Below are 71,779 nucleotides of genomic sequence, written 5' to 3' on the forward strand. Positions count from 1 at the left end.
TTGGTTGAAAAACTTGGTTGTAACCGGAAGGATAGAGGTAGGCACTCTTCTTACTGTAAAAGAATCTTTAAGCCGGTCCGGCAATACCGTAAGAAATGTGGATTCAATCAATATCCATGGCAGCTCAGCTTCCAGGCTCTTACTGAGCAGCCAGCCTTGTGCATGGCTCTTACTGAAGAGTCCTCCCCTGGTCGTGTGTAGAGTTTCTGGGCCTCTCCAAACCCGAGACAGCACCAAAACACCTTAGAATCCTCCTTCCAGTTACTGCGCCTCAAACTGGCCAGTTCCAAGGCTTGGAAACGGATGGATCCGCACCCCAGGCCATGAGGGCCTCTGGGGGCTGGTCAGGAGGACCAGGACCATGGAGTCAGCAACAACTTCTGGACCGGAACCCAGAACCACGCGACTTCAGCTCCTTTAGTACCCTCTCCCAGAATACACAGCGAGACAAACCCAATGCGTCCAACCAGACTGCATTCTAAGGCCCTCTCACAAGTGCGAACCCCACCTATGACCAGGAAGAACCTCAATAAAGCCCAGCCAAACTGATGCCAAAGCACAGTTTAGCACAATTAACCCCAAAACGTAACTATAGTTTTGGGCAAAAACTAAATTTACTAACATAGCGCGTATTAGGAGTACCGGCGCTGCATTTTATTTATTTTTTGTTTACCCATTATAAGATACCTTCATTCATTGTAGTTACTGTGTCACTCAAGGTAATTTAATAAAATAATTAAGAGACATTAAAATGTCAAAATTGACATAAGAAAATAAACCTGTACCCTAAAAAAATCATATTAATCATATTAAAATGTATGTATAATTATTCAAACCTTTAATGTAAAAATTAGCTGTTTTAAAACGGTATATACAATTTTAATAAACCTCTCGTGTGTTTATATATATATATATATATATATATATATATATATATATATATATATATATATATATATATATATATATATATATATATATATATATATATATATATATATATATATAATTTTTTATTTATATTATGTGTGTGTATATTAATTTTTTTTATTTTTATAGTTGCCATTTCTCCAGTTGTTTTTCTGATGTGCATTATTATCAGTTCTTTTTCTGTGACTTTGGATGGAGATAATAACTCGCCCTTTACATTGTGGTGGTGTTGTACTCTCCTGACAGCAGAGGGCGCACTCGGTCGACGCCCTCATGTCGCTTGGCACTCTGGGAAGTGTAGTCTCTCGGCGTCACCTCTCTGGTAGTTCGCGCACTCAGTCACCCACAATCCCCTCCGCCCTGTTCCTGTGTGGGGCAGGCTGGGAGTTGTAGTCAGGAGGGGGTCCCGCGCTGATTGGCGGAGCGGAGGAGAGGACTCGGGTTCCCAGGAAGCTGCGCGGCCCGGGAGTGTGTGTGTGTGTGTGAGTGTGTGGCGGCACCATTCAGCGTCTGCTTTCCTCGCTCCTCAGTATGAGCGGCGCCAACCGGGCCCGGCCCGAGGCCTTCGGTGACCCGGCCCAGGGTGGAGCTGCCAAGGGGCCCCCCGGAGGAGCAGCGGGAGGAGCCGCCTCTGTGCCTGCCGGCTTCAGCGCCATCAAGCTGGGCAGTGAGTACCTGAGGGAGGGAGGGGGCTGTGCCAATATGGCGGCGGGGGGGTGGAGAGGGGGGGGGGGGGGGTCGGCGACCTTATTTATATAATGTGGGCCCAGGAGAGGTCCCTGTGCTGGGACTGCTGTCCCTGGAATGGAATGTCCTTGTTAGAGAAATGTTCCAGGTTAGAGGACTTCTCCTCACTCCTCTGTGCTGGGAGGACTAGACTCGTATCTACCACCAGGGGGGGCCGCTGAGTGATCCTGGAAATGGCCCCAGAGCTGGGGGTTACCAGGAAGGTGCCCCTAGAGCTCGGGATTTGCCCCTGGGGAGGTGGTCCCCCGAAGCTGGGGGCTTCGGTGTCACCAAGTAGGGGCCTCCCAGCAGCTGGGGGGATTGGGGGTTGCAAGGAAGGTGGGGTCACCAAGGTGGTGGCCCCCCCCATAGCTGGGGGGTTATTAGGGTCACCAAGAAGGTGGGGCGCCCCCCCCGGAGCTGGTGTCACCAAGAAGGTGGGGTGCCCCCCCCGGAGCAGGTGTCACCAAGAAGGTGGGGCACTGGGCCCCAGGAAAATGTCACTATTGTTCATCTGGCCAAGAGCTGGGGGACCGGCCCCTAAGAATACGCCCGTGTCACAATGTAAAACTTGCCACAAATGTGGGTTTCGGGGACACTTTTTGGCAGCTCTAAAACTTTACTAACCTTCAATAAAAAGGCTTAAAATCAGTGGGGTGGGTGGTGAAGGTTCACACATTTTTGCTCTAACCTCATAACTGGTTATGATTCAGTGCTGAGGTTGGCATGAAAACCCAACTTTTTTTTTTTTTTATTATGTTTCATTGAAGATAAATTTGATCTCAGTTTGTCACCATCCAGACATTTCTTCTGATCTTGGCGCAGGGGGGGGGGGGGGAGGGGTTCAGTGTACCTACCTGGAGCAGTGCTGCCTCTCGCACAAGGTGCTCCAAGCCATTGTCACCTGATCAGACATCATCTCATTGTAGAATGCCTCCATTGTTCTTCTCCCTGGAGTCATCCGCTCACAAGTTCTCCTAAATCCCAACTCTAGCTTTTTCTTCCTGATTTTAGGACGGAGCCGGGAAGTGTTACATCCTCGTCCAGGTTGTAGCCATCTATGTCCCCGGTGGGGAGATTAGCCCTCTCTTCTCTTCACAGGGCAGGAAGTGATGGGAAATGTCTCCAGTGGGGATGCACGCCTCTTAAGTGTTAAAGCGGGGTTCCACCCTAAAGTGGAACTTCCGCTGATCGGAACCCTCCCCCCCCCCTCCGGTGTCACAATTGGCATCTTTTCAGGGGGGAGGGGGGTGGAGATACCTGTAAAAGACAGTTATTTACACCCACTTCCGGGCATAGCCTCCCACGGGAGTCCATGCCTCTTCCTGTCCCTGAGCGCTGTCTGCTGGGACACACACGCGTCCCAGAGACAGTGCGGACAATTCCTATTGCGCTGCGCGACTCGCGCATGCGCAGTAGGGAACCGGGAAGTGAAGCCGCTTCGCTTCACTTCCTGATTCCCTCACCTAGAATGGTGACGGCAGCAGCCGAGAGCCGATCGATCGGCCTCGGCTGCCGGCATCGCTGGACCCCGGGACAGGTGAGTGTCTATTTATTAAGTCAGCAGCTGCAGTATTTTTAGCTGCTGGCTTTTAATAATTTTTTCCACAGTGCAGTCCCGCTTTAAGTGACAATATTGCTGTTTGGTGACAGCCATATCACGTTTCGTATATATGGGCATCTCCGTGACCCGAAGTGAGATTCTCTTCTGTTGGGTGTAAACTGTGGCCACATTTCATGTTTTTTTGGGGCCGCGAGAGACTCTTCTGTCCGACCTCATTTCATGTTTGGGTGTCTTTGGGACGGGATTTTTCAGTTGCTCCCATTTTCATATGTGGTGACAGGAAGTGAGAGAAACTTTTTTACCCAATGGGGTTACAGGCCAAAATTTAACATTTCAAGAGCCTGTATGCTTGGGTGTTCTCAAATGTTGCCTCTTGCATTCCCCGTTTCATGTATGGGCACCTTGGTAAGTAGGAGAAGCTTTTCTGCCTGGTAGCAATATTTATATAACCTTTTTTCTGTATGGACATTGCCGTGACAGGAAGTGGGTTCTCCTCTGTCTGACAACCTTACTCCTATTTTATGTATGGGCGTCACAGTGACAGGAAGTGAGATACTCTTTCCAATGTGGTCAGACACAGAAATATAAACCTAAATTTTAAGGGCTTGTGTACTTGGGTGGTGCCCATCGCTGCCCTTAGAATTCATACACTGTGCCCGCAACAAGCTGCCTTTGACCTGTTCTGCCCGCAGTGCGTATTCTTATGGTTAGTAGGACTTGTCAGTCCAAAGAAATGACACAAAGCAGGTAACGCTCTACACCTGGCACCATTGCAAGAAGTTGGAAACTGCTGACCTGTATTTTGTGTGGCGATCACAGGAAAACACAGATCTGCGTTGGTTCTAACTTAAAAAAGGAATAACCAGTTGGCTGTTATTGGGTCGGTTTGTCGCGCATTCACGTCTTCCTTGGTGAATAAAACAAAGGAATAGATTAGATAAAGATTACTCCCTAATGCCATGTTCACACTAGATGTGGTGTTGCACCCTTTGCTGTATTTTTAATTGTGGGGAAAATGATGTTTTTTAGTAGGTGCAGTTCATGTCCCGGTGCCACAAAAATTTAGCATTCTTCATTTTGGGTGTATTGACCTTCATGGTGCCTTTTTAAGTCCATTGAATGAAATATGTGGTGGACCTTCACCCTGGGAAGGGGACTTTAGTTCTGTTTTGGCCACCCGCAGTCATCAACCCAACAACTCGCCAATCCCCATGTAGGGGGACAATGCACGTAACGTCGGTTGTGTCCTACCACCAACTTCAGGTTGACATTGCGCTTCCTTTGAACATCCTGGTATTAAAGCGCACGCTCTGAGTGCTGAGAGAGCGAATGTCCGGCAACCACAGGCTGAAAATGAAAACCACACTGCACACGCAGCAAGTTCTGGAGTCTGCAGCATTATAATCATTGAAAATGTAATGGCACTTTAAGCCAGATGTACATTTGCACGTTCTGCTAATGTGCAGTAGTGCTCAAAGCTGACTTTTTTATTTTTTATAATTTTTTTTTTTATTTTTATTTTTTTTAGGTCGCACCCAGACCAACGAAGCAGCACAATGAAATGCACAGTTGGGCACCATTTGTGTTGTGTGCTGCATTGATGAAAAATGCTGCAAGTCTGTTGATGCTTCTGTTGATGCATCTGGTGGCTTTGCGCCCAGGAGACGCGTACAGCATCCAGCCCTGCAGCCTGTCAAAGTCTTGCAGGCTGGAGCGCTAAGTGGTGTGCTGAGTGGTTCCTTGTTTAGGGCCCTTTGGGGTCAATTCACTATAAAGGATTAACTCGTGCAATATGAAGGGTTGTGTGGCCCAAACTAAATTTACAGGTGCTGCTTGGCGTGTAGACAAGGACAGCGCTAGTGCCAGTTCATGGGATCCCTGTGACTAAGCTCTGTGGGCAGTGATACACGGAGGCGTGCCCTGGTTGGAGCCCAGGCCGAGGCTGGCAAACACCACCTTATAGGGTTTTGCATGATGTTGGACTTTTCCATTCGAGGAATGTCATGTGATGAGAGTTAATTTATCCAAGTAAAATATTGAATGTGAGGTAAATAGTGCACATTTTTAAAAAGAGGTAAATACTGCAAAAAAGATGAACTTTTTACTAATCCCACAACAGTAAAATCGTTCTGTATAGGCAGTAAAGCATGCACACTGTGGCTGCATTGTGTAAAAAGGCTGTTTGATCCTGTATTCTCAGATCCTCCCCTTCCACTGACTCCAGAACATGTCTGAAGAACAAGCCTTTGGAGACCGGCTGCACCTGCTCAGTTTGGTGTGTCCTACTAGGTTTTTTTTTTTTTCCTAAGGAGTGTATGTGATCAGCACTGTCCAGACAGAGGGTCAGGGGTCCTGCGTCCTGATAGGACAGCTCGGTGCAGTATGAAAACTCCTGCTACAAGCTTAATCAGGGACTGATAGAAGTCACAAGACTGCTATATACTGCTGATGAGAGGGTATTTAGCAGTTTATTTAATAAAATAATTGTATTTCCATGTTGTGTGTACAGTGGGAGACCAGATACAGTGAATGCAGGCTCCTGGGTTTAGTAACACTTTAAAGTCTATTTACTAAACGCACATTTTATTTAACTGGTTAGGCAGCCAGTGTTGTGACAAAAGGCCCAACCTGGCAGAATGTGCAACTTGCATCACTTCCTGTGACGTGTAATCAGATGGCGCGCCAAACCGCGTGCATGCAGTGCACCGAGAAATTTGACAAAATGCTTGAAGCAGAAATCAGCTAACACTGACATAATTGATGTTCTTAAGGCCATCTTGCTACACTTTACACGCAATGTCAACTCGCCTACTGTAGGCAGGTGGGGCAGCGGACATGTTGCTACACCAAATGCAGTTTTGCTAATTAAAAACAGTGTTTGGTGTAGCAACATGTCTGCTTTACTGTAGGTGTGATGTGGTGGTGCAAGATTGGCAAGCGCAGTAGTCGATCATTTTGTCAGGGAAATTCCTCCGTCCACTGACGTCAGCCACTAAAGGGATGTATGAAGCATCGCGCCTACGCAGCGCACGCAGTTTTGAGCTCCAGCTGATTCCACGGGATGTGATGCGGGTTGTACTGTCTGCCAGGTTGGCCCTTTTGTCAGAACACTGGTATTTTAGTAATGCACAAAATAACAATGAGGGAAACACTGTACTGAACAGAGTTAAAAGTATACAATGTATCCATGTGGAAATGTTCTACCCTGAGCTCTGGAATAAAAATACATTGTAACATTTTACTAGAGGGAGATCATTTTGAATGAAAACGCACAATGTTTTTGCTTTCCCAGTGTTTATGTGCCTACATTTAAGTGGTTGTAAACCCTTACCAAACCACTTTTACCTACAGGTAAGCCTAGATAAAGGCTTACCTGTAGGTCCAAGAAATATCTCCTAAACCTATATGGTTTAGGAGATATTTGCCCGGAAACAGGCACCGCTTTCTGCGGCGCGCAGGCGCATTGAGCGCAGCATTCTCAACGACGGAGCTGCCGCGCGCGTCGGCTCCCGTGCGCATGCGCTGGAGTGGCGTCATCGTGGCTTCGCCGAATGACAGCGGCGGAGCTGCGATACCCCACCAAGAAGATGGATGCGGCGGACTACAGGGGACAGCGGCGACCTCGCTGGCTCCTGTCAGGTAAGTGACACATAATGGATTTCTATGCGATGCATAGTAGTCCATTATGCTTTGCCTTTGCAGGGAATGAAAGAGGAAGTAACACCCATCAGGGTTTACTTCCTCTTTAGACCTCTTTCACACTGGAGGTGTTTTTCAGGTGCTTTAGCGCTAAAATAGTGCCTGTAAAGAGCTTGAAAAAAGCCTCATCTGCAAATCCCAGTGTGAAAGTCCAAGTGCTTTCACACTGGGGCGCTGTGCTGGCAGGATGTCAAAAGTCCTGCAAGCAGTTTCTTTGAGGTGCTTTAGGCTACTTTCACACTGGGGCATCAGCAGTCAATTTTTGGCGGCACTTAATCATCATTTTTGTGGTGGCTTTCAGCCGATAGCGAGGCGCTTTTAAACCCCGCTAGTGGCCGAAAAAAGGGTTAAAATCGGCGCATTGTTGGTGGTTCAGTGGTGCTGCCCATTGATATCAATGGGCAGGGGTGCTTTAGGAGCACTCCTACAGCACTGCAAAGATGCGGCTTGCAGGACTTTTTTTTTTTTTTTTTTTTTTTTTTTTTAACCATCCTGCCAGCGCACTGGCAGAAAGCCTGAGTGCTTTCACACTGGAATGAGAGGAGAGGCTCTTTACAGGCACGCTATGTAGGCGTATTTTTAGCGCTAAAGCGCCTGTGTGAAAGCAGCCTAAATCTAAAGTGTCCTGCCCATTGAAATCAATGGAAAGCACCTAAGCAACGGTGCTTTGCAGATGCTTTTTAACCCTTTACTCAGTCGCTAGCGGAGGTAAAAAGTGCCGCAAAAAACGACGTAAGGGCTTTTAGCCTGGGTTCACACTAATGCAATGCCAGACATTGTATGTGATTTGCACCGCATTGCTGTGCACATCACATGCAAAATCTATGGTGAAAATTCAGCCTTACAGTTTGTACTCTTTTGGTGTGCAGTGGAATCGGATCGCATTTAGTGTTCGGACCCATGTGATCAGATTCCAGAGTTCACACTGCATTCCGCTAACCGATTTGGGGTTGTCATTAACTTTATATTGACACCTGCAGCGCTTTTCAGAGAGCAGTGTGAACTGCCTGCGAGTCAGATACGATGTGGGAACCCACACAGGAATCGGTGGTGAAAGTGCAAAACAAATTATACAGCTAACGCTACTGCCATTTTGTTATAACCTCAGTGTGCATGAGGCCTAACAGAACGATCTTCCTCTAAAGAAGAAAAATTGCAAAAAAACATAAATGAGTGCTAAATATAGCAAATCATAAGCATTGAGGCTCCTTTCGCACAGACTTTTCAATCGGGTCTGTCTAAGTTTTTTTAGGTGGAACCTGATCGGAAGTTCCGTGCACCTCCTATGGAGCGACCGGATGTCTGTGACGTGCCTGCTGACATCCGCCGATATCCAGTCCTGTCCCCAAAAGCCAGACGGATGTAGACCCGATCGATGGGTGAAGATGGTAAGGCTGTCCATTTTCATCTGATCTCCCTATCGAGAACACGACTGACAGGTTTGTCTTTGCACAGTGAGCAGAGACAGATCTTCAATCTGCCTTCTCAGTGGACATCAACGAATCGATCCGCCGCTGAGCAAAGTGGAGTCCCCTGAATGCAAATCCCTCACGAAAAGACCCTTAAAGGATAAGTAAACGTTTAGGGTGTGTTTTTTTTTTTTTTTAATATACCATGTCATACTTGCCTTTTTGCAGTTTGTTTTGCACAGTTGCCCTGATCCTCCTTTTCTGGGGTCCCTCAGCAGCTCTCCTGGCTGCTCCTCTTATTGAGTGCCCGGTCAGAAGTGCTCTCCTTCAGGACAGTCGTTCGGATGCGTCCATTGATGGACAGCAGGAGTCGGCCCTGCCCTCCATGTCATTGGATTTGATTGACAGCAGTGAAAGCCAATGGCTGTGCTGCTATCTATCTAATCAGGACCCGAGACACCGGCTGGAGCTAGTTTGCTCTTACCTGGCGCAGGAGCAATGGGGTTCAGGTAAGTAAATGGGGGGGGGGGGGGGGGGCTCTGGTGCACTACAAGGGGTTCTTCACCTCAATGCATTCTATGCATAGTATGCATTAAGGTGAAAAACGCAAGGGTTTACAACCCCTTTAACAAACTCCTTTAAAGATTTATTGGTGTCTGTTATCTGCAATTCCTGCAGTGCAGATCTGCCGCACTGGTCATGAGACAGGTAAGTCATCGTTGGCCCAGTCATTACCCCTTTGATGTGGTGAAGTTGTCCTGTCCCCTTGGCAGAAAAACACCCCCAAATCATAATGTTTCCACCTCCATGTTTGACGATGGGGATGGTGTTCTTAGGTTCATAAGCAGCGTTCCTCCTCCAAACACAAGTAGTTGCGTTGATGCCAAAGAGCTCGATTTTGGTCTCATCTGATGTTCATTAGCAGGCTTCAGATGGGAGCTGTACATGTGCTTTCTTGAGCAGAGGGACCTTGCGGGCGCTGTAGCATTTCAGTCCTTCATGGTGTAGTGTTTTTGTTCCTATGGTCCCAACTGCCTTGAGATCATTGATAAGATTCTCCCGTGTAGTTCTGGGCTGATTCCTCACTGTTATTGAAACGCCACGAGGTGAGATCTTGCATGGAGCCCCAGACTGAGGGAGATGGACAGTTATTTTGTTTCTTCCATTTGTGAATAATCGCACAGACTGTTGTCAACATCGCTCCAAGCTGCTTGCTGATGGTCTTGTAGCCCATTCCAGCCTTGTGTGGGTCTACAATCTTGTCCCTGACATCCTTGGACAGCTCTTTGGTCTTGGCATTTGTCGTCTAACAAGCCTTTAACTAGTATACTTTTTAGGCAGCCCCCTAATGTAATGTTAGTTTCATGGAGGTAGTAAAAGTTATAAAGGATCACCACAGCTCCTATAAAATTTAGTGTTGCCTGCCTGGTCACTTAACCACTACCTTGGATTTGGTTGTGGGGCCTCTACCAATGCAAAGGACTAGTGTTGGACTGTTGCAACTAGTGAGCTTTACCTGAAGTTCAGACCTCTTGGCCATTATGCAACTGGGTGGTGAGCTTTCCACTGTAATCTCCTTTCTTTAGTTGCCATTCTACACTTATATAATAGAAACATGTGCATTCTATTTAAAGTGGAGCTCCACCCTAAAGTGGAACTTCCGCTCATTGAAATCCCCCTCCCCCCCCGGTGCCACAATTGGCACCTTTCGGGGGGAGGGGGGGATGCAGATACCTGTATAGTACAGGTATTTGCACCCACTTCCGGCATAGATAGCTGCAGATTCTGCGGGTATTTACGCCACTTCCTGCGGGTCCCACGCTGTCTCCTGGGAAACACACGGATCCCGGAGACAGCGGGGACCATCCTTATTGCGCAGCACGACCTGCGCATGCGCAGTAGGGAACCGGCAAGTGAAGCCGCAAGGCTCCACTTCCTGATTCCCATACCGAAGATGGCGGCGGCAGCACCCGAGAGCCGATCAAGAGATCGGCTTTGGGTGCCGACATCGCGGGCGCGCTGGGCGGGTAAGTGTCCTTATTTTAAAAGTCAGCAGCTGCAGTATTTGTAGCTGCTGACTTTTTTAAAAACAAAACGGCGGAACTCCCGCTTTAAATGTTGGTACGGTTTGATGATGGTTTGGAGGAGGTTGGCCTCGCTCTGGATTGAGTTAATGTGGTGTTATGCTGGGCATCTTCTATGGTGGGCAATAACCCTAAAATGTCTCTTGCTGGGAAAGGAGTTGTATTCTCTAGGCGTGTATTAGGGATCACTGCTGTCTAATTTTAGGCTTTAGTAATCTCCTGTGAGCTAGTTTGTTGTGTAACTCTGTAATTATCTTGCCTATTCACTGGCAGGTATACCTCATAGTGGTGTGGTGCTGGAGGCTAAACATGAACAGCAGTGAAGTTTTTGCTTGAAGTTGCCATGACACAAGTGGGGGTAAGGCCGTAGTTCAGCAATATTCTGCTCATATCCTCCCCAAAAACGTGGCACCAGTGCCTGGGGTTCCTTTATTCTTGGATTTTGAACAGCCAGGATCTAGTCTTCATGTAAGGCTTGACTGCAGGGCAAAATGAATCTATTTTTTGAATGAATATATATATATTTTTTATTGTGGAACTACAGGCAAAAATGTTTTGCGTGCAAGAGAACTACAATTTGTCAGGTTTGTCTGCAAGCCTGTTTGGAAATCGGTCTTCCAAATTTGTCAAAATTGGTTGTCACCAGCACACTGTACATTTCCCATCATGACATATTTCACTGTAGGGACACAATGAGCAATAAAAATCAGACGGAGGGTATTTATTTTACACCTGGTTCTATCAAAAACGAAACCTTTTGTAGCTGAAGTTTAAAGTAGTACAAAAAAAACTAGTTGGAACTACTGGGACAGTTGTGAGGATATTGCCTGTGCTGACATGCACAGGCAGCTTTCGGAAGACACCACAAAGACATGCCTCTGCTCCTCTTCTAAGGGAAATGATTGACAGAAGAATTTCCTTACCAAAGGAGCGGGGGGGGGGGGGGGGGGGCTGGTGTGCTCTTCTTGTTACTTCCTTTGGTGGAGGAGCAGAGGTAGGTCTTCTATGTGGGGTTCTCTCAATACTCAGTTGGAGCAGAGGTGGGTCTTCTGTGAGGTGACTTCCTTTTTAAGAGTGAAAGATGTGCCTCCTATGTGCTTTCCTCTCAGACCTTCCTTTGGAGGAGGAGCCAAAGGCATGTGGTTTTTGTGCTGTGCTCTTGGGACTTCGCTTGGGGGAGCGGAGGTGGGGGTCTTGTGTGAGGGGGCTCCCTTGGGGGAGCAGAGGTGGGGGTCTTGTGTGAGGGGGCTCCCTTGGGGGAGCAGAGGTGGGGGTCTTGTGTGAGGGGGCTCCCTTGGGGGGGATTAGAGGTGGGGGTCTTGTGTGAGGGGGCTCCCTTGGGGGGGGGGGGGGGAGCAGAGGTGGGGTGTTCTGTGAGGGGGAGGGGTCTTTTGTGTTCTGTTCTCTCAAGGCTCCATTGGAGGAAAAGCAGAGGCATGTCTTTGTGCTGTCCTCTATACTTCCCCCATGCCTGCATATCCTCATAGGCAGTGTCTTCATGTCAGCTTCTGGTGAGGCTGGGAGTGCAAAACTGTGGCTCCTGCTAGCCTAGAAGCCCATACCGTTTTAGCATAGAATGCATTAAAGTGGTTGAAAACCCTTACAAACCACTTTTCCCTACAGGTAAGCTTTATAATTAGGCTTACCTGTAGGTACTGGAAATATCTCTTAACCACTTTAAAGAGGAAGTAAACCCTGATGAGTTTACTTACTCTTTCATTCCCTGCAAAGGTAAAGCATAATGGACTACTATGCATCGCTTAGTAGCCCATTATGTGTCACTTACCTGACACAGGAGCCAGCGAAGTCGCCGCTGTCCCCTGTAGTCCGCCGCATCCATCTTGCTGGTGGCGTCTCGCAGCTCCGCCGCTGTCATTCGGCTGAGTCGCCATGACGTCACTCCCGCGCATGCGCACAGGAGCCGACACGCGTGGCAGATCCATTGTTGGAAATGCCGCGTTCAGTGCGCCTGCGCGTCGCTGTCTACAGCGCATGCGCCGTAGACAGCGGTGCCTGTCTTCAGGCAAATATCTCCTAAACCGTGTAGGTTTAGGAGATATTTCTTGGACCTACAGGTAAGCCTTAATCTAGGCTTACCTGTAGGTCAAAGTGGTTTGTAAGGGTTTACAACCACTTTAATACTGGCCACGTTTGTCCAATCACATCACCCATATCCCAAACTCTGTTCAGCTAGATTCTGTGATCATGATGAGCAAACGTTCTGAGGTACATTCCTGAACGTTCACTCAGAACGAGGAAAGGACCGCCCTGCCGTTTATGTGCAGTGGGAAGTGGTTAAACCTGCGCGGTTTAGGATATTTTTCCCATATATGCTTGCGTGTATACTGGCCTATTATACCGTTACTTTTATCTCATAGTTACTGTGAAATTGTGTGAATGCATCAATGCAGTGCATGTTATCTCAGCTTGGATTCATTGAATGACTTTACCAAAAATGTAAATATTGCAGAATATACAGCCTCATTCTACATAACTAAGCTCCATTTCATGTTGAATAAACTCGAAAATTTATCTTAAAGCGGAGGTCCACACAAAAATGAAACTTCCACTTTTCGGAACCCTCCCTCACCAAGGAAACTTTATCTTTTTAGATGTGTTTTTTTTTTTTTTTTTTTTCTACAAAAGCATTTTATTAAAATAAACTTGAAAAAAATAATTTCATATTTGGCAGGTGTACATACGGTCAACAATTTAATGGCGGCTTCTTTTGGCTCCTGGGTTTTCATCAGAATGATTTCAGCATTTGTGCAATGCAAGCAAAACTCTGAGCGTTTCTGTAGCGCACAAAAATGTACATTCCTTTAATCAGGTGCACTGTGGTGTTGTACCTTCAGCACATGTTGCTAACATGCATGAGAGAGCATGTGCTAAAATGGCAAGTAAGACAACTTCTCCTGCGCTCTGCTGTCTCGCTCTTCAAAGTGTGATACCGACAGTTTAAGATGGTAGTGTCAAAAAAAGGTCTTGCAGCCCTCCTTAGAATATTGGGTATTCAAATACTGGAGAAAAACAAAATAACCTCAGTAAGCCAAATCTAAAATAAAAAATAAAAATCATAGAAGTGCAAAATACAAACCACACAAAAATGCATGGTGCCCTTTTGGAGAAAAGCAAAATAAAAAAGGAAGGCGCACTGACCTAGTGCATTACCATAAATCGAGCTTTATTGAAAACGGAACAAATGGCAAAATGGCTACTCACAAACTAGTATTGATAAGTGCGTCTTCCTTCTTTTTTTTCTCCAAAAGGGCAAGTACCATGCATTTTTGTGTGGTTTGTATTTTGCACTTCTATGATTTATTTTTTATTTAATTTTTTTTCTCCCATGTGTAGACAACCCAGGAATGGGCTGCACCAAAATGCATGTGCGCATCACATCTGCAGAAGTGTGTACTAGGATTGCATGATATATCAGCGGAAGAAAATGGGGTTATCAGCATTTTGTCGACAGGGAAAAATAAACGTGCTGATAATGAGCAACAAAAAGCCACTTGTCGACTACACAATACGCTGCAGTTTACATTTGGCTTACTGAGGTTATGGCTCAAGCTGTCAGCCATAACACCCCCCCCCCCTTTTTTTTTTTTTTTTTCTTTTACTTCCAGCCAGCTACTGGCTTTCTCGTGAAAGCGGCTTTTGGATCGCTTTCCGAAGCAGTGGGAGGGGTCGCCCACCCCCTTCCTGCCAATGGCCGGTATTTCTTCTGTGATGAACGTTAATTGGTTCACTCAAAGATCTATTATTTATTATTATTATGATAATACTGTGATTCAAAGAAATTGTCACTGCCACTTCTGAGTGCAATGCCTGCTCACCTCACCCTCATGGGTCAAATCGCACTTTATCGATGCTGATAAGGGATTAACCACATTGGAATGGAACATCAGTTGTACGTAATGTATCCTGCGTATTCTCTTTTTTTTTTTTTTTTTTTTTTTTTTTGTTTCAAAAAGTTACATTCCCGGCATGCCAGAAATGCTAACTGTCACATTGGTTGTGCTCTCAACCAAACTGTCACACCATCCAATGGCTGGTGTCATAATTGATCACGTGCAGGATCATGGCCGTTAAAGATTAAACGGAGGCGATGGCAGCTTCCTTAGCTGACAAATGATAGGAGGGTTTACTTCCACTTTAATAAACTTGAATTAATCCATTCACATTTTACACCCCTTGGCTGTTAATGTCACTCATAGACGGCTCTACTCCTCACCATGCTTACGAGGATACGAGCCACCGGAAGTGGCGTAACTGTCGCCTCCCGACGTGGCTTTCTCAAGGGAATTATTCATGTGACCAGTGACTCAATGATTAAGCGGTCAACTCAATTTATCAGGGGCAGAGGGGAGATGGTAGTGGAGGGATCGGATCAGTGACACTGGCACTCACCTGCTGTCAGTCGAGTCCCCCTCCCCCATGCTGCTCAGTGTTGTCCCTTTCCCCCCCTACGGTGCCTCCAGTGAAGCCTCTCCTGATGTCGGGTCTCCTCGAGGGCCCCCCCCCCCCGCACTGGCTGTGGGCTCGTTGGCTTACTTTTTTTTCAGTGGAGGGAAGGGGGCTTTATCCACCATGCAGGCTCTGCCTGTGTTTCTCCCGGAGAGACAGAGCATCGCATGGAGCGACTGATGACATCAGCAGAGATTGTTTTGGCCGACTCGCAGCATCGTGAACATCTTAATCGTGATGCATTGATGCAGCGATTTATTTTCAACACCCCTACTAATGTGTCAGATGATCACTGATGGTAACTGGACCACAATGAGCAGAGCGGGCGGATGATACATCCATGTCCATTCTGCATATACGGACATAGCCTGATCTACTCTATGTGCCCGCTGATCCGATTGCCTAGACAGAAGGGGACAGATCCACCCCTTCTGTAATATAATTTCTTTTTTAAGTGGTTCGGATTGGAGCTAGGTGGGGGTAAATGGGCAGAAGTTCATTTACATCTGCTGCTCTATATGAATGGAGGGTCCGATTGGGTGGACCTGATGGCGTGAAAGGGGCCTAAGGCTGCTTTCGCGCTGATGTACTGCAGTTTACCTGCACCTCAACTGACCTCTATCCTCACTCTTTCCTCAGGATTCCTGCAGATATCGCTGGCTGCTGCCCCCCCAGGCGGGTATTGCTGGCTGCTTCCTGACCCACCATCCTCGAGCATCAGTGTGACAGGAGCCGGTGCTAGAGGAAGCATGCGGTTGCAGTAGAGCAAAGCCAATGCTTCCTGTATCACTCCTGTCATAGGCGGAGTAGATTTGGTTTCACTTCATTTGTGACAGCAGCCGGCACTATACAGGAAGCTTTGGCTCTGCTCCTAGTGCTGACGCTGTTCCTCACACTGATGCTTGGGGATGGTGGGTCCTGGGCGATCTGGGCTTTCCCACCCACCATCCCAGAGCAGGAGGTGGCGGGCCACATCGGAGGCCTCTGCGGGTCACATGTGGCCCTTGGTGCCCAGCGGTTGAGCCCCACTGTCCTAGAGTATTCTGTAATATTGTGTATTAAGTATACTTGTCAACTAGAAATGTGTTGTGTTCTTTTATCATAAAGGACACAGGAATCAGTTCATAGACCAGGGTCCAACAAATCCCAGGTTGTCATGGTGACTAGAAATTGCTTCCTGGCGCCTGGGCTTTTTTCAGCTATCCACATCCACCTCCCACTTGTCGACCGCAGTATAGCTGAAAGACTGCTACAGTGCAGTCCTCTAGTTCTGGGAGCGAGTCTATGGATGTCCCCGCAGAACCCAACCCAGGGCGTGCATCGGGCATGCTCTGTGATCGCTGTGTCTATCAGATATCCTGTGCAACATTTTATTTTCTTTTTTGCAAAATGTTGTAACTGAAATGAAGGTGTAGGCATGTCTGCGTGTCCGCCCCCCCCCCCCCCCCCCCCCATTTTATTGTTAAGCAAAAAAATAAACTCATTGGAGATTAAATGGCACCAAAATAAATTTGTATTGAAAAAAGATCTAAAATTTATTTTGGGTACAGTGTTGCATGACTGTGCAACTGTCATTCAAAGTGACAGGGCTTAAAGCTCAAAACGGCTGGGTAGGAAGGGGGTAAAAGTGCCCTGTAGACAAGTGGTTATTAAAAAAAAAAAAAAAAATCCTGGCTCCTAACTTTTTTTTTTTTTTTTTTTTTTTTTTTTTTTAATCCTTTTTTTTTTTTTTGTTTATTTTTTCCCGACTCCTAGTTATAAATGTGTCAAGCATGGTCAGACTATGGGTTGTGTAGCTACCTTCAGGTGATTGGACACTGGCAAGATGCCATGCTGGGTCTACCAACTAATATCCTATCTCCACCCACTTTGAGGCCACAACACTTTTTTTTTTTTTTTTTTTTTTTTTTTGGCATGACTCCATTAGGGGTGTTGCAGCAGGAGGGAAATGCTTTGCAATGTGCACTTCTAGTCAGGTGTATATTTATTTTTATTTTTTGCTTATTTCAGTGATGTGTCCTGGACACTGAACAGTGAATATCTTGAATTTTGCATCCTGCTGAGATGTAACTTTCTCTCTTCACAGGAGACAATGGAAAAGTAACCACAGTAGTGGCCACGCCAGGTCAGGGACCAGAACGTCCGCAGGAGGTGTCCTATACGGATATCAAAGTAATCGGCAATGGTTCGTTTGGCGTGGTTTATCAAGCAAGACTTGTGGATTGTGGCGAGATGGTGGCGATTAAGAAAGTTCTGCAAGACAAGAGGTTTAAGGTAGGTATCCAATTGGTAAAATTAAAAATGGTTAATGTGTATTGAGACGGGTTTTTTTTTTTTTTTTTTTCTGTGGATGCTTGGGTTTTTATGACGTGCATTCAATTTTTATTTTTGTACAGAATCGTGAACTGCAGATCATGCGTCGATTGGATCACTGTAACATTGTGCGTCTGAGATATTTCTTCTACTCCAGCGGAGAGAAGGTCAGCCTGTCTTCCACCCACCTTAATTCCTCTCCATATTTGCACTTTACCGGATTTACTCAAATGCTTTCTGTTGTACCAAAATGATCTTACTTTTTTCTTCTTTTTTTTTTTTTTTTTTTTAATTTTTTTTTTTTTTTTTCTTAAGTGTTCAAATTCTTTTTCTTTTTTGTCATGCTCTGTCAAGTCTTTCAAGCTTCTGAACCATTGTAAAAAGACAATGTTCAGATTACAGTAACCCTCAGAAGCGGCTCTGATCATGATTTACCAAACGCTGATGGTTGCTTTGGGTTACCGATCCTTACTTTATCTTCAATAAATGGATTTGTTTTTTAAAGTGGTTCTAAAAGGCAGAAGGTGTTTTTAACCCAATCGCTTCAGTCCCGGAAGGCTTTACCCCCTTATGACCCTTTTTATTTTATTTTTTTATTTTTTTTGATGCGGCGCTGCGTTGTTTTTAACTGACTATTGTGCAGTCGTGTGACGCTGTATCCAAACTTATGTAAATCCCCCCCCCCCCCCCTACAAATGTTTTTCTTTTGGTGCCATTTGATCACCTCTGCAGTTCTCTATAAAAAGACCAATTCCCAAAAACTTTTACTTTGTGCTATAAAACATGGCCAAATAAAAAATCTATTATTTTTGGTAAAATCCCAATACGTGTATATTGGTTTGTGCAACAGTTATAGCGTCTACAGCCTAAGGCATGGGTGCTCAACGTGGCCCTCCAGCTGTCACTGAACTAAGTCCCGTCATGCTTGTAACTGTCAACCGTACAAGTCATGGGACTTGTAGTTCAGCAACAGCTGGAAGGCCACAGGTTGAGCACCCATGGACTAAAGGATATTTTTATGGATTATTTTTTTTTTTTTTTTACTAGTAATGGTGGCGATCAGCGACTTACGATTACAGCATACAAATCGGACACTGACAAGAAGTGACACTTTTTTTTTTTTGGGGACCAGCGATACTAATACAGTGTTCAAAAATATGCACGGTCATTATATTAATGATACTGGTAGGCAAGGGGTTAACGGGCAATCAAAAGGTTAAATGTGTCCCTGGGGAGGTGCTTGTAATGTAAAACACAAGATCTGTCTTCTGTCGCAGGACGGTGGTCTGCCTATGTAATGGATTGGCAGGTCCGCCAGACCCACTGATGTGTCCAATCACAGCGGGAGCGTGTTGCTGGTGGCGCATGTTCGTGCCCCAGACCGTGAATAATTGATTTCGCGCTAAAGGGCTGCCCTGCTGCAGTACATTTGGGATGGCCCTTATGCGGTTTATGCATTAAGATAAAAAGTGTGCAGCAGCCCTCCTCAGACCCTGTAATGTTTACCTGAGCCCCATCTCGATCCAGCAATGTGTACCTGTGTCTCGGCTGCCCGGGACTCTCCCTCCTGATTGTCTGAGACACAGTGGCACCATTGGCTCCTGCTGCTGTCAATTAGTCAGGTAATGAGGGGGCGGCGCCAAACCACTGCTCCTTGTTTGAATGGAATGGAGCTCAGCTCGATGTCAAGCTGCTTGCTTTGGGGGCACCTGACGGGAGGGAGGGGCCAGAAGCATTGGCGAAGGACCTGAGAGGAGGGTCTGGGATGCCCTGTACAAATCCACTTCACAGAGCAGGTAAGTATAACATGTTAGTCCTTTCTTTATTTTTAAAGGAGAAAAACAATCACTTTAATGAAATAGCCTGTAGTATTACTGAATGTATGAGATTTCATGTGGGTATTTTTTATTTTTATTATAGAAGGATGAAGTTTATCTGAACTTGGTCCTGGACTTTGTCCCAGAAACAGTCTATCGCGTCGCTCGGCACTTTGCGAAAGCCAAATCCACACTGCCGTCCCTATATGTGAAGGTGAGCTAGGACAGGAACATGTTTGTGATGGGAGGAAGTTTGGTGGTGATTGTGGTCCTTCAGAAAGTGATTGTCTTGTCACCTCCCAGGTCTATATGTACCAGCTATTCCGTAGTCTGGCCTATATCCATTCTCAAGGTGTCTGCCATAGAGATATCAAACCACAGAACTTACTGGTTGATCCGGATACAGCAGTGCTGAAACTCTGTGACTTTGGCAGGTAAGCCTAAAATATGCCTTCTGTATGCAAGCCACCTACAGTAAGGGTTGGCTTTGTGTTTTCAAGTACCATTGTGCTTGTGGAGGAACTGTAAAATGCCATTTGAACGCTGCCATGGCAAACAAGTTCACAAATGAAACATGGCACAGCTGACCTTTTATTTCCTGTCTGTCAAACCCTTGGAAATATCTGGCTGTTTGACGCTGCTGCCTGACAGCTGGGATGCCCTATCATATTGATGGTACTGCAAGCCACATATTTGTTTGTATCTGCATGGCAGTCCTGTTGGCAATATTTCTGCTCTTACCATTTGGTGCTGAAAGCATAGAGCATGCTGCAGGTATTCAGTGAGGGGGGGAAAAGTATTTGATCCCCTGCTGACTTTGTACATTTGCCCACTGACAAAGAAATGATCAGTCTATCTTTTTAATGGTGGGTTTATTTTAACAGTGAGACAGAATAACAATGTCCAGAAAAACTCATTTCAAAAAAGTTTATAAATTGATTTGCCTTTTAATGAGTAAGATTTCTGGCTCCCAGGTGTCTAAACGGGTAACAAGCTGAGATTAGGAGCACTCTTAAAGGAAGTGCTCCTAATCTCAGCTTGTTACCTGTATAGATGACACATGTCCACAGAAGCAATCAGTCTGATTTTCAATCTCTCCACCATGGACCAAAGAGCTGTCCAAGAATGTCAGGGACAAGATTGTAGATCTTCACAAGGCTGAAATGGGCTACAAGACCATTGCCAAGCAGCTTGGTGAGAGGGTGACAACAGTTGGTGTGATTATTCGCAAATGGCAGAAACAAAATAACTGTCAATCTCCCTTGGTCTGGGGCTCCATGCAACATCTCATCTTGTGGAGTTTCAATGATCATGAGAACAGAGAGTAATCGGCTAAGTACTACACGAGAGACGCTTGTCAATGATCTCAAGGCAGCTGGGACCATAGTCGCCAAGAAAACAATTACTGACCATTCGGGCACTGCCTGGGGCCACTATGGGGCCCCATCGGTGGCCAGCCTCAGTAAAACCAGGGACAGTGTGTAAAAAGCCCTTTACACCTGTCCCTGAAATGTCTGATCCTGACATGCTTTTGATGTTAAAATCCCGTGGTTATAGCTGCTCCGCCGCTGCACTGCCTCCTCAGCCAATGAGAACAGTGTAACCACCACCCCTTCCCCAGCGCTGCTTATTTGACATTGGCGCAGGTGATGCCGACAGCTGGAGGACAGGGGGAGGAGTGGTGTACACAGCCTGCAGTGTGGCACCGCTGCAGTCTGCTGGAAGGTAAGCTGGCTGAACTGAAGAATGTATTTCAGTGCTTACCCTGGGGGGGGGGGGGGGGGCTGTGTTGCCTCTAGCAGGGCTCCTTCTCTCTGAAGCAGTTAGATCTATTTTCTGTATGCACTTCTCCTGGAGGAAGGATGTTCTGAGCTTCTTTCCCAATCTCTGATGCACCTCCCTACTGATTACCAGCCCACCACTACCCAGGCAGAGTCCTCACCTCTCTCCTGTATAACCGCTGCCTGTGTCTGTGAGCTGTTGAGGCACTACAAGTCACAGCATGCCAGGAGATGGAGGAAGCAGCAGTGTGTTCCATCAGGCTGATTTATGGGTGAAAAGTGCTGGTGTGTGTGTATATACTATGTGCCTACTTCCACTCAACAGAAGTTGATCTAACAATCCCATTACTGTGAAGAATCCACTTGTTGCCATTTGGAGGCAGCTGAATAGTGTACTGCTGTGCTCTGCCTCGGATCAGGCAGCAGGGCAGGTCTGGGTGCACACCTGATATCATGGCTTTTTTTCACATGCCCCACTGCTCAATCTGAGGCCAACCAACAGCAGTTCACTCTTCCGCTGGCTCTACGACTCACTTGTGCAGTTCAGAGCCTGCAACAAGTGGATTTTCTTTCCAATTAAAAGCTTTTTTCTGTCAGCTGCCTGCCACACCAAGCACTAAGGTGCAAAGTATGTGTGAGGAGATGCACGGCGGGGGGGGGGGGGGGGGGGCTTGATTTATAAGGAGAATGTTGGGACTTTGGTGTAAAGGTGGACAATGATGTGAGCGTAGCGCTTATCCTGACTGCTGTACTGTTTTGTTGCTTACTCCTGGCGTGGCGGCCATCTGTAAGCCTGGGGACTCCATAATCTTCTATTGCCCGGGGGCCCCCATGAGTTGTCAGCCTGCTCTTGTTGGTAACCCACAGCGATGGACTGAAATCCTGCAGTGCCTGCAAGGTCCCCCTGCTCAAGAAAGCACATGTACAGGCCCGTCTGAAGTTTGATAATGAACATCTGAATGATTGAGGAGAACTGGGTGAAAGTGTTGTGGTCAGATGAGACCAAAATCAAGCTCTTTGGCTTCAACTCCACTTTCTGTGTTTGCAGGGGAGGAAAGCTTCCTTTGACCCCCAAGAACACCATCCCCCACCGTCCTACATGGAGGTGGAAACATTTTGCTTTGGGGTTATTTTTCTGCTAAGGACGGGGCAACTTCACCGCATCAAAGGGACAATGGATGGGCCCATGTACCATCAAATCTTGGATGAGAGGACCTCCTTCCCTCAGCCAGGGCATTGAAAATGGGTTGTGGATGGGTATTCCAGCATGACCATAACCCAAAACACATGGCCAAGGCAATAAAGGAGTGGCTCAAAAAGCAGCACATTAAGGTCCTGCAGTGGTCTAGCCAGTCTCAAGACCTTAATCCCCATAGAAAATATGTGGAGGGAGCTGAATGCCAAACGTGAGCCTCAAAACTTGAATGACTTTGATAGGATCTGCTAAGAGGAATGGGGCAAAATCCTTTCTGAGATGTGTGCAAACCTGGTGGCCAACTACAAGAAACATCTGACCACTGATTGCCACCAAGAGTTTTTCCACAAAATACTAAATCCTGTTTTGTGAAGGGGTCATTAAAATCCAAATTTATAACTTTTCTTTAAAATGCGTTTTTCTGGGTAATTTTGTTCTCACTGTTAAAATAAACATACCATTGAAATTAGACTGATCATTTTTTGTCAGTGGGCAAATGTACAAAATCATCAGGGGATCAAATATATTTTTCCCTCGCTGTACCATTAGAACGACAATGGCAGCCTCCACATTGCTGTTTGAGTTTTTTTTCTTTAATATTTTTTAATTTATAAAGAAATGTATTTCTTGTTCTTTGAGGGACACAAGAAATCTTAAACCTTCTGGATAATCTTCAGGTTTTCTATAGCACCTTATTGTTAGTGTTGACACTCGAATAAGGGAAGGTCCAGAGATTCTAAAGGTGGTTACCTGGGGGATGGGATGATGGATAAAATGTGTAATTGTTAGGTGGGGGCAAGATGGGCTTCTCAAGAGGAGTTTTCAAGGATTGTGTTGAAGGTGGGCAGAATAAGATTGTCGGACAGATTGGGGTAGGGAGTTCCATAGCGTGGGAGAGGCTCTGGACAAGTCCTGGAGACAGGCATAGGAGGTGGTGACAGAGCCAGCGAGCAGGAGGTCTTGGGAGAAACTAAGAACAATTTGGCTGTTATTGAGACTAGGTTAGCGAGGTAGCTGGGGGGCAGAGTTTATGGGTGGCTTTGTAAGTTGTTAGTATCTGGCGGCATCATTTGTGACACTGAAGAGGGTGATGGCCTACATAATGGTATGCCAATGAGGATAGAGTTGCAGTAGCTGAGGTGAGGGATGACCAGGGAGTGAAATTGCCTGCGGGGATCTCCAGGACTGATGGTAGGTATAGTTCTGCTTTAAGCAGCATTACTGATTTGTACTGAGATATAATTATGAAACAATTTAAAGTGATTGTAAAGTCAAAGGGGGTGTGTTTAAAAAAAGTACCTGCTCTACATTGGTATGGCACAGAGGCCGCCTGTCCTCTTATCAAATCCCTGGTTCTCCCGCCCCCATCTCAGGATTTGACTTGCAGCAGCAGATTTATTGGCTCCTGCTGCCTTGCAAAGCCTTTGAGAGTGGGGAGAGCTGCTACAAACGAGCAGTCCTGGATCGAGTGAGGACTCGGGTAAGTATAAGGGAGGTGGAGTGGGCAATACCATTGCCTAAACTTTTATTTTATTTTTTTTCTTAATGCGGGGAATGAATTGAGGTATAAAATGTTAGGAATCTTCTCTTGTGATCAGTCAAAACTCCAGATGTATTGAGAAGCAGACAATTTATTTCTGATGTGGTCCACAAAAGGGAGACATCCTTACAGGACAAGCTGCAGAAAACAGACTCACAAAAAGAATGTGTCTTCCCCTCCTTTCTACAAGAATACCACCTCTATGCTTCTATTGGCTGAGGAAACGTAAATAACGTTGTCGTGGTACGCGATGGTACTTTATTTTGATATTCATGTTTCCCGTACATTCTTAGGCTATCATAGTTAAACCTAATCATTCTACAACTTACTATGGAGTTAAGACAAAACAATACAAGTTAATACAATAATGTGCTCAGAAGTAACTCTTAAAAATCAGTCTCAGAAATATTGTTTTTCTAATCACACAATAAACATTTAAAACTTTTCTAACAAACGTTTAGGCTTGAGAACCCCTTTCTTAATCTTCCTAGCTATATACAAAAATTACTGAATACAAAATGGATTTTATTTTTTTTATGCAGTTGAGATTTCCTTTGTAATTAGGAATACATTTCTTTCTGTCTTTTTTTTTTTTTTTTTTTTTAATTTTTTTTTTTCTCTCTCCAATTTCTCAGTGCAAAACAGTTGGTGAGGGGGGAGCCGAATGTGTCGTATATCTGCTCCCGCTATTATAGAGCGCCGGAACTTATATTCGGAGCCACAGACTACACTGCTAACATTGGTAAGTTGATGCAGCGTGAAGCCCAATCTAGGTGTTTAGCAGTAATGCCTGCCTGAGCTTTGAAATAACCGTGACTGTTTATAGTGACGCTATATTTTTTCCCTTGCAGACATATGGTCCGCGGGTTGTGTTCTGGCAGAGCTACTCTTGGGTCAGCCCATTTTCCCTGGGGACAGCGGTGTGGACCAGTTGGTAGAGATCATAAAGGTTGGTTACCAGAAAGTAGCTGTGGTGTTTTGATGAAGTATATTAGCTCAGGTTATTAGTCCCCCCCCCCCCCCCCCCAGGCTCACAGGAAGTGGGTTGAATGACACTGGGCATCATTCAGCCAGCAGGACTATTTTAATTTGATACAAGACACCCTGGTCATCTGTTGGAGGGGCCATAGGGAATGGTTTGGTTGGGTTAGCTTGATCCTAAAGGTGGTAAACATTCCTGTGCTTCCTGTGCTGGGCATATAACATGGATGAAAGGGTTGTGTATATTTGTTATGGTTTTGCTATAATATGCCAGTGGTCAGATATTTGTAATAATGCCTCCTCTGTTCTTTAGGACATGATTTGAACCCATTTGTGTTTGTCTAAGAATGTCTCGCCTAAACCAGGAACATGGCTTTTTAGAAAGTTTCTGGTTCACACTCAAATAAGACCTGCTAAAGGTGCTTTATGTAGTGGAGCTGCTGATTTTCTTTTATTTATTGATGCAGTTGAGATCAAGCTGTCCTTGGTGCGCTGCAGATATTTTCACGCTGTACTGTGGAGCTAGGTGGCAACTAGAAAGTTGGCCTTGTTATTTAAAGATGCTTGTATAGTGCAATAGATTATATTCAGTGCTTTACATCTATTGTACATTCACATCAGTCCCTGCCCTCAAGGAGCTTAGAATCAAAACTTCTGAATTTATTCCTATACATACAGTGGGTAAAAAAAAAAATACCCCACCTTTAAATCATTTTGCTGCTTTGCAGCCTGAAATTTTTTTTTTTTTTTGTCCAAATGTCTTTACTCAGTGCAACTTATAACATTCAAGTGAAAGGTAACGCCAACATGTCAGGGGGAAAAAAAAAGTAAAAACGTATTCAGTTGGAAAAGGATCACCTTCTCAATGGGGCAGCCAGCCATTTGACATTCAACTGGGGTCAGCCGTAGTCGTTTTAATTATCTATTATATTTATTTCTGGAGCATTTCATTCCCTGGTAGTGCAACTGAAGCAACAATCCACTATGGGTGGCAAGGCACTGTCAAAAGAGCGCCAGGATAAAGTTGTGGACAGGCACAAGTCAGGAGATTGATACAAAAAAAATCAAAGGCTTTATCAGTGCCTAGAGGCACAGTGAAGTCTCTCTCTCTCTCTCTCTCTCTCTCTCTCTCTCTCTCTCTCTCCCTCTCTCCCTCTCTCCCTCTCTCCCTCTCTCCCTCTCTCCCTCTCTCCCTCTCTCCCTCTCTCCCTCTCTCCCTCTCTCCCTCTCTCCCTCTCTCCCTCTCTCCCTCTCTCCCTCTCTCCCTCTCTCCCTCTCTCCCTCTCTCCCCTCTCCCCCTCTCCCTCTCTCCCTCTCTCCCTCTCTCCCTCTCTCCCTCCCTCCCCCCCATCCCCTCTGCTGCTGGGCCAATTAAAAAAACGCACGGGAACTCTGGGACAGGTAGGTGTATTGATAAGTAAGCAGCTACAGTAGTTGTAGCTGCTGACCATCATTTTTTTTTATGGAGGGGACGACTCACCACTAAGGTGGAAGGTATTTGGCATAATTCTCCGTGGATCAGGATGTTGCCCCAGACTGGATGAGAGAGCCAGGAGGAAACTGGCCAGAGGCCTACAGTGTCAAGTCCTGCAACTGCTTCAGAGTCAGGGTGGTCATTGTGTGCATGTGACAATAATATCACAAATTCTCCACAAATGAGGCTTGTATGGCAGGGTTGCAAGAAAAAAAGCCACATGCAGTCACGACTGAGCTTTGCCAAAATGTACCTTGAAGATTGAGGCCATATGGATTGATTTATTATGGTCAGATGAGACTAAAATTTTATTATTTGGTCTCAACCCTAAACTGTGTCTGGCAGAACTCCAATACAGCTTGCCATCCAAATAATACCATTCCTACAGTAAAGCATGGGGGTGTTTCTCTGTAGCGGGGTTGGAGCACTTGTCAGGATAGAAGGGACAATGGGTGGGGCAAAATACTGTGAAATTCTTGAGAAAAAAATCTGCTGCCTCTGCCAGAGAGTTGTCAATAAGAAAGTTTACCTTCCAACCTGACAATGACCCAAAGCACACAACAAAAATGGCCACGCAGTGGTTGAAGAAAAAGGTTAATGTCCTTGCATGGCCCCATTGAAAATCTGTGGAATGACTTGAAGGCTGCAGACCACAGTCACCATCAAATTTGCGAAGAGTGGGCAAATATTGCAACGTTAAGAGACTTATCCCAACAGACTAAAGGCTAGAATCAAAGCAAAAGGTTCACCAAATTACTGGCACAAGGGGGTGATCCTTTTTCCAACTCAGCAATTCTGTTTTTTTTTTTTTTCCTTTATCGCTTTTAATTTGGATGTTATAAGTTGCACTAGTTAATGCAGCTGGATAAAACAAAAACTGTTTGTCTTCCCTTCAGGCTGCGGAACAGCAAAATGTTTAAGGGTGGGGGGTGTTATTTTCTATACCCACTGCACTAGGGCCGATTTAATACGGTTGGCTAATTAACCTACAAAGCATGTCTTTTGAGTATTGGAGGAACTCTCAGTACCTGGCAGAAACCCCCACATTTAAAACATGTAAAATCTGGGCATGTATTCTGGTGGTTGGGATTCCAACCAGCGACCCCCCCAGTGCTGTCTTTAAAAGGAGCACTGTCAAGGCAGACAAAGTGTGGATCAGTGTTGGAGGTTTTTTCTTTCAAGAAAATAATTTTTGCCTTGTAGGTAAAGTGACAGTCTTGACTATATCCCAGCGATGCCTTATGTGGAATCGGCAATGCCACTCTGCGCACTAGGTCCTTGAAAGCACCACTTAAGCATGAAAAATATTATTCTTCCAGTAGGGCCCGCCACACAGCAAAGTCCATCTCCAGGAAGATCTACCCTTAGTAGTGACACCCCTCCCCTTTCCCAGCATTGCAAGGGTAAAATGCTTGTTATGCCTGAGGCGGTAGAGCATGAGGTATTGCCAGATTTGCCACTTCTGCACTGTCTTCTCTTCACAGCTCCAGCCTCTGGGTGTGCCTTGGTGCCATCTACAGTGCAGGGCTATTAACCCTGCTTTGTACATGTAGGGGCAGGGGCAAGCGTGGCTGTGAGCTGCTTAGATGGGTGGCTGTGGGGGAATTGAGTAAGATATGGCTTATTTCAGAACTGCAAGGGTATTTTATATTCCCGGAGATGGGATTTAAATTCTGACTAGGGGTAGAATACGCTGTACTGTGCCCTTAAGTATTCATACCCCTAGAAATCTCCCCCCCCCCCCCCTGTGGTGTTGGTGTTTTTTTTTTGTTTTTTAGGATTTTTGTGATAGACCAACACAACATGGCACATAATTGTGAAGTGGAAGGAAAATGGTTTTCAAAATGTTCTACAAATATCTGAAAAGTGTGGCATGCATTTTGTATTCGGCCCCCTTTTTATGATTGTACTCCTAACTAAAATCTAGTGGAACCAATTGCCTATAGAGTTCGCCTGTGTGTAATTTATTCTCAGTATAAATACAGCTGTTCTGTGAAGCCCTCGGGTTTTAGACAACCTTGGTGAAAAAATTGCATCACTAAGGCCAAGGAATACACCAGACAAATCAAGGATAAAGCTGTGGAGAAGTTTAAAGCAAGGTTGGGGAAATATATGGAGATAAATGGATATAGAGAGAGATATATCTCCAAGCTTTGAACATCTCACGGAGCACTGTTCGTTCTGTCACCGAACATGGAAAGAGTATGGCACAACTTGCAAACCTACCAAGACATGGCCGTCCACCTAAACTGATAGCTTCCTTTGAGTAATGCTCTCCTTGCCTAAGAGGACCATGGTAATTCTGGAGGAGCTGCAGAGATCCACAAGACAACTATTAGTCATGCACTCCACAAATCCTTGGCCTTTATGGAAGAGTGGCAAGAAAGTCCTTGTTGAAAGAGCCATAAGAAGTCCTGTTTGCAATTTGTGAGAAGCCATGTGGGAACACAGCAAACATGTAAAAGAAGGTGCCCTGGTCAGATGAGACAAAATTGAACTTTGTAGCCTAAAAGCAAAATGCTATGTGTGGCGGAAAACTAACACTGCACATCACCCTGAAGACACCATCCCCACCGTGAAACATGGTGGTGGCAGCATCATGTTGTGGAGATGCTTTTCTTCAGCAGGGACAGGGAAGCTGGTCAGATGATGGGAAGGTGGATGGAGCCAAATACAAGGCAATCTTAACAGAAAACCTGTAAAGCTCCATACACACACTATTAGATTTTCCAAAACCACGTAGTGCAAGGGCCTCACTAATTGTATGCAAATTGAAATTAAAGGTTTGACCCCCATATTCTAGTTTTGGTAAATCTGAAGACAAAAATCTGCAAAAAAAAAATCTAATGGTGTATATGGGGTCCTTAGTCTGCTAAAGACTGGATCGAAGGGTTACCTTCCAGCAGGACAACAGCCATAAACATACAGCCAGAGCTACAATGGAATGGTTTAGTTCAAAGCATATTCATGTGTTAGACTGGACCAGTCCAAGTCCAGACCTAAATCCAATTGAAAAACGGTGGCAAGACTTAAATTTCTGTTCAGATGCTGATCTGACAGGCTTCACTGTCTAGATGCTCAAAGCTGGTAGAGACATCCCCAAAAAGACTTGCAGCAAAACGTGGTTCTACAAAGTATTGACTCCAGGGGGCTGAATACAAACTTAAACCACACCTTTTATTTTTGTAAAAAAAAAAAATTGAAAACCATTTATCATTTTCCTTCCACTTCACAATTATGTGCCACTTTGTGCTGGTTGATCACATAAAAAAAAATCAATCATAATACAATTTACGTTGGTTGTAACGTGACAAAATGTGGACAACTTCAATGGGTTTGACTAAGTTTTCAAGGCACTATAAGCCTTATTTCTCACCCTGGCAGGCTTCCTCCGTGCTGTGAGGTTCCCCCTAAAGCCTCCTCTTTAGTCCCCCTGGCTGATGGTCACACAATGTAATCTAATACAACACAGGACAAAAATTCCTACGTTGTACAGGACCACAGGGGACCCCCCACAACTCCAAGCCTTGGAAAGAGTGTCATGCAAGGAATAAGTCCTATTCCTCTTCTACTAGATTTAGAGCATGTAACCTTTGCACTAAGGAGGGGAGGCCCACTGAGAATACTTTATTTTTTTTTCCCCAATTCTGAAGTTCTGCTTTAACATTTGAATTGGTGGTCATAATAAGCCACCCTTACAGATGTACTGAACCAATGGGACTTAACTAACTTTGTGCCCACACTCCGATTCTGTTTACAGGTTTTAGGAACTCCCACACGGGAACAAATCCGAGAGATGAATCCAAATTACACAGAATTCAAATTTCCACAAATAAAAGCACATCCCTGGACAAAGGTAAGTTGCAAAATTTAGGTCATCCCAGGCAAAATTTGAGCTGTAGTGTATACATAACCATTCATAAGGGGTTGCAGGGTGAATTATTAACCTCTTTACCATTGTATGTGCAGTGGGGAAATTTTGCTTTCATGAAAGTAGAATTCCAGATTTATTAAATTGTATTACCCATTTTCATTACAGAACCATGCAGCATTTGTGTGAAGTGATGGACTGTAGGAGCATTAGTGGCTTTGTCTTGTGCCAGCTGTAAGGGCAACGTCCTGTCTGCTGCCAGAATAAGTTGGGCAAAGTGCTTCTCTGCCATTTAGGAGAACCCTTGTATTTTTATCAATAAATTCAAGGCTTCCCCTGATTGGCCAAGGTGGAGAATGTTATGTCAACAACCTACCTCTCCATCTCTGCGGAATTAAGGAAGCCTTGTATTACTATTACTCTTCATTCAATGCATTCTTGTTTAAAATGTACTAAATTGTTTTAATCCTTTCATGCATTAACTTTATTTTTATTTTCCCAGGTCTTTAAGCCCCGTACCTCTCCTGAAGCCATCACGTTGTGCAGCCGGCTTTTGGAGTACACCCCAGACACCCGCGCCTCCCCGCTACAGGCCTGTGCACACTCCTTCTTTGACGAGCTTCGCGACCCCAATACACGCCTACCCAGCGGCAGGGAATTGCCTAACATGTTCAATTTCAGTTCTGTAGGTAAGATTGGCAGGAGTTGAGCAATCATTTAAGTTTGTGTTTAAGATTCTCCAGGGTCCAAGAGCCTGCTGTGCAATTCAGTCCACCATCAGTAATATGACCGCGAGTAAATCAAGCGTATGCTGCAAGTCCTTGAACAAAATCTGGGCTCATCTTTGTAAGGGGGGGATGACAATTGCGATAAACTCTCGCAAATAGAATTGCAGGACACCGTAGCTGCAAAGAAGCTTGTTCACTACTTTTGGGTGAAAGGCATCCCGCATTTTTGTTCATGGTATTTATTTTTTATTTTTTATCCCGATGGTTACCTGACAAATGATGGGAAAGTCGCGTTTGTTGTGCTATTGAAATTTAAGGGCAGCGCACGTCGTCCTGGGTTTTGCCTCTATTGGGGAACGCAGTGATTCTGCCCGCAGTTTTGGAACACGGAGATGTGAATGGAGCCTTAGAGCTACATGCACGGATTAGTTGAATGTGAAAGCAGTATGGGGGCCAAAGGCTTTTTTTTTTTTTTTTTTTTTTTTTTATTATTGTGTTCGACAACCAGTGTGACTTCAGACTGGCTCATTGCCTGCAGTGAAAACCAAAACTTAAGCTACTATAATCGGAGGGGCGATCCTGCAGGTTACTGCATCGCAAGTCTTCTGGTGGCAGTTCACATTGCCCTGTGCGGACTGCTGGGAGTGTCAAATTTGCTGCCACCCCCAAATCAGTTGGCATATTGCAGTGAGAACTGTAAATTCAGATCGCATGGGTGTCAAAATCAATGCGATCCGATTCTGCTGCGAACCAAAAGGGCCCTGTGCAAGTTTGGTCCAAATAAAAATTTCATCCATACTATCTGTATGGCTGAAATGGCAGTGTGGTGCAAATGGCAATGTGAGGTCTGACATTGCACCAGTGGGAACCGACCCTAAGTAATATCAACCGCTTCTAGACCAGCGACATACCCATGCGTCGCTGGACTTTCAGTGGTTATACCAGGATGATGCCTGTTTTTCTAGCAAAAAATACTGATACATGTAAACAAAGTGCCAGAAAAGACCCGAACTGGAAGTGGTTATATGCTTGTGTGAGGATGGTGCAAAGCTCCAAATGTGATTAAATTCTTTTTTCCTTTGCAGAACTCTCCATTCAGCCCTCATTGAACTCCATCCTCATACCCCCTCATGCACAGTTACATCATGGTAAGTGGTGCGGTAGCATTCGACTGATTTTCGCTCTAAGAAACCTACCAGAAAAAGTCATAGGTCACCTTAGTCTTTGTTTCATATTTAACACTTTTACACAGCAGGTTGTCATTGAGAACCAACAAAACCACCCAGCATTTTATGACAAATGGTAAATGGTATGGGTTTTGTCCTGTCTAGAAATTAGATTACACACAGAGCTGAATAAATATCGCACAACCCTTACTGCTAGCAGTGATCGATTGTCTGCCTTTTCCAACTGCAGAAGAAAACATGAGCAGAACTAGTGGTTAGCTTTTTATTAAACTTCACTGCTTTTGTTTAATACCAAAAAAAGGGCAAAACTTTACACTTTAGAAGATATAAGTTAAAACTGGTTTCGCCATTCGTTTCGCTCAACTTTTCCATTTCCAAGAATGGAACAGCTGTAGTCTTGGGACATGTTGGTTCTGAGAGGTTCCTAGGGGTTTCCAGTTTCAGTGAAAATATAACTTGAAAATCCCAGCCTGATCCAAAATGCATCCCAGGATTTCCCAACCTAGGATACAAAGCCACTAAAATTTTGGAATGGGGTCCTCCCTTTCATGCATTGGATTGCCTGTGGGAGTTGCTTGCTTGTGCTGCTGGGACTAAATTCTGTTTTCGGTATGTTTTTATTAAAAGGTTTTTCCAAAAAGGACACAAATTGTAGGCAAAGAATGCCCTCAAAGAGGTAAAGCCCACCACGTGGGTGGAACATATTAAAACATCAAGAACAAATATAAAAGGATTTAAATGCTATACCACCGGTCATCTTCAACGCGAAGGGTTGCCATTATAAAGTATGTTTTGAAATAAAGAATTATAAAGGCATATAACAATCCTAAATGCTAAAGCTGGCATAGGTTGGGAGTAAGCAAAGTGCTCTACAAGTGTGTTATCAAATTTAACTAAAAAAAAGTGCAAATTGAAGAAGAGGAAAAGTTAAAAAAAAAAAAGGGGGGGGGGGGAGGGTGAAAGAGGCAAGGAACAAAAAGGAGGGGGGGGACGAGAGAAACGAAAGCAAAATGCCTGTCTGAACGCCCACCTCCACTGCCCACACTCCTCAGTTGGATGCTGCGGCTAAATTCTTTAGCAATCTGCCTGCACTCCAAAGAGGCAGTGTGATCTGCAGACTGTCCTATACCATACCCCCCAGGGTTTGATATCAAAGGTGACTTGCTGTTAGTCACCCTCAAGTAGTGCAGGAAGGTGGACAAGGTTTCTCAGTGGCACTTCACTCTCCTGCACTGCCTGGAAATGACTTGACCACTTAGACCACACAGGGCAGTGAGTCTACACATGTGGTGCAGGTTTACTCACTATTTGGGTCTCCTGGTTCACAGATGCCATGGGATAAACTGTTTATGGAAAATCAAACTAGGTTAGAAAAAGAGAATTACTGTGAAGGTACGTTGGAGACCACAAATACAGGAGGTAAAGAATGGTTGTTGGGTAAATGAAACTACAGCAAGAAGCGGGCTTTGACATCCCGTGGGGGGGGGGTGGCTTGTCTTGTACACAGCGATACCAACCTGACAGGTTTTGTAACGTACCCCACTCTGTCCCAAAAAAGTCTGCTCTACTTGTGTATGTACTTGCATTAAATTAACTTTTTTTTTTTTTTTTGCCCTGACCAAATCAAATTCCCCATCCAAAGATGCAAACTTCCTTTTTTTTTGGTTTGGGGCTTCAGGTGTGCAGTAACATTCTGACAGTGCCAGTGCGTTATAGCCTGAGACTTCTATAGAGCCACCTTTTTTTTATAGATGTCTATTCACAGGCAGTCGGGACAGTGAGACTTGTGGAACTGACCAGAGGTTGCGCCTGCCAGAATGAGGAAAGTATGCATCCGTGGAGGGGAGAGGGTGGGTTTGGTCAGGTCAAAAATAATTGCACTTAAACAGATTTGGAGTGCAAAAAAATTTAACTGCTGGTATGCTATTCCCACATTGATAGCTGCATTACATTGTAGCTGCCTTACCAGTAAGCTGTCTCTTGGGTATAAATTTTATTCCACTGGAGTTTTGCAGAAAAGGCCTCAAGGCCCCCCCCCGTGCTTGAGATCCTGATGTTTGGGTACAGGTGCACCAGTCTAACCTTACTGCCAGCAGCCCAGAAAGCTGAGGCTGAAAGCTGCTGTGGCATTCATCCCTGGGCGAAATGTTGGTTCCACTCCGTCCAACCACTCCAGCTTTCAGCCTCCCAAGCTGCTGGCAACAGTACTGTGCCTTTCGCCCACTTTACAATGCTGTAGTCTCCTGTACCCAGCGCTAAATTCCCAGTGAGAATGAGGCCTAAGATGAATTGAAAGATGTCCTATTGTGAAGGCAGCTGCTTCATAACTAACCCACAGTGAAGTGAATTGTATTTGTAATATAATTGTGCGGTGATCTCTCTGTCAACAGGGAGGGATCCGACGCATGTACAGAAGGCAGCTGTTTCATAGCCAGGGTCGACTCAGGTAATTTGATTTTCTGGACTGTTGTAATGATGTAAAGAGGCTGGGAAAGAGAGCTCCTGGATGACTAACAATGTTTTACAAAGTTACTTATTGTGCAGTTGGAAAGTTCACTGAATCTGGAAAGCTCTTCAATGGCGTTAGCCTTATAGACCAAAGGAGAGCAATCCAAAGGTTAGGAAATGCTTTACAGGCAGGGAGCAGGTGGAAAGTGAACCAAGTTTTAACATGCAATGCATATTTTACAACCATTAAAGTGTGTGCCTGGACAAGATGATAAACATATACTGTACATGTACATTTTTGCCCTTGGTTTATGCCTGTAAAAACGCAAGTACAGAAAATACCTGTAGATTCTGACCAAAATCTGTGTGATCCTGATTATCAGTCAACCAAATGCCTCACACTCTGAAATCCCAAGTAATGTTAGCCCTGCCTTCTATGCTGGACTACAGATCACCTCCTCTGCTCAATCTCCCTAATGTGGGGGTGGGTCCAGCAGGGAGAGCTCTGGTGGAGCTGGTTACACTGCTTGGGATTTCGGCAGAACCAAGGCAGAGTTGTAGGCTTGATACAGGAAGTTGAGAGCACGTGGATTTTTTGGGCAGATTAAGGGCTCATTTACACCAGCGGTTGGACTCAGTAAAACCGTGCAGTGGAGCTGTGCTTTTCCCATCTCTCAACTGCTTCCTTAGCTGGAAAGGCAGTGGTTGGCTGTGTACACAGGCCACAAAGCATTGTGGCTGGACACATGTACACCCATGACCAGAATGCTTCCTACTGTTCAAGTGAATGGGGCCATGCTGCAACTGCATGTAATGCACACAATTGCAGAACGACAGTCTGCTGGTGAGGAGGTGATAAATGCCTCATGATAGCCTGTGAAATCTGAAGAACCATCTGAACATGGGAGCAACACTAGTGTGAAAATGGGTACATTTCAGTATTTGCAGCTTTACTAAAGAGACTAAACACAGATAAATTGGCACCTACTGTACTTTATTTTTCCCCAGACATGTACATTAATAGCAGTGCAGATTCCTGGAGGTTCCTGCTATACCATAAGAAACTGACCATTCTGGTGGGAGGCTGGCCTGGCCTTTGTTTTCCTTTCTGCTTATCAAGACTGTCCAGCATAGAGATGAGCCAATAGGAAAATATGGGGGGGGGGGGAGGGGGAAGAGAATCTGCCTTTCACACCACCAGAAATGTCAGTTTTGCAGAAGAGCAATCAGATTTTGAAATGCCTAAAGTATTTTTAATTTTGTTAATTTTTTTTAACCTTTTTTTAATAGGGGAGGCAAGACCTGGATCAGACAGACTCAAAACCAGTGACGTAGCAGAGCTGAACTCCTCATGAGGATTACTCTTCCATCTTCACCCCACCCCACCCCATCTCATCAGTGCTCTTCTCACTTCCTCATCCCAGCTGACGCTTGACACTACCCGTGCGCAAGAGGCATTATGGGGATGTCCTGTTTTATCTTCACCTCATCACTGACTTTTTGATGATCAGCCACGGTTTGATCGTCCAATACTGGGTTTTCAAACCCCAATCAAATTTATCATTCGGAAGTCAGGGGTTCCTTTTTTTAACTGCACAGAAGCCGATGCCCGAAAAGCTGTAAAGCGCTGCTTTGGACACCTTCAAAACATGGGTGACCTTTTGGGCATCTCGTCAATGTCAGTCCTTTGGCTTGTCATGTGGTGGCTCCTGGCCAACTTTGATCATGTTGTCAAGTGTTCATTTGTTTCGAAGTGGGCAAAGGAACAATGCATATATATTTTGCTTTTTTTTTTTTTTTTTTTTTTTTTAATTCCCCCTTATTACAGTTGTCCTTTGCCCCTTGGTGTATGTATATCAGTCTCCCCAGTTAATATAAACAGTACTTCTCGAATGTAGAGCTGTAGGCATCATGTTTTCCAGTGGCTGTCTGAAGGTCCCTTGAAGGCTGCCAAACACGGCAAATACAGAATCTGGCAGCTGTTCAGTCAGTGTAGGCTAACCAGAGCAAATGGTAAATTGGATGATATACACTAGAATGTTTAGCTCCCCCATTGTACTAATGCACCTACCTCTGTGGCAGTGGTTCTGGTTTTCTGCTGCAGTGTCTGTTCCTTAACAGCTTTTTAGAACTTCTTTTTTTTTTTTTTTTTTTTTATGATTTAATTCTTCCCCTTTCCTAGGACTCTGGGCCTCATACATAAACATGTCTGATAGACCAATAGCTGTTACCTGTGCAGTTCAGAATAATCTGGATACAAATGAAAACTTCCTTTTTGACCCTGGACTTTAGGAAAGAGTCTAAAGAAAATCTGCTTTGGGTACAATGTTCCCACCGAGCAATCACTTAGCCTAGGTTAACACATGTGGTGCAGGAAATGCAGCAATCCCTGTGCGTTTCCCGCATTGCAATCGCAGAGTTTGTGATCCACTGCTGGTGTCAATGCAGAGTTAAAAACACCCCAAATGCAGGGCACTGGATTGCCTGGTTCAAAAGGACCACACAATCTGGTTGTGGCACGGCTCCAAAAAAGTTGGCTGCACCACTTTTGTGCCCTTTATGCCCATTCAAAATGAATAAGCTCAAATCATACCGCACTGAGTTGCATAGGAATGCGGTGCAGTTCCTGTGTGATTCACATGTGGGTTTATAGTGTGAACCACGGCTTAGTCTTGTGTTCCTTCTCTCATAGGGCAGATGGCGACTGGCTAGTGTAGAGCAGCACAGACTCTCAGACATTTACTATATATGGGGCCCATATTTGATGATTATGCTTTTAGCATTTTTGTAGTCTTGGCAAAGTGTGCCATGTACAGCAGGACATGGTCATGTGATAACGCCTAATCTGTGTGGGGTTCTTGTGTATTTCCTGGCAATTCAGTTTTAATCAAACATTTGATCCTGTTAGTCCCAACTCTGCTCTACATACTTGTACAGAGGTTCTAAAAAAGTTCCTCTTTTTGTCTCTACCAGTTTTTCAGTTCTTGCCAGGGTGATATTGTCAGGCCCTTTCTGTTTTGCTATATTGAAGTCTTACCCCACTGATAGGTGAGGCAGGCAGTCGCCAAACTAGGAGTTGCATAACATTTTCCCCTTCAGCCTAGGTTCAGACTATTGTGATCTGACATTGCATGTGGTTCGCACCCACACGGCAGGTGCTGATCACATGCGATGTCTGAGCAATGTGAGTTCAGTTGTATGGCTGAATTGGCATTGGATTCGCACAAAGTGCAGAGACTAATTTTTCCCCACACTAGAATCAGATCGCATGGATTTTCTCACTTATGCGATCCGATTCCTGTGCGAGTTCAGTTCTCAATGCAATCTGTGACCCGATCTGGGGGTGTCATTAACAATGTATTGACGCCTGCAGCGGTTCGCAGAAGGCAGTGTGAACTGCCTATGAGAGGGCCGATGAGGGGACTCTCGCCTTGGTATTGTGCTGTTTCCCACATCGTACTGGTCTGAGCCTAAGTCTGTCTAAAATTTGGGCACCATCCTTCTGTAGTGGATTATTTGATCTTTTTTCTTTGGTCATGCAGGGAAGCCACTTAACTTCTACCCTAGCAGCATATATTTTCCTTTCTAAACGTTTTTTTTTTTTTTTTTCCTCCTCCCTTCTCCATGTAAGCACCCAACAGACTTGTCAGAACTTACAGAGCTCTGGACTCCCCTTCCATATGCAGGTACTGTGCAGTCATAAGGCACCATTCTAAAACCAGGGTATGGGCAAACATATGACTTAATGCCTTTATCTCATCTAAATATTTCACTTGGCTCCAAATGGCTTAATGGAATGAGTGAGTTGGAGAGTTATGCTCTGCTAGGGCAGGGAGCAGTACACACACAAGCCTCACTCCACTGTGTTTGGTGGGCATGTGTCTCTGACCGTAATCCAGTGCCAATATCAAGCAATCAAAGCTTGTTGCGGTTTGGTAAGTCGAGTGCGGCTTCTGTTTTTGTATGCCTGGAAGGAAGCAGGTGGGTCTCGGAGAGCTTGTGTGCTCATGGTTTGTGCAAAAGTTTGCCTGGAGAGTTGTCACTTGTACACATTTGTTGTCGATGACCTTTTTTTTATTTTATTTTTTTGCCCTGCATGGCCAAAGCTGCTTGAGGAACTCTTGTTGAAAACCATTTTTTAACATTTTCGTGTAGCTGTGGGTCTCAATTTGCCTTTCATTTGTAGACCACAATCCATAGCCCTCTACCTCTACAGGGTCCAGCACAAGGCCAAGCACACCCTATTTGAGCATAGCTTCTAATAGTTGCTCAAATTTTCATGGACTTGTTTCATAATGTTAGACATTTCATTGCTTATCCAAGCAACCTAACCCCTTCTAATGAACTAAACAAGCTGCTTGGATAATTGGCAAATTCTCCAACTTAAGAGTCCATCTGACTGATTGTGACCAACTACTACTAGCTTTACCATGACCTGGATAAATGAGAGCCTTAGGCCCCTCTCTGACGTTCCGATCGGGTCCACCTGTCTATCTAGCAGACCCGATCAGAACCTCCGTTCTTCTCTATGGAGCGGCAGGTGTAAATGGATATGTCTGTTTACACCCACCTACATTCAATCCGATCCGCCAAAAAGACAGATGGTGTTCCTCTTCCATTCAGCGGATCGGATGGCAGTTGGTTGTAAGCGGACAGGCGGTCTGTTTACATCCGGCTGCCGATAGAGAAGAGCAGTCTGTCGGTGTCCGCTCTGTATGAGCGGAGCAGACAGACATGTAGTCTGCCTGGTCAGTTGGGATCAGCAGAGAGCTCCCCTTGCTGTGCAAGTGGATCGCAGCCGCAGTCTGCCCCGTAAAATCTGGCTTTGTGGAGTTCTTACATAATTACATATTTCACAACCTAGTCTGATGATTGCATCAGCTTCTAGCACTATGGCTGCAGTCTTCATCTAATAATCAGTGTTTTTCTTTACTGAAGTTTTCATTCACCAGTGGCTGTAAAAATGGTTGAGGTTTGTTTAGTATGTGCTGCCAGCTTGCAATGGAATTTTGAACTCCGGCTTGAGCGGATATACAAATTACTGTTCTTGCACACATTCAGAGACGTCATGGTTTTGACATGGCAGGAAGGCATTTTTAAGCATCTGCCTCAACTTTGCGGTAGAAAGGACAGATCATGTCTTAAGCTTTCTGCATAAAGGCAGCCATTGGGGCGACTTCATTATGTTTAATGTTTTATATTCGTAAAAGAAACCTGTAGTGGCGGTCTACCATTGTTGGATTCTACAAAGACTAGTTACCTGACATCAGTACTAGACAACAAACGAGTCCTGTTTTAATCTGCATTCTTGCTTTAGGTCGGTAATTGTGTAAAGGAGCCACGCAAAGTAATCGGTGCAGGTCATTCACATGTTCTCAGCAGCTTTTCCGTTTAATTTTTTGTTTTTTTAGCCGCTTATTGCAAAATGTGGTTAATACTGAGCTTAAAGTAGGAGTCCAGCCTGAGCTTGTTTGGCTGGGCTTTTCCTATGGGTCACAGGAGTTCAATTTTTATATATTTTTTTTATTTTTATTTTTTGCACGCCTGTGACCCGTTTTCAGCAGAGCGCAGGCTCAAGTCTGCTCTCTGCTGACATCATAGGAATCCATCCAGGCACTGCATCATCCTGACAAAGTCTGGACCTGGCAGGTGCCTGGACTGATGCCGTCACACCCTCCCAGTGAGAAGCGGAGATGGCCGATCCCTGTCCATCCACAGCTCGGCGCTCCAGTGAGCGTAGAGGAGCAGAGTGGAGAGCTGCTGATTGACACTCAGAAACTCTCTAAGGGAGGTAAGAGTATCAAGCCATCAGCGGTGTTTGATCGCTTGGTTCTCAGTGCAGAGGCGACAGACCCATGGGCACCAGACCTATGGTGCCTAAGTGTAAAACTGCAAAAAAAAAAAAACTAAGTTGCAGAATCCTTGCCCTCCATGTGCTTGAATTGGTGCATAAGAGAAGCAGGCAATGCCACCTTCTAGCAACCCATCATCAGATTCCAGGTTTAGTTTAGAAAGTAAGTAGCAGCCTGGTAGTTTTTATTTTTATTATTATACAGGTGTAAAGCCATTTTAAATTTTTAGGGTTTTTATTATGTTTTAGGTTACTTCTGCTTGGGATAGAGGTGAAGCTGTGAGAAGCCCTTTTAATGTCTTAAGCTCTAGAGTCTCTGCAGCGCTTGTTTTACTATATAGGCTACATATGCGCTGAGGACTGGGTTTTTTAAGCTGTTTGTAGGAGGAAATTGTCCAGAAAACTACACCTTCTATTTACTAAGCTTTGGGACTGCATCTTGTGTCTCAGTTTTAAGCTTACCTGATGCTGTGTTCTGCACAGCAAGTATACTCGTCTAGCTGGCAGACTGTCCTGCTGGGCTCCTCCTCTCTGCAGGTGCCTCTGCCTCCTTCCTTTATTGAATGGAACTAGTATAGTGCCTCCCTGCATATGCATGTCATGCATCCCAGAAGGCATCGGGGGCACCCATGTCATTCGCCTAGGCCAGTGATGGTGAACCTTGTCCCAGGTATTTTAGAGCGGCATTTCCCATGATGCTCATGCACTCTGTAGTTGAGCATCATGGGAAATGTAATGTCCTTGTTTATCAACACGTTTCAACGATCACCCACTTAGTGATTTTTAATTCCCATGTTCTCAGCCTTATTGGGGAGTGGGGAGGGGGGTTGGGCTCTCTTTGAAATGGGGGATCCACAGACTAAAATGCTTTCATAAATGGAGACCTTTGGTCCTTGATCATTGTCAAGTTGAAAAACCGACAATGGATTCAAGTCCTTCTCGCTCAGGGTTTCTCAACCAGGGTTTAATGGAATCCTTGGGGTCCTCCAAAGGTTTCTAGGGCTTCTTTGAGCAATTTTTCCTCTTAAATATGTTCCCACTGATGCCATTGATCTTTTTTAGCTTTCTGTAAGGGGGTAATTCTTCCCAATGACCAAGTGTAAGGAGCATTCTTCCCACTGACCAAATCACTAATGTATTCAGACTTGTAGATCTAGTAATTGCACAAGGGATTCCTCGAGATCAGAAAGTTATTTCAAGGGTTCCTCTGTGTTGAAAAGGTTGAGAGGCTGTTCTAGCTAATCGATCCAGACTGTTAAATGTACTTGGAAGTGTTTCAGATTTACACACGAACAAATGAATTTAGTGTTATACATTCATTCTATTCATGTGGAGTCCCTTTTTTTTCTTCTCCCACACTGCACTGGGTGAATGAAAGGGATAATATAGGCGCTAAGCTTTTTATTAAATTTATGAAAGCCCCTCCCAGTAGCGGTCAGTACTCTTCTTGGTACCCCATACGCTGCACTCGGTGTTATTGCTGTGTTTGATTAGCGGTTTTGCCATTCTCCAGCTGGTGCAGGCAAATTCAAGAAAGCAGCTTGCTAGTGATGCTTGGCAACCCATTGGATTCCAGTTTGAGAGTCACATGTGTGAAAGAGCTGTGATTGTATTTTGTGGTTTGTTAAACTCTATAGATTGTTGGTCTTTGCACTGCCATACTGTATAAGCCTCAGAGTAGCTGTCCTAATCTATACACTGTATAGATAAGGGACCTTTTTGTGTTACATTTTATAGTGGAGCCATCCATGTGCTGGACTGAACTGATCTGTGTTGTGAACTAATGCTTGTGTTAGGCACTGTGATACCTCAGTGGTGTCATAAAGCCTCGAGGCTGAGCTGCGGGTAGGTTCTAGAGTTTCTTCACATGCATGCAAGTTTTTTTGCTTCTCAGCCAAGTTGTCTCTTGAAAATTGGTTCAACGTAGCAACTGTTTCATGGTGCTGTAGACGGCTCTTGCAAGATGGGTGCCTGTTTGGTACAGGCCTATCTCAGAGGAGAGCTGTCAAACACTTTTTCCAGAGACCTTTTTGGTTGCAAGCATGGGATTTGCATTAAGGTGGAGAAAACCCGTTGATCAATATCGCCTTTTTAAAATCAATTAGTTTGACACTTCCATGTTTTGTGTTAAAGCTTTTTATTGGTGACCTGTAGCTGTTCCATAAAACCTGGATAATACAGGTCTGTTTTCCTCAGCTTATCTGCTTGTCCTGGCAGCCAAAAACAATTGATCCATTTTACCTGCCACCAACATCCCCATTTTCTTCTAAATCTAGTTTATTTGTGGGTCACATTTGGAATAGTTTCCCTGCCTTTTTTTTTTTTTTTTTTTTCTTTGTAAATATATATATTTTCCTCATACTACAAATTCTTTTATCTGAGAATATGTAGCAATTGATTTTTGTAAATATGTTCATTTTGTTTTATTTTTCTTAATGAAAATGTTGAGTCAAATTTGATTTCTACCCTTTTGATCTCCCACCTTACCCCCCCCCTTTTAACCATTTTATTTTTTTCCCTCAGCCCCTTCCCTTTTTATTCCTGTTTTAGAATTGAGACGTGAATACTGTATTGTTGTAGAAGCAAAACAAAAAGCCAGAATATAGTTTGGTAGAAGCCCCGGCCTCTGTCCTCTTGTGGGCTGCTGTGGCTTCTGGAAGTGTACAGCAATCTTCAATAAATTATTGGCATGAAGACATTCTGGTTCTTGGTTTTTGTTATTCCTGCATGTGTGTCCGCCAGGGCTCATTCTCATTATGCATGTATGGTATTGTGGACTTGGCGATCCTCTGAAAAGAGTTCTGTCATGCAATCAGATCTCGGACTGGTTCTTGAACTCCTGTATGGTCAAAAGGATTTGTATGCTCCTCAACATTTTTGAGTTCATGTGTGTTTCCAGTGAATGGTATGGGTAATGTTTTGCATACAGACACCTTAGACTAGTGATGGCGAACCTCGGTACCCCAGATGTTTTCGAACTACATTTCCCATGATACTCATGCACTCTGCAGTGTAGTTGAGCATCATGGGAAACGTAGTGCCAAAACATCTGGGGTGCCAAGGTTTGCCATCGCTGCCTTAGGCACCTTTTACACTGGGGTGGTGCGGGCATCGGCAGTAAAGTGCCACCATTTTAGCGGTGGTCTGCAGCCGCTAGCGGGGTGGTTTTAACCCCTGCTAGCGCCCGATAAAGGGTTAGCGGGGCTTTGCTAGCGGTATAGCCGCGCTGCACCATTGATTTCAACATGTAGAAGCGATGAATACACCGCTCCTTTCACTGCTCCAAAGATGCGGCTAGCAGGACTGTAGCGCCTGAAAACCGCCCCAGTGTGAAAGGGGCTTTGGACAATTGTGAACTTCCAACCTTGTGGCAACCGTTTGGGGGATGGCTTTTTTTTTTTTTGTTTTTTTTCTCTTTTCAATACTTTTTTGCAAGAAGAACATAAGGTAAATACAGAAACCATTAGGGGTGCAACGGATCGGATCGTTCCTCAGATCTAAGTCACGGATCGGATCATTTTTCGGATCAGCAAATAATTTAATTTGCAAAAACCTGTGACAATTCCACCACCATATAGTCCCCACTGTAATAGCCACAATCTCCCCCCACTGTAATATTGGCTGAGTATGGCTGGGTAGCCTCTCTCGAGAGAGAGGGAGAGGGAGAGACCGGTTTGTTTACAAGTGATCGCTGCATTGGAGCGATCACGTAAACTGCCTGGGTGTAGAAAGATGGCCGCCGCTTCGGAGCTAGGCCAAAGCCACGGCCTTTCCTAAGGCTGATCTGAGCGTTGTGACCCATTTGGCTCATGGATCGGTGATGATCCGTTGCACCCCTAGAAACCATGCAATAATGTAAGATTCTAAAAACTTAACGAACAAGGTAAGGTCCAGTTCACATAAATCAGTACCCTTGTAATCTCAGCAAATATGTTGAAGAATGAACGGGCAGATCTGAGGAGTCTCTGTATCCCGTGTGTCAAATTTTAAAGAAAAAATTTAGAAAATTTCTCATTGAGCCCCCTTTCTGTGGCTACCAAATCTTCCATCGCATGAATGTCAGTGACCATTTTCAGTCAGTCGGCTATTGAAGGAGGCTGTGTCTGTTTCCAGTACAGCGGAATGCATCCCTTCCCGGCTGTGATCAACAGGGGCAGAATGGACTTCCTATATTCTTTACTTGGTATATCGTGGTGGTGCAAGAGGAAAAGAGCGGGATCTTTTGGTAAAGGTTCTGTCAGTGAATTTTTGGACGATAAGATATACGTCATTCTGGGATGACCTATTTCTGTTCCAAAATGACTGTTCCCTGGTGCACAAAGCTAGCTCCATAAAGGCCCTTTTCACATGGACCGCATCAGTTTTTTTCAGCAGGGGAATCTGTCTGCTGATCCCCTGCTGGGTGAAACAGAGCGGGGTGGATGACGGGTCACCCTTGTACCATATTTTCTCCACTTCACTGTGCTCCATGGTATATCTAATGTCTTGGAAATTTTTGTACCTTTCTCCTGATTGATACCTTTTTAACAATGAGATCTCTCTGATGCTATGGAAGCTCTCTTCGGACCATGGCTTTTACTGTAGGCTGCAACTAATGCCCAGTACACACGATCAGAAAATCGTACGAAAAATACTGCTTTTGAAGTGATCGTACGATAATCGTATCGTTAGTACTAGGGGTGCACCAAATGGGTTTTTTGGTGCCGATACCGAAAATGAAAAATACACTAGGCCGAAAACCGATACCAAAACATATTTAAAAAAAAAAAAAAAAATTTATACAGGAGATGGTCAGACTGGGCACATGGTACAGGAGATGGTCAGAGAATGGGGACGTGGTGCAGGAGATCAATGCAGCCTCACCAGTGCTCTTCAGATGCAGCCAGCCAGTGAAGGGAATAGAGGAGAGCCACCTCCGTCGCCTTTTTGATCACAGCGCCGGGAACATCACAGCTTTGTTCAATAGCTGTGTGTTCCCGGCCGTACGCTGTCAGGTACAGCCCCTCCCCCTTGTCAGGGCACTTTGATAGACCGATCATCCGTCCAATCCTGCAGGTGATCTGTCTATCAAAGTGCCTGGGGGAGGGGCTGTATGTGACGGTGCGTGGCCGGGGAACACACAGCTATTGAAATGAAAGCTGTGATGTTCCCGTGCTGTGATCAAACAGGTGGTGGAGGGGCAGAGCCCCATCCCCTACCCAGGCCACACCCCATTTTCGGCTCCATTATCGCCCGTTTTTCTTTCGGCAAATTGCCGAAAAGGGCATTTTCGGCAGATATGTTTTGGCGGCCGAAATTTTGATGCATCCCTAGTTTGTACAGAGTTTGAGAGCTGATCAGGACAGTTCATCAGCTTATTTGATCAGACATGCATGAAAATTTTCATACGATTTTCGTTTTTATCATTACAGCTGTCCGAAAAGTCAATACAAATGCATTACAACACATGGCATCACTTTATTTTTTTTTATTTTTTGTCGTATGAGAATTTTCGGGACGTTGGTCAACTCAGCAGATTTACATGCAAAAAGATGCTCATTCGTCCAATAATCTAATTGTGTGTACCAGGCTTAAAGTCAGGAAAGACCTACTAGAACAGCTGAACTTTATTTGCGGTTAATCAGAGGCACTTTAAATAATGGCAGGTGTGCAATTCTAAAAGATTTAAGTTTTGTTTTTCACTTGAGTTGTACAGTTTATAGGTCACATTAAAGGTGGAAAAAGTTCTGAAATGCTTTATATTTGTCTTTTTTTTTATTTTTTTTATTTTTAACATCACAGAAACCTGACATTTTAACAGGGGAGTGTAAACTTTTTATAGCCACGCTATATAACGTGCTATTGCACATGCACCGCCATGCTTAACATTGGTTTTCTTGTTCATTGAGGGGCACAAGATTTCATATGCTTTTGGGTTATACTGCTGTCTACAGGAGAATTGGATACTGGCAAAAAAATAAATAAATCAGACCCGCCAAGGATAATCCGGCCTCTACCCAGCATGTAGGGCTGCAACTAACTATTTTCATAATCTATTCGTTGGCCGATTGTTTCGATTATTCAGTTAAACTTTAAAAATAATTTTGCTGTGATTTGCATTTTTACATATTTATTTGGGCAGATTAAAAAACAAATTACCGCAAAAATGCATTATTACATGCTTTTCTGCAGCTTCTCCATTGAAGTATATTGAACCAAAATAGCGCTGTTTTGCATTAAAAAAAAAAAAAAAAGTCCTTGTCTTTTCCAAATACACATCAGCTGAAAAAAAATCATGGATGTGAACATGTCCATGGGAAATCTTGTAAATGAACTGCAGTGTTTCTGCAAAAAGCACCAAAAAACAGGTGTGACCCGGGCCTGAGATGTTTAGTAACATAATGGGGTTAAAAAAAAACTAAAATGAGTACAAAGAAAGCAAATCGCTACTGTAAGTTTCATTTTTACTATGGCACAGTGAAAGTAATATCTGCAGTAGCCATTTGCTTTTGTACTATAAAGGGCTAATTTTTTTAACCCAATTATGTTAGTGGGCGATTAATTTCATAATCTATTACTATTTTCATGATAGATTAACCACTTCCCGACCAGCGCACGACGATGTACGTCGACAGAATGGCACGGGCAGGCATATTGGCGTACATGTACGTCCAATATTCGTTGCCGCCGTGCCATCGGGAGCGCGCCGCCGGCGGCACGCTCCCGCGCTGGTCGGGACCCCCGTGAGTCCGGTCACGGGACCCGCGGACTCTATCGCCGCGGGCATCCCCATGATCGTCTCACGGAACAGCCGAATGGAGGAAATGCTGTATAAACAAAATTTTTCCATTCTGCCTAGCAACTAGTGACGCTGATCTCTGCTCCATGTGATTGGAGCAGAGATCAGTGTACACTAAATGAAAGCCCAACCCCCCCACAGTTAGTAACACACCCCTAGGAACACTTAACCCCTACACTGCCACCCACTGGCTAACCCTTTCACTGCCAGTGTCATTTACACAGGAATCACTGCATTTATATAGCAGTGATTACTGTATAAATGACAATGGTCCCAAAAATGTGTCAAAAATGTCCGATGGGTCCCCCACAATGTCGCAGTCACAATAAAAATCGCAGATCGCCGCCATTACTAGTAAAAAAAAAAAAAAAAAAATTATAAAAAATTATTAATAAAAATGCTATAAAACTATCCCTATTTTGTAAACGCTATAACTTTAGCGCAAACCAATCAATCGCTTATTGCGATTTTTTTTTTTTTTTTTACCAAAAATATGTAGAAGAATACGTATCGGCCTAAACTGAGGGAAAAAAATGTTTTTTTTATATATTTTTGGGGGATATTTATTACAAAAAGTAAAAAATAATGCGTTTTTTTTTCAAAATTATCGCTCTATTTTTGTTTATAGCGCAAAAAATAAAAACCGCAGGGGTGATCAAATACCACCAAAAGAAAGCTCTATTTGTGGGAAAAAAGGACGTTAATTTTGTTTGGGAGCCACGTTGCACGACCGCGCAATTGTCAGTTAAAGCGACGCAGTGCCGAATCGCAAAAAGTGGTCTGGTCTTTGACCAGCAAATTGGTCCGGTCTGAAAGTGGTTAATCAATTCGTTTCGCCCCTACCAGCATGCCTCAATAAGTGTCTTGGATGAATGTTTTTCAGCTCTGCTGAGAATTCTGAGCACTTTTTTCTTTATTTTTTTTCTTTCCGTCTAATAACATCAAGCAAGGTTTTTAACTGCACCGCGGCTTGAGCTGGTCTCGACATAACAGTTAACTTGGCCTTTCCTCAGATTGTCCTCCAGAGTGCTGTATCTGGACCCCACTGCATGGGTGAGCTGGCTCAGAATGTGGCCTTTGGGTAGTGGAGTCTGCATTGTGCCCCATTCCAGACCTGTGTATTGATGAAAGTTAAACATGAAGCGCTTCCAGCGCTCCTTTACTGTTCAATAGACAAGAAATGGGAGTCCATTGAGGGCCTTTTCCCACCTCTCTGCAGCAGGCAGTATTAAGACGCCTTTCACACTGAAGGCGCTTTACCGACGTATAGCGCCTGTAAACTGCCTCCCCTGTCTTCCTAGTGTGAGCCTGAGTGCGTTCGCACTGGGACGGTGCGCTTGCAGGAAAGAGTCCTGCAAGCAGTGTCCTTGGGGTGGTGTATACACCACGCCTAAACTGCCTCTGCCATTGAAATCAATGGGTGGCGCTGTTAACCCCTTTTCTTTTGGGGTTGAAAGTGCACAGTGCCGCTAAAACTAGCAGCGCCTTACCGTTAATGCAGCCCTTCACTGTGAAAGGTTTCTTGGAGCATGAGCTGCAACTGCTTATCCTGAACTGGATAACAATTTGTTTGCCAGTGTCCAATCCTCCTGTAGGTGGCAATATAACCAAAAAGTGTATAGTGAATTCATGTGTCCCTTAAAGCAGTTGTAAACCCACACGTGTTTGTTTTTTTTTTTTGTTTTTTTATAAATAAAACACCTGCAAGATAAAGGCATACTGATCTAGTATGCATTGCATACTTGCTCATTATCAAATTCTCATCTTAGATCCAAGTTCCTGTACACCAATCCGGCCAGATTTGTGGGGGAGCTGCGGGTAACTACGCTAGCTGAAGCAACAGCATGAACGTGCCATTAATTCATTGCAGATGACGTCGGCACATGCAGATATAGGGGATAGCTCCTCTCCTAAACCAGTGTTCTGCCATATAGTGTCCTGCCATCATATAGTGTCCGCGCCGTACTGCGCATGCGCAGTACGGAGCAGACGAAGCTTTGGAAAATCTCCAAAGCTGAACGGCGCCTGCGCCGTGAGTGGAGGTGGTAGCCCCACCATCCAAGCGGACATAGGGTTGTGAATATTAAAGGGCCCCTCGCGGGCGAGCTTCGCTCACCATGCTTTGGGCTCGGCTCTTTTATATTCCAACTCTATGCCCACTTGGATAGTGGGGATAGAACCTGGACTCACGGCTCAGGCGCCGTTCATCCTCTGCAATTTTCGGAATCTGTGTTGCTGTGTACTGCACATGTGCAGTACACAGCGGACACTATCTGATGGAGGACCTTGTATGATAAGACACCGGCTTTAGGAGATATATATGGGGTAGCTACAGGTAAGCCTCATTATAAACTTACCTGTAGTAAAAAGTGGTCTGTAAGGGTTTACAACCATTTAAATTGACTCCTATTGTTTATGTACTAATCATAAAAAAAAGAAATACTAAATTGTTTTTATTGTAATGCATCAGTGTAAATGGGCCCTAATTAGCTTTAAGCACCTTAACGCTCTATCCCTGCAGTTGCCTTATATCACTCACTCACTCACTCACTCACTCACTCACTCACTTCTGTTTCTGCATGTAAGTTTGTCTAATGCTTTTTGCTCACCGGTCTGAACTAAGCATGTTCAATGATATTGGACATCTGTCTATTGTAAACATTGATTTGCTCAAGCGTCTCAAACCCTTACCTGTCAATCTGCCCACCTCAAGGCGTCTGGCTTTGACACAGATTTAGAAGAAATCGGCCCCTTTTGTTGTCTCAGTTACTGCTGAGTGACTCCAGGTGCCAAAATAGCTGCATTTACTTTGCATAGTCAACAGGTACATTATGCAATTAATCATGTTTTATTCCTGCCACGTGCCAAGGCTCTGCATTTCTTTCCCCCACATTCCATTAAATGAGACTGTGCTGGAACACTGCCAGACACAAATCGTCGTCGTTGATCCAGTTCATTAATTGCTGAGAGTTTATGCTCTGTGACCTTGAATTCATTTCTGTTTAGAAAGTCATTAGCGTGTTTCTACAAGACCATCTTATTACACAATGCAGTTTTAATCCTAAGCAAGGTAACTGGGTTGCTAACTGCAACATGACCTTTGTTTCATTAAAAAAAAGAAACTTAAGCAACTAAATGTGTCTGGTCTTCTGACCACCAGGATGAAGTGTCACTTTGTGTACTATTTTAAAGTTAAAGGGAAACTGCCATGTGCGTCGCACTGCCTGCTCACGGCAACCAAAAACAGCTGCCTGCATGCTATAATGGAGCATTTAGTGTGCTGGCATTGAGAACAGGCCCTTTCCCCTCACCCTACGTGTGGCGGGGGGGGGAGAGGCTTTGGGGTTGAATTTTTGCAATGTCTTTCTAAACTTTAAGGCTGACGGCAATTATGGCAAAGTCTTCTCCGCAGGTACACGGTGCCCACAGATCTGCTTAATTTTAAAGCTGGCCATACTGGTTATAATTTACCGTGTCTTCCAGCAGTTCTCCAATAAATCTAGCATGAAAGTAGGGCAAGAGCTGACTGGGTACAGATTGAATGGATTGTGTAGGTAGGCCCTAAACCAGGCATCTTTCTAAGCCAGTGATGGTGAACCTTGGCACCCCAGATGTTTTGGAACTACATTTCCCATGATGCTCATGCACTCTACAGTGTTGTTGAGCATCATGGGAAATGTAGTTCCAAAACAACTGGAGTGCCAAGGTTCACCATCACTGTTCTAAGCAAACAGCCATTTACTGTCTAGCAGACAATGGGGGGGGGGGGGGGGGCTGGACTTTGGTCATGTATCGTGAGATTTTGAGTGCAAACCTCATCACTGCTCTAGAGGAGATCTGCATGGAGGACATGGAGGCCAACATACCAGCAACAGTGTGCACCTTGTAAAGACTTACAGAAAATGTTTGACTTCTGTCATTGCCAACAAAGGATATATAACAAAGTATTGAGATGAACTTTTGATAGACAAAATACTTATTTTCCACCATAATTTGCAAATAAATTCTTTCAAAAAAAAATCAGACAATGTGATTGTCTGGATTTGTTTCCACATTTTGCCTCTCTCGTAGTTGAGGTATACCTATGATGACAATTATAGGCCGCATCTTTTTAAGTGGGAGAACTTGCACAATTGGTGGCTGACTAAATACTTTTTTGCCCCACTGTATTATTCAATTTGGACTACAGTATCAGACTTTTGGACCCCTTTCGCACAGGCAGTTTTCAGGCATTTTGGCACTAGAGATGACTCCTGAAATCTGCCTCCCATGCAGTTCAGTGTGACTTTTCATACTGAAGCGGTGCGCTTGCGGGATGTTAGGGAAAGCCTTGCCTATTGAAATGAATGGCCAGCAATTCGGGAGCGCCGCAATAGGGCACTTTTAACACCTTCGGCTGCTAGCGGGAGTTTAAAGCGCTGATTAACCACTTGCTTACTGGGCACTTAAACCCCCCTCAGTCCCAGACCAATTTTCAGCTTTCAGCGCTGATGCACTTTGAATGACAATTGCGCGGGCATACAACACTGTAACCAAATGAAACTTTTATCATTTTTTTTCCCACAAATAGAGCTTTCTTTTGGTGGTATTTAGTTACAGCTCTGAGTTTTATTTTTTGCTAAACAAACAAAAAAAATGCAAAAAAAAAAGAAATCATGTTTAATAGTTTGTTATAAAATTTTGCAAACGGGTCATTTTTCTCCTTCATTGAAGTGCGCTGATTAGGCGGCACTGATAGGCTGCACTGATGGGCATAGTTAGGGCTGCACCGGTGGGCACTGATAGGTACCACTGATAGATTGGACTGATGGGCACTGATGGGCGGCACTGGTAGATGAGACTGATGGGCATGGATATGTGGCACTGAGGTGCAGCACCTTTGAGGCAGATTGTGGGCACTGCTGGGTGGCACTTTTAATACATGTGGCACTGCAGGGGGCAGGTGGGCACTAGCAGGGCTGGCCGTGATCGGGACTGATGTCCCGATCACGGCCGCCGGTGATCGGCTGTTTTTTTTTCTCCTCGCGCTGACAGCGCGAGGAGGAATAATAGCCGATTACCGGCTCCGTTATATCACATGATCAGCTGTCATTGGCTGACAGCTGATCACGTGATAAGGGGTCGGGATCGACCCCTTGCACGGATCGGTGATCAGGCGAGTCTCATGGACTCGCCGATCACAGAGCGCGCCCCTCAGGGGGCGTGCAGGCCGCTCGTGCACGGGACTACGTCAATAGACGTAGTCCCGGAAAAGGAGATCCGCTCTGTAGCCGTCATTTGGCTATAGCGCGGATCTCAAGTGGTTAAAGTGGAAGTAAACCCATGAATTTAAACAGTTAAAAAAAAAAAAAAAAGGCATGCTGGGAATGCTAACTGCACATTGGCTGTGCTCTCAGCCAATCAAACCATCCAATGGCTGGTGTCATAACGAATCACATGTGCAGCACCGTAGCAGTTGAAGATTAAACAGAGGCAAAGATGGCAGCTTCCTTGGCTGAAAATGATAGGGGAGTTTACTTCCACTTTAAACCATGGTAAAGTGCCACTAACGCTCAGGCGGCCCCAGCGCAAAAGGGGTCTAAGTGATCCAATTTTTTTTTTTCTTCTTAGAAGTGTCCACTCTCTTTGTACCCTTGTTTTCTTTGTTTTAAAAGAAACCAATTAATGCTTGTTGCCTGGTCTGACTTGATAAAAGTATGCAAAGTTTACAAATTCTGAACTACACTTGGAAAGTGTTTTGTTACATTTCTGACTTGGTTGAATAAGAAATTAAATGTATGAACTGCACAACAAGAAAAAGGACTTTGTAAGTCTTGCCTGGCTGTAGCCAAGAGAACGTAATTATTACAGGTACTTCTATAGCGCTTTAAGAACATTTGTACTTTCAAGGCAGCCTCTTCCCTCAAGGAGCTTACAATCTAAGGTCCCTAACTCGCATCCATATACTGTACACAGTAGCGCTAAAAACCTGCCAGAATGTCATTGGCACGTGGGAGGAAACCCACACAAGCACAGGAGGAACATGCCAACTCCAGCCAGTGCCATGGTTAGGATTCAAACCAATAATCCCAGTGCTGCCAGCCAGAAGTGCTAACCACTTGACCACTGTGCTGCTAAATGAACAGGAGCAATGCATAGAATCACTTATAAAGGACCCTGAAATCCTATCATTTCAAGCATTCACGCAGATAGAACACCCAAGGATTTATCTAAAATCAACTCTAATTTTCAGATCAAACAGGCAATGAGAGGAGAGCTCTGACAAAAAAAAAAAAAAAAAACACTACATCCCAGAAACTGTAAACAAAGCAAGGAAGGACACTGGGGGTTTCGAAACAAAACTTCGGGACTTTTAAGGCGCTAAACTATACAGTTGATTAAGGTCACATAAGCATTAAGCTCAAACTAAAAAATTTTTTTATTTACAAACAATAATATTATCAACATAAGGGATATAGTTCATAATTTTCACTAGAATGGTGAAACCATAAAAAAAAGCTGATTATTCCATAATATACCACTCTACATGTTTCGCTTGTTCAGCTTCTTCAGGAGTATTAACGGTATATGAATGAACAAAAAATTGCTGCTGGATAATATTCACCAAATATCTGAACCAACAAAAATGGTGGTCAGCAGATAGAATCCCAGTATCGGAGTCCCCAAACTAAAATGCACGCTCACAAAGATGGACCACAGGAGGGCTAATAAGCTGGATACATAAATAAACCTCAAATTCCACGAATAGCATGAATTGAATCGGAAAGATCAAACTCGTGAGGAAATAAAGTCCTCAGATTTGTACCGATAACAGCCTCATAGATGTCCACCAGAACAAATTGTAGATCAAGATCTTTGAATCAGGATAGAGTCCACTTGGAGCCAAAGAACTACTGGAGTACAAAAGCTCCATCCAACAGGATAGCTGTCAGCCCTTGTACACACGGTCAGAGAATCTGTCGGAATGAGTCTTATCGGACCGTGTCGTCAGATAATCCGACTGTGTGTGGTATGCATCGGACTGATTCCGTCCGACCCAATTTTCCAACATGTTGGAAATATTTCCCGACCAACTGGGCCGGACGGACCTAATCCGATCATGTGTAGAGCATTTTCATCTGACCAAGTGCCACGCATGCTCAGATCAAATTCCTACATCAAAGCTATTGGCTACTAGCCTGAATGTAGTCCCATCGTAACGAAATTACGTCATCACGTTCTAAAAGATCGGATTTTTCGCCAACTTGGCCCGACCGTGTGTATGCAACAGTTTCGGACACAATCCGTCGGACTTAATCCGACGGGCAAAATCCGACGGATTTGGTTGGCAAAATCTCCGACCGTGTGTACAGGGGCTTAGACTGGCCGGAGGGGGATTCACTCCACTTGCTAGAGATTTCCTCTCTTGTCTTTGTAAGACGAAATAAATGGAAATAAAAAAAAAAAAAAAAACTTTAATTGTAATGGTTTGTGTCCCAAGTAGGTGCTAACAGGCCTGAATCTTGATGCAGCGATTGTTACATGAAAGGCTGTAGACTGTCCCTGAGATCTGCTACAAGGAATGATATTTACACTATCTTAAAAAACAAAAACTTGGATCAGCAATGTATGAAATAAAAATAAAAAAAGCACACTAAACCTACCTGCTCCTACACTAGAGAGATAAATGTGAAACGAGGACTAGCATGTGTGGCTTGTATGCACATCAAATGCACAAAAGCAAAGCCTGTTGCACAGACAAGGTGCACTTATTATTTCTCACACAAAAACTGGCTAGACATACACTTTAAAGAGGCCCTGAAACTTGCATTTTGTGGTAGTGACTCTTTACACTACAGAAATAAATACACATGGAACTAGAAGGCCCAGCATGCATGCTTGAACTTGTAGCTCCATATAACATGTAGCGCTCTCTATTTTGGAACAGCTATGCTTTACTGGGAAGAATAAATATTCTATTCTCATAGAGAGAGTCTAATGTGCCTGTCAAGGTATCCTATACACCAGGGGTCTCAATCTGGTGGCCCTCCAGCTGTTGTGAAACTACAAGTCCCATCATGCCTCTGCCTGTGGGAGTCATGCTTGTAACTGTCAGTCTTGCAATGCCTCATGGGACTTGTAGTTTTTGCAACAGCTGGAGTAGGGTTGCCACCTGTACGGGAATGACCCGGACAGTCCGGGTTTTGACAGCTATGCCCGGGTTTCTCTCCTCCTGAAACCCGGACACAGCAGCATAGGCTCCAGCGAGTGTGGGAAGTGGGTGTTCATACCTCCACCCACCAGCAGCATAGCCCCCTCCCTGCTTTAGTTTACTGTACTCCGTCCTGTGTCCCGGCAGCAGCGCACCCCCCTCCTGTCGCTGGATAGTGATACACACTCTCCAACATCACCTGCCCCTCTCTACGGCTCCTGTCCTGTGTGGCTTCACTGGTGAGCATTCCCCTCCATCCACCTCTTCCCCCTTCAGTGTGTCAATACCGATCGGCAAATGCAGCCTCTCCCGCCAGCAGCACGCTCCCCGGGCCCCCTCCTTCCCCTGCTTCAGTAGGGCTAATGATTTTTGGCAGTTTCACTGCCACTGGTGAATGATGACAGTGGTGAGTCGGACCTGGTCTGGTCCCTCTCACCGTCGCTGAATCCTGAATGCTGCAGCTCACTGTTTGCTCTCTTCCCCCAGCACCAAGCCAGCCTCCCTCATCTGTCAGCCCCCCTCATCTGCCAGTACTCCTCCTCTGCCAGCCCCCCTCCTCTGCCAGCCCCCCTCCTCTGCCAGCCCCCCTCCTCTGTCAGCCCCCCTTCTCTGTCAGCCCCCCTCCTCTGTCAGCCCCCCTCCTCTGCCAGCCCACCTCATCTGCCAGCCCCCCTCATCTGCCAGCCCCCCTCATCTGCCAGCCCCCCTCATCTGCCAGCCCCCCTCATCTGCCAGCCCCCTTCCCTCTGCCAGCCCCCCTCCCTCTGCCAGTACACCTCCTCTGTCAGCCCCCTTTCTCTGTCAGCCCCCCTCCTCTGCCAGCCCCCTCCTCTACCAGCCCCCTCCTCTACCAGCCTCCCTCATCTTTCAGCCCCCCTCCTCTGCCAGCCCCCCCCAACCTTCAGCCCCCTCCTCTGCCAGCCCCTCATCTTACAGCCCCCTCATCTTACAGCCCCCCTCCTCTGCCAGCCCCCTCATCTGTCAGCCCCCTCCTCTGCTAGCTCCCCCCTCTGCCAGCCCCCTCATCTGCCAGCCCCCCTCCTCTGCCAGCCCCCCTCCTCTGCCAGTCCCCCTCATCTGCCAGCCCCCCTCCTCTATCAGCCCCCCTCATCTGTCAGCCCCCTTCTCTGTCAGCCCCCCTCCTCTGCCAGCCCCTCCTCTACCAGCCCCCCTCATCTTTCAGCCCCCTCCTCTGCCAGTCCCCTCATCTGCCAGCCCCCCTCCTCTGCCAGCCCCCCCAAACCTTCAGCCCCCTCATCTTACAGCCCCCCTCCTCTGCCAGCCCCCCTCATCTGTCAGCCCCCTCCTCTGCTAGCTCCCCCCTCTGCCAGCCCCCCTCATCTGCCAGCCCCCCTCCTCTGCCAGCCCCCCTCATCTTTCGGCCCCCCTCATCTTTCAGCCCCCCTCCTCTGCCAGCCCCCTCCTCTGCCAGCCCCCCTCCTCTGCCAGCCCCCCTCCTCTGCCAGCCCCCCTCATCTGCCAGCCCCCCACTTCTATCAGCCCCCTCCTCTGCCAGCCCCCCTCATCTGTCAGCCCCCCTTCTCTGTCAGCCCCCCTCCTCTGCCAGCCCCCTCCTCTACCAGCCCCCCTCATCTTTCAGCCCCCTCATCTGCCAGCCCCCCTCCTCTGTCAGTCCCCCTCATCTGCCAGCCCCCCTCCTCTGCCAGCCCCCCTCCTCTGCCAGCCCCCCTCCTCTGCCAGCCCCCCTCCTCTGCCAGTCCCCCTCATCTGCCAGCCCCCTCCTCTGCCAGCCCCCCTCCTCTGCCAGCCCCCCTCATCTGTCAGCCCCCCTCATCTGTCAGCCCCCTTCTCTGTCAGCCCCCCTCCTCTGCCAGCCCCCTCATCTGCCAACCCCCTCCTCTACCAGCTCCCCTCATCTTTCAGCCCCCCTCCTTTGCCAGCCCCCCTCCTTTGCCAGCCCCCCTCCTCTGCCAGCCCCCCTCATCTGCCAGCCCCCCTCATCTGCCAGCTCTCCTCCTCTGCCAGCCCCCCTCCTCTGCCAGCCCCCTCACCTGTCAGCCCCCTTCTCTGTCAGCCCCCCTCATCTGCCAGCCCCCCTCATCTTTCAGCCCCCCTCCTCTGCCAGCCCCCCCAAACCTTCAGCCCCCTTCATCTGCCAGTACTCCTCCTCTGCCAGCCCCCTATTCTGCCAGCCCCCTTTCTCTGTCAGACCCCCTCCTCTGCCAGCCCCCCTCCTCTGCCAGCCCCCCTCCTCTGCCAGCCCCCCTCCTCTGCCAGCCCCCCTCATTTTTCAGCCCCCCTCCTTTGTCAGCCCCCCCAAACCTTCAGCCCCCTCATCTGCCAGCCCCCTCATCTTACAGCCCCCCTGCTCTGCCAGCCCCCCTCATCTGTCAGCCCCCTCCTCTGCTAGCTCCCCCCTCTGCCAACCCCCCTCATCTGCCAGCCCCCTCCTCTGCCAGCCCCCTTCTCTGCTAGCTCCCCTCTCTGCTAGCTCCCCCTCTGCCAGCCCCCCTCATCTGTCAGTACTCCTCCTCTGTCAGCCCCCCTCCTCTGCCAGCCCCCCTCATCTGTCAGCCCCGCTTCTCTGTCAGCCCCCCTCCTCTGTCAGCCACCCTCCTCTGCCAGCCCACCTCATCTGCCAGCCCCCTCCTCTACCAGCCCCCCTCATCTGCCAGCCCCCCTCCTCTGCCAGCCCCCCTCCTCTGCCAGCCCCCCTCATCTGTCAGCCCCCCTCATCTGTCAGCCCCCCTTCTCTGTCAGCCCCCCTTCTCTGTCAGCCCCCCTCCTCTGCCAGCCCCCCTCCTCTACCAGCCCCCCTCATCTTTCAGCCCCCCAAACCTTCAGCCCCCTCCTCTGCCAGCCCCCCTCCCTCTGCCAGCCCCCCTCCTCTGCCAGCCCCCCTCATCTGCCAGCCCTCCTCCTCTGCCAGCCCCCCTCATCTGCCAGTACCCCTCCTCTGTCAGCCCCCCTCCTCTGCCAACCCCCCTCACCTGTCAGCTCCCTTCTCTGTCAGCCCCCCTCATCTGCCAGCCCCCCCAAACCTTCAGCCCCCCTCCTCTGCCAGTCCCCCTCCTCTGCCAGCCCCCTTCATCTGCCAGTACTCCTCCTCTGTCAGCCCCCCTCCTCTGCCAGCCCCCCTCCTCTGCCAGCCCCCCAAACCTTCAGCCCCCTCATCTGCCAGCCCCCCTCCTCTGCCAGCCCCCCTCCTCTGCTAGCTCCCCCCTCTGCCAGCCCCCCCCTCTGCCAGCCCCCCTCATCTGCCAGCCCCCCTCCTCTGCCAGCCCCCTTCTCTGCTAGCTCCCCACTCTGCTAGCTCCCCACTCTGCCAGCCCCCCTCATCTGCCAGTACTCCTCCTCTGTCAGCCCCCTTCCTCTGCCAGCCCCCCTCATCTGTCAGCCCCCCTTCTCTGTCAGCCCCCCTCCTCTGTCAGCCCCCCTCCTCTGCCAGCCCACCTCATCTGCCAGCCCCCTCCTCTTTCAGCCCCCCTCATCTGCCAGCCCCCCTCCTCTGCCAGCCCCCCTCCTCTGCCAGCCCCCCTCATCTGCCAGTACTCCTCCTCTGCCAGCCCCCCTCATCTGCCAGTACTCCTCCTCTGCCAGCCCCCTTTCTCTGTCAGCCCCCCTCCTCTGCCAGCCCCCTTCTCTACCAGCCCCCCTCATCTTTCAGCCCCCCTCCTCTGCCAGCCCCCCCAAACCTTCAGCCCCCTCATCTGCCAGCCCCCTCCTCTGCCAGCCCCCTCATCTTACAGCCCCCCTCCTCTGCCAGCCCCCCTCCTCTGTCAGCCCCCTCCTCTGCTAGCTCCCCCCTCTGCCAGCCCCCCTCATCTGCCAGCCCCCCTCATCTGCCAGTACCCCTCCTCTGCCACCCCCCCTCCTCTGCCAGCCCCCCTCATTTGCCAGCCCCCCTCATCTGCCAGCCCCCCTCATCTGCCAGTCCCCCTCATCTGCCAGTCCCCTCCTCTGCCAGCCCCCTCCTCTGCCAGCCCCCTCATCTGTCAGCCCCCTTCTCTGCCAGTCCCCCTCATCTTTCAGCCCCCCTCCTCTGCCGGCCCCTCATCTTTCTGCCCCCCTCCTCTGACAGCCCCCTTCATCTGTTAGCCCCCCTCCTCTGCCAGCCCCCCTCCTCTGCCAGCCACCCCCCTCCTCTGTCAGCCACCCCCCTCCTCTGTCAGCCACCCCCCTCCTCTGTCAGCCACCCCCCTCCTCTGTCAGCTACCCCCCCTCCTCTGTCAGCTACCCCCCCTCCTCTGTCAGCTACCCCCCCTCCTCTGTCAGCTACCCCCTCTTCTTTCAGCTACCCCCTCCTCTGTCAGCTACCCCCTCTTCTTTCAGCTACCCCCCTCCTCTGTCCTGCAGCTGGGTCACACTGCACTGTCTGTGTGCGCTCTCTCCCTCCCAGCCACCAATGCCGCCAGAGACAGTGAATGGAGGGCCACTGGACTGGTATCCTAGCTACTAGGGATGCTTTTGCAGGATAAAACATTGTATTACAGACTCCGCCCCCTAACAGGTTCACACACACACATCTTTGCAGCGGCTCCTGGAAGGTAAGGTTTTTTTGTAATGGAGATCTCTATGGGGGGGGGGGGGGAGGCACAGGCACAGTCTGATATTTAATGTGTTAGTTTCCACTGCTCTATATCTGCTCTACTGACACCACCCACTGCTCTAATGACACTGTCCTCTGCCCTACTGACACTGTCCACTGCCCTACTGACACCGTCCACTGCACTACTGACACCGTCCACTGCTCTACTGACGCCATCATCTGCTCTACCGACACCGTCCACTGCACTACTGACACCGTCCACTGCTCTACCGACACCACCCACTGCTCTACCGACACCGCCCTCTGCTCTACCGACACCGCCCACTGCTCTACCGACACCGTCCACTGCCCTACCGACACCGTCCACTGCCCCACCGACACCGTCCACTGCCCTACCGACACCGTCCACTGCCCTACCGACACCGTCCACTGCTCTACCGACACCGTCCACTGCTCTACCGACATCGTCCACTGCTCTACTGACACCGTCCTCTGCCCTACTGACACCGTCCTCTGCCCTACTGACACCGTCCTCTGCCCTACTGACACCGTCCTCTGCCCTACTGACACCGTCCTGTGCCCTACTGGCTGACAGTGTCCACTTTTAAGGTAGGCTAGTTTCATATTTTAACTGACATTTCTTTTATTAATCGAATCATATTTTATGGGTACACAAATGCTTTTGTCTTATTTAACCATGTGCCTTTAAGTCCCCCCTCACTCTTAATGCAATTTGGCCACAGCCACTGTTCACCATAGAACACCTCATTACTACTCTCTTTGGGTAACCCAAAAGGTGTCCCAGGTATTTTACAATCCTATAGCGTGTACTACAAAAAAATTGCTGTGCGCCGTGAAAGTGTTCGGGTTTGGCTTAAAGAAAAGGTGGCAACCCTAAGCTGGAGGGCCGCCAGTTTGAAACCCCTGCTATACACTGATCAGCTATAACTTTATGGCCATCCACTTTATGTTGAGTAGGTCCTCCTTTTCCCATCAAAACAGCACTGACTTGTTGAGACATGGACACCACTAGGACTCTTAAGGTAAGCTGTGGTCTCTGACACCAAGCCATCAGTAGCAGATCCTTTTAACCACTTGCCGACCGCCTCACGCCGATGTACGTCGGCAGAATGGCACGGGCAGGCATAAGCACGTACATGTACGTGATTTGCCTCCCGCGGGTCGGGGGCCCGATCGGGCCCCCGCCCGGTGCCTGCGGCGGTCGGTTTTCGTTCGGGAGCGATCCCGGACGAGGGGACGGCCATTCATTCATGGCCACCCCCTCGCGATCGCTCCCGACGAATGGAAATCCCCGGTGACATCACTTCCTCTCCTGTAATGTAAACACAGGAGAGGAAGTGATGTATTCTCTCCTCCGTGTCGGTATTTTTCGTTCCGACACGGAGGAGAGCGGATCAGTGAGTTGCACCAACACATCCCACACACAGTAGAACATGCCAGGCACACTCACACCCCCCCTTTACCCCCCGATCACCCCCCCAATTACCCCTGCCCCCCAGTCACAGTGACACCAATGTCATTTTTTTTTTTTTTTTTTTTTTTTTTTGCATTGGTGTCATTTGTGACTGTAATAACTGTTAGGGCAGTTAGGGTTAGCCCCCTTTAGTTCTAATGTACCCCCCTAACCCCCCCAATAAAGGTTTAACCCCGTGATCACCCCCCGTCGCCAGTGTCACTAAGGCTGGGTTCACATTGCAGCGGTTTATGAGAACGAATGTGATTCGCACCGCACTGCAGTGCAAATCACATCCGATCTCTGTGCGATTCGAGTTCAGCCATTCGCCGCACCCGCCGCACCCGCCACACCCGCCGCACCCGCCGCAAATTCGCACGGGACCCTTTTTTTGGCCCGCAGCAGAATCGGATCGCATGGGTGTTCACACCATGCGATCCGAGTTTGCAGATCGCACTGCGATATGCGAACTGATCTGGGGGTGTCAGTAACATTTCACTGACACTCCCAGCAGTTCGCATAGGGCAGTGTGAACTGCCGCCGGGAGGCATGCGATGCGGGAACCCGCCGCGGATTCGCGGCGTTTCCGCATCGCTCCAGTGTGAACCCAGCCTAATAAGCGATCATTTTTCTGATCGCCGTATTAGTGTCACAGGTGACGCTAGTTAGGCAGGTAGGTATTTAGGTTCGCCGCAGCTTTTTATAGCGCTAGGGACCCCCATATACTACCGCATAAAGCCCCCTGATTGCCCCCTAGTTAACCCTTTCACCAGTGATCACCATATAACTGTTACAGGTGACGCTGGTTGGTTAGTTATTTTTTTATAGTTTCAGGGCACCCGCCATTTATTACCTAATAAAGGTTTAACCCCCTGATCACCCGGCAGGTGTCATTTGTGACTAATAACTGTTAGGGCAGTTAGGGTTAGCCCCCTTTAGTTCTAAGGTACCCCCCTAACCCCCCCAATAAAGGTTTAACCCCGTGATCACCCCCCGTCGCCAGTGTCACTAAGGCTGGGTTCACATTGCAGCGGTTTATGAGAACGGATGTGATTCGCACCGCACTGCAGTGCAAATCACATCCGATCTCTGTGCGATTCGAGTTCAGCTATACAGATAGTATGGCTGAATTCGTGTCGCACCCGCCGCACCCGCCGCAAACTCGCACGGGACCCTTTTTTTGGTCCGCAGCAGAATCGGATCGCATGGGTGTTCACACCATGCGATCCAAGTTTGCAGATCGCACTGCGATATGCGAACTGATCTGGGGGTGTCATTAACATTTCACTGACACTCCCAGCAGTTCGCATAGGGCAGTGTGAACTGCCGCCGGGAGGCATGCGATGCGGGAACCCGCCGCGCATTCGTGGCGTTCCCGCATCGCTCCAGTGTGAACCCAGCCTAATAAGCGATCGTTTTTCTGATCGCTGTATTAGTGTCACAGGTGACGCTAGTTAGGCAGGTAGGTATTTAGGTTCGCCGCAGCTTTTTATAGCGCCAGGGACCCCCATATACTACCGCATAAAGCCCCCTGATTGCCCCCTAGTTAACCCTTTCACCAGTGATCACCATATAACTGTTACAGGTGACGCTGGTTGGTTAGTTATTTTTTTATAGTTTCAGGGCACCCGCCATTTATTACCTAGTCTCACTAGTGTACCCCTAAATTTAGGGGTGTCTACTTTCTAAAATGGGGTCATTTGGGGGGGGGGGGTTTGTGCCATCTTGGCATTTTATGGCCTTCAAAACTGTAACGCCCTTAGAAAGCCTGAAGGCGGTGCTTGGTTTTTGGGGCCCCGTACGCGGCTAGGCTCCCAAAAAGTCCCACATATGTGGTATCCCCGTACTCAGGAGAAGCAGCAGAATTTATTTTGGGGTGTCATTTCACATATGCCCATGGCATGCGTGAGCAATATATCATTTAGTGACAACTTTGTGAAAAAAAAAAAAAGTTTGTAATTTTCCCGCAACTTGTGGCAAAATATAAAATATTCCATGGACTCAACATGCCTCTCAGCAAATAGCTTGGGGTGTCTACTTTCTAAAATGGGGTCATTTGTGGGGGTTTTGTGCCATCTTGGCATTTTATGGCCTTCAAAACTGTAATAGGTAGTGAGAAGTGAACTCAAAAAATTACGCCCTTAGAAAGCCTGAAGGCGGTGCTTGGTTTTCGGGGCCCCGTACGCGGCTAGGCTCCCAAAAAGTCCCACATATGTGGTATCCCCGTACTCAGGAGAAGCAGCAGAATTTATTTTGGGGTGTCATTTCACATATGCCCATGGCATGCATGAGCAATATATCATTTAGTGACAACTTTGTGAAAAAAAAAAAAAAAAAAAAAAAGTTTGTAATTTTCCCGCAACTTGTGGCAAAATATAAAATATTCCATGGACTCAACATGCCTCTCAGCAAATAGCTTGGGGTGTCTACTTTCTAAAATGGGGTCATTTGTGGGGGTTTTGTGCCATCTTGGCATTTTATGGCCTTCAAAACTGTAATAGGTAGTGAGGCGTGAAATCAAAAATTTACGCCCTTAGAAAGCCTGAAGGCGGTGCTTGGTTTTCGGGGCCCTGTACGCGGCTAGGCTCCCAAAAAGTCCCACATATGTGGTATCCCCGTACTCAGGAGAAGCAGCAGAATTTATTTTGGGGTGTCATTTCACATACGCCCATAGCATGTGTGAGCAATATATCATTTAGTGACAACTTTGTGTAAAAAAAAAAAAAAAATTTTTTTTTTGTCATTATTCAATCGCTTGAGGCAAAAAAATAAAATATTCAATGGGCTCAACATGCCTCTTATCAATTTCCTTAGGGGGTCTACTTTCCAAAATGGGGTCATTTGGGGGGGTTTTGTACTGCCCTGTCATTTTAGCACCTCAAGAAATGAGATAGGCAGTCGTAAACTAAAAGCTGCGTAAATTCCAGAAAACGTACCTTAGTTTGTAGATGTGACAACTTTTGCGCAAACCAATAAATATACAATTATTGACTTTTTTTTTACCAAAGACATGTGGCTGAATACATTTTGTCCTAAATGTATGACTAAAATTGAGTTTATTGGATTTTTCTAATAACAAAAAGTAGAAAATATCATTTTTTTTCAAAATTTGCGGTCTTTTTACGTTTATATCGCAAAAAATAAAAATCGCAGAGGCAATCAAATACCATCAAAAGAAAGCTCTATTTGTGGGAAGAAAAGGACGCAAATTTTGTTTGGGTACAACATTGCATGACCGCGCAATTACCAGTTAAAGCAGCGCAGTGCCAAAGTGTAAAAAGACCTCTGGTCATTTACCAGCAAAATGGTCCGGTCTGAAAGTGGTTAAAGGAGAAGTCCAGCCTGAGCTCATTTGGCTGGGCTTCTCTTAAGGGTCACAGAAATGCAATTTGTTTTGCACTCCTGTGACCCGTTTCAGCTCTCTGCTGAAAGTGGAACTCAGTCCAGGCACCGCATCATTCTGAAGTCTGGATCTGCTAGGTGCCTGAATTGATTGCAGTCTCGGCCTCTCAGTGAGCCGCTGAGGCGTCCCTCCCCGCCCTGCCACAGCTCATCGCTCCGGTGAGCGAGGAGGAGCAGAGCGGGAGAGCCGATTGACAGGCAGCAGCTCTCTGCTCAGGAAGCCAAGAGAACAGAGTCATCGGCGATGTTTGGTGGCTCGGTTCTTGGTGTGGAGGCGGCGGGTTACAGATGCAGCATCGCACCAATGCTGCATCCACCTAGGTGTAAGGATGATTGGCCAATGGAAAAAACAAACAAACACAAAACATACATCTCTTTTAAAGTTGTTACTAAACGCACATATTTATTTATTTTTTATTTAAAAAAATGCTCTGCTCTCTGCAGTGGTATTGCTCAGAGTGACCCCGATCCTTCTCTTCTGGGGTTACATAGTTAGTAAGTTTGAATAAAGACAACAGTCCATCCTGAGTGTGTACAATTGTCCCTATCCCTGTACATTGCACACTCACGTCAGTCCCTACCCTCAGGGAGCCCACAATCCAAGGTCCCCATTCATATACTAGGGCCAATTTTGGACAGAAGCCAATTAACCTACCTGCATGTCTTTGGATTGTGGGAGGAAATCGGAGTTCCCGGAGGAAACCCACACAGGCACAGGGAGAACATGCAAACTCCAGGCAGGTAGTGTCGTGGTTGGGATTCGAACCAGCGACCCTTCTTACTGCTAACCACTACACCACTGTACCGCCCACGAGGGTTCACTGGTTGCCATCTTGGCTCCTACTCCTCTTCTTCTGCAGGACTACCATAGGCAGCCGCTGGCTATGGGGATAGGTAGTCCCCGCACTCCCAAGGTGTGTGTCTATAGAGCCATGTGCCATAGACTTACACAGTGGTACTGAGGTCCGCCCCCCACTTCCTCTGACAGCAGTAAGAGCCAATGACTCCTGATGCTCGAATGTAGTGAGAAGAGGAAGTAAGGGGAGAAAAGATGCAGCCGTGCACAGTACTGGTCTCTTTCCCCCCACCCCTCTCTCTCTCTTTCCCTTCACACGGGGGGGGGGGGGACATTGAAAATGTTTTTTTTTTATTTACCTTAATGCAAGCAATGCTTTAAGATAAAACATTTTTTTTAGATTTAGTAACATTTTAAGTAGTGAGCATCTGACTTGTTTTCCTAGCACATTTCACTGCTCAATTAGATTGACATCTGGAGAATATGGAGGCCAACTCAACACCTCAAACTTGTGTGCCTCAAACCATTCTTGAACCATTTTTGCGGTGGGGCAGGGCTCATTACCCTGCTCAAAGAGGCCACTGCCATAAGGGAATACTGTTTACATTAAAGGTTGTACTTTGTCAGCAACAATGTTTAGGTACGTAGGTGGTATGCGTCAAGGAACAGCCACGTAAATGTCAGGACCCAAGGTTTCCCAGCAGAACATTGCATAAAGCCTCACACTGCCTCTGCCGGGTTTCCTTCTTCCCATACTGCATCTTGGTGCCATTCCTTCCTAAGGTAAGCGACACAAAAGAAAATGTGGTTCACCAGACCAGGCCACCTTCTTCTATTGCTCTGTGGTCCAGTTCTGATGCTCATGTGCCCATTTTAGGTGCTTTTGGCTGTGGACACAGGTTAGCATGGGAATCCTGACCAGTCTGCAACTATGCAACCCCATACACACCAAACAATGTCTATGTAGTGGATGTGTTGAAAGCAGAAAAGCAGGCAACACATTTACTTACTGGCACATATATTTCACAGACTTGAAGAGGAAGTAAACCCTGATACGTTTTACTTCCTTTTTTGTTCCCTGCAAAGTAAAAGCATACTGTTCAGAGGGTGGTGATAAATGGGGAGTACTCGGATTGGTCCAGTGTGGGTAGTGGGGTCCCCCTGGGTTCTGTCCTGGGACCAATCCTATTTTAATTCATTCATAAACGACCTGGAGGATTGGCTAAGTAGCTCAATCTCTGTATTTGCGGATGATACTAAGCTAAGCAGGGCAATAACTTCTCCGCAGGATGTGGAAACCTTGCAAGAAGATCTGAACAAATAATGGGGTGGACCCATCAGCGACCATAACATACAGGGATATACAATGTAATACTGACATAAAAACACACACATAGGTTGGACTTGTGTCTCTTTTCAAGCTCACCAACTATGTCACTATGTCAATGTGCTAGTATACATCACATACTAGCAGATTCTGCGACACTTCCCTGCAAAGCCCACATCCATGTTTGCACCTCTTCTTTCCGGGGCCGTGGACTCCGGCTCTGTGAAATCGTCAGCGAAGTACAATATACATATCTCAAACGGCACACGTTTAGGAGATATTTACTGTACCTATAGCAGGGATATGCAATTAGTGGACCTCCAGCTGTTGCAAAACTACAAGTCCTATCATGCCTCTGCTTCTGGATGTCATGCTTGTGACTGTCAGTCTTGCTTTGCCTCATGGGACTTGTAGTTCTGCAACAGCTGGAGGTCCGCTAATTGCATATCCCTGACCTATAGGTTCAACTTGAAAATTAAGGTTTACAGCCGCTTTAAAAGATGCCATTGTATAGAGCCTGAGACTATGTGTGGTATACAGGTGCCACTGTCCTTGTATCCATAAAATACTTCATAAAGTCAGGTTCACAGCCACAAAATAAACATCAGCACAAATGGTCAGTGGCGTTAATCCCACCTTTTCCCAAATTATTAATGGTGACCGTATATCCCCTGCATACCAAATTGAGGTCAATGGCAATAAAACACTTAAAACCAATGATTTGGTAGCAACAGAAAACTCTCTCCCAACATTGGTGGGCAAGCGGCAAACCCCACCCCTATATATATATATATATATATATATATATATATATATAAAGTATACCTCATATATAGATACCACATGCATCTGCCCCACGCTGTTGCCTCATTCTGCCTCTTCCTGATGAGGTCACTGCTGGAACTTTGCACATACTGTAGGGCAGGAGCCCGCTCCACATCACAGTGCCTGCATACCTGGGTGTTCCAATGTTTGACTCCAAGACATGTCCTGGACTAATTGGAACATGGGATTTTATTTAAAAGATTGCTCAGTTCTTGGTCTTTACTGAGCAGAGAGCAGGTGACTGTCAGTCATTGGCTCTGTGTGCTGCCCCCCTCCAGCGCCCAATTGAGTGCCAGACTGTGCAGGGGGCAGAAGCAGTTGGCTCAGGATCTCAGCCTGTAAAGTTTATAGGCCGTATAAGTTAGGATCCCTCCAGAGTCTGGAGCAGCTGAGTGATGTCCGCCAACAGCAGGCTTTAGCTCACTGTCAGCTGAAACTGGGTCACAGGAGCGCAGAACAAAGTGCACCCCTGTAACCCACAGAAGAAGTTGGTCCAAAAGAGGCCGTACTTTTTCCTTGAAATCCTGAGAGTCGCACAGGCTCTGGAACAGGTGGAGGTGGTGTGGGGGGCGGGGGGGGGGGGGTTGCTTGTTGTTCCTACATTTAATGAGCATGATTGTCTTCAATGCCCAACATAACCTGGTACAGAATAATAGAAAATGCTGTCTTAACAGTGACAGCTCCTGTCATGGCCACCGCACTAACAGTCTGATGTTAGTACTGCAATCTACCCCACTGAGCTGTGTTCTGACAGCGGGATGGACCCCCACCAGGACGCGGTCTGTACTGATTGGGAGTTGGTCAGCTGCTGGTTTTCTAGCATTCTCGTCTGAGAGAAGTCAGATAAACGGCCGCACTCAGGCCAGCTGCCTTGCACATGGGCCGAATGCTGGTCAGTTTTTATCCTGAAAGTCCGCCCGTGTGTACTAGGCATAAGAAATCTTGTAGAAAAGTTAGATCATTAGATCATGCGATCGAACTTTAAACACACATACTACAATAAGGTTGTTTTCATACTTTCGCAGTATTTAAAAACAAGTAGGTAGAATTTTCATAGGGAGGAGGCAGAAAAGGTCTTCCTGAATAATATAAAGAGGATAAAAAATAAATAAAAAAAAACAGTAGATGCTCTTCCTAGTAATTCTGCTTCAAGGTAAACAAGTAAAAATGGCATTCCCAAGAGAAGTGTGACCCTCCCGAAAGAATAGGAAACAGGGAAGCTGTTACAAAGGTCCTTCTACTCCTTCCATCCCCTGCAGAGCCTCAATGTGCTGCAAATTACCAACAGAGCTGTGAAAGTGAATGTCGCCATCAGGGGCAAACTGACCATTCGGCCACTCGGGCACTGCCCGAGGGCCCCGGGCCACTAGGGGGCCCTATCAGGGTTGCCAGCCTCAGTAATACCAGGGACAGTATGTAAAAATCTGTATTTTTTTTTTTTACATCTGTCTCTGGAATGTCCCTTACCGACATCTTTTTGGTCTAAAAATCCAGAGATTATAGCTGCCCCACCTCTCCAGTACCTTCTCAGCCAATAGAAACAGGTCTGTGTATACTGTGTGGTCCTATAATCTCAGATTGCCTGGGGGCCCCATAATCTCCTATTGCCCGGGGGCCCCATGAGTTGTCAGTCCGCGCCTGGTCGCCATCATATCTTGTCTGCAAGTGAGGGGGAATGGTCCTGTCATGGAGATTCCATGGAAACAGAATTACTGGTAAAAAGTAATTACATTCTCCCCATTACAGCTCCACGCCAGCATTACTGGGAAAAATGACCAAGCAGTACTTTGCGCAGATCATGACTTGCAGGATCTTCACTGTAAACCCAATCCACTCTGTAACAACAAATAAAGTGAAGAGAAGTTCCCATGTCAATCTTCATAGTTACATAGGTTGAAAAAAGACACAAGTCCATCTAGTTCAACCATAGAAAAAAAAAATAAAAAAAAAATATCATACAATCCCATATACCCAATCCTATACCCACAGTTGATCCAGAGGAAGCGAACCCCCCCCCCCAGAAAAGCATGAGGCAATCAGATTTTCTCTGGATCAACTTTACCTATAAATGTCAGTACCCAGTTATATTGTGTACATTTAGGAATGAATCCATGCCTTTCTTAAAGAAAACTACTGAGCTAGCCAGAACCACCTCTGGAGGGAGTCTATTGCACATTTTCACAGCTCTTAGGCCTCTTTCACATGGGGCAGATCAGTGCTGATCGGCCCCCTGGATATCTGCTTGCTCAGCGGGAATTGCTGGAGCGATCTCCGCTGAGCAGGAAGATGACAGGGCCGTCTCTGCACACTGTGCGGGGATGGACCTGTCAGTGCGCCGCTCTCCCCTATGGGAGATCCGATGATGGATGGAAAAATAGGTTTTTCCTCCGTCATACTTTTTCAGATCGGAGCGGGTCGGATGTCAGCGGACGTCACCTCTGACATGCGACGCTACATAGACCTCTATGGAGCATCCGTTCAGGTCTGCCTGAAAAACTGACAGGCGAACCTGAACGGATCAGCCGTGTGAAAGAGGCCTAAGCCCCTGTACACGTGGTCGGAGATTTCCACAACCAAATCCATCAGATTTTGCCCGTCTGATCTTGTCCGAAACTGTTGCATACACACGGTCGGACAAAGTTGGCGAAAAATCTGATCTTTCAGAACGTGATGATGTAATTTCATTACGATGGGACTACATTCAGGCTAGTAGCCAATAGCTTTGATGTAGGAATTTGATCTGAGCATGCGTGGCACTTGGTCCGATCAAAATTCTCTACACATGATCGGGGTATGTCTGACCGGCCCAGTTGGTCGGGAATTATTTCCAACATGTTGGAAAATTGGGTCCGACGGAGATTCGGACGGAATCAGTCCGATGCAGACCACACACAGTCGGATTATCTGACGACTCGGTCCGATAGGACACATTCCGACGGATTCTCCGACCGTGTGTACAAGGCTTTACTGTGAAGAAACCTTTCAGTATTTGGAGATGAAATCTCTTTTCCTTTAGACGTAAAGAGTGCTCCCTTGTCCTCATTGTTGACCGTAAAGTGAATAACTGAACACCAAGTTCACTATATGGACCCCTTATATATTTATACATGGTGATCATCTCCTCTTCTCAAGAAAGAAGAAATTCAGCTCCTCTAATCTTTCCTCATAGCTGAGCTCCTCCATGCCTCTTATCAGTTTGGTTGCCCTTCTCTGCACTTTCTCCAGTTCCCCGATATCCTTTTTGAGATCTGGTTCCCAAAACTGAACTGCATATTCCAGATGAGGTCTTAATAATGATTTGCACAGGGGAAAAATGATACCTCTCTTAATACAAGAATGGACTTTGCTTGCTGTGGAAACCACAGATTGACATTGCATGGTATTATTGAGCTTATGATCTACCAAAACCCCCAGATCCTTCTCCGCTATTGATTCCCCCAGTTGTACTTCCCCTAGTATGTACAATGCATGCATATTCTTAGCCCCAATGAATAACTTTCCATTTATCAACATTAAACCTCGTCTGCAACATAGTCGCCCAACTAGACAGAGCATTGAGGTCGGCTTGTAAATTGGAGACATCCTGTAAGGACGTTATTCCACTGCATAGCTTGGTGTCATCTGCAAACATGGAAGTGTTACTTCTTATCCCAGACCCGATATCAGGTTCTGTCTCTGGATTCCAGTTCCAGGCTGGCACAGAGGTTTGGCTTCTGACCAAATCAGCACTAAGACACCTTTCCCCATATGGTGGTAAACCACCCTCTCCATTCTTGTTTGGGTACAGTGTTGCATGAGCACGCAATTGTCATTCATAGTGTGACAGTGCTGAAAATTGGTGTGGGGCTGGGCAGGAAGGGGCTACACAGATGAGGCCATAGAGACTAATGGAAGCTTCCATAATTAGTAGTAGCAGAAAAGTTCATATGGTCAGGACCAATGACACAATACGAAATGAGCATAAAAGGTCATTTCTAAGAGTTACAAAACATTCATAAATTCCAACCAATCATACAAACTTGAACTGTTATACAGACAGAGCACGTGTATCTCACAGTGTTGCTGTTTGCTTGTTAAGCAACTAAAACTATTGTGAGTATAACTTATCCCATGCTGTGAGGCGTCTATGGATCAAACCACTACAGAACTTCTATACATCAGATTGCACTACAGAGTTAGCACTGGAAAAGGTTCTAGACCAAGGATGGACAAACTCTGTTATGCCCCCATGCACACGGTCAGACATTCCAATTTTGGCCCAAACTCGTCTTGCATACACACGGTCTCACAAAGTTGTTGGAAAATACAATCGTTCAGAACGCGGTGACGTAGAACACGTACATTGGGACTATAAGGACAGCAGTAGCCAATAGCTTTCGTCTCGAAATTTATTCTGAGCATGCGTGGTACT

General features: G+C 46.4%; 1 protein-coding gene across 2 annotated transcripts; it reads left to right on the top strand.

The window, feature by feature from the left end:
• Positions 1-1,321: 1,321 nt before the first annotated feature.
• Positions 1,322-42,763, top strand: GSK3A (glycogen synthase kinase 3 alpha). 2 transcript variants are annotated; one of them, XM_077456637.1, is made up of 12 exons: positions 1,322-1,597; positions 16,966-17,153; positions 17,276-17,359; positions 19,113-19,223; positions 19,313-19,443; positions 24,161-24,267; positions 24,377-24,474; positions 29,741-29,836; positions 30,354-30,540; positions 31,665-31,727; positions 34,157-34,212; positions 35,505-42,763. In XM_077456637.1, exons 1-11 carry the CDS (start codon positions 1,462-1,464, stop codon positions 34,195-34,197), a joined length of 1,242 nt encoding a protein of 413 aa, XP_077312763.1. In that variant the 5' UTR covers positions 1,322-1,461; the 3' UTR covers positions 34,198-34,212; positions 35,505-42,763. The 2 variants fall into 2 exon arrangements, with proteins under 2 accessions (XP_077312763.1, XP_077312762.1); XM_077456636.1 differs by lacking the exon at positions 34,157-34,212.
• The last annotated feature ends 29,016 nt before the right edge of the window (positions 42,764-71,779 follow it).

This window comes from Lithobates pipiens, unplaced genomic scaffold (assembly GCF_037356315.1).
Source record: "Lithobates pipiens isolate NorthernLeopardFrog02 unplaced genomic scaffold, aLitPip1_a1.2 Scaffold_27, whole genome shotgun sequence".
Lineage (NCBI taxonomy): Eukaryota > Metazoa > Chordata > Amphibia > Anura > Ranidae > Lithobates > Lithobates pipiens.

What these genes read in the sequence shown, in the direction of transcription:
- GSK3A (XM_077456636.1), top strand. Translation starts at nt 1,462, where the DNA reads ATGAGCGGCGCCAACCGGGCCCGGCCCGAGGCCTTCGGTGACCCGGCC. An exon ending in AAACTCTGTGACTTTGGCAG is followed by an intron (nt 19,444 to 24,160) that starts GTAAGCCTAAAA and finishes CCAATTTCTCAG; the next exon opens with TGCAAAACAGTTGGTGAGGG. An exon ending in AGTTGGTAGAGATCATAAAG is followed by an intron (nt 24,475 to 29,740) that starts GTTGGTTACCAG and finishes TTCTGTTTACAG; the next exon opens with GTTTTAGGAACTCCCACACG.